Source organism: Phoenix dactylifera, chromosome 4, assembly GCF_051530095.1.
Source record: "Phoenix dactylifera cultivar Ajwa chromosome 4, Ajwa_hap1_PhDact_Kaust_v1.1, whole genome shotgun sequence".
In the NCBI taxonomy this organism is placed as follows: domain Eukaryota; kingdom Viridiplantae; phylum Streptophyta; class Magnoliopsida; order Arecales; family Arecaceae; genus Phoenix; species Phoenix dactylifera.
Window position 1 is genome coordinate 1451651 of NC_143193.1, and position 64363 is coordinate 1516013.

At 39.3% G+C, this 64363-nt stretch overlaps 4 protein-coding genes and 1 long non-coding RNA gene across 7 annotated transcripts; 2 read left to right on the forward strand and 3 right to left on the reverse strand.

The window, feature by feature from the left end:
* Positions 1 to 3324: 3324 nt before the first annotated feature.
* Positions 3325 to 12434, forward strand: LOC103708068 (uncharacterized). The gene is made up of 4 exons (XM_008792836.5): positions 3325 to 4296; positions 4453 to 4503; positions 4651 to 4723; positions 12046 to 12434. The coding sequence occupies exons 1-4, from the start codon at positions 3641 to 3643 to the stop codon at positions 12199 to 12201; spliced, it is 936 nt and encodes a 311-aa protein (XP_008791058.4). The 5' UTR covers positions 3325 to 3640; the 3' UTR covers positions 12202 to 12434.
* A 764-nt stretch (positions 12435 to 13198) lies between these two features.
* On the reverse strand, positions 13199 to 24041 carry LOC103708125 (uncharacterized). Of its 2 annotated transcripts, none has more exons than XM_088719509.2 (2): positions 22748 to 24041; positions 13199 to 13736 (listed from the first exon to the last, which is right to left on the reverse strand). In XM_088719509.2, the coding sequence occupies exon 1, from the start codon at positions 23782 to 23784 to the stop codon at positions 22831 to 22833; it is 954 nt and encodes a 317-aa protein (XP_088575635.1). In that variant the 5' UTR covers positions 23785 to 24041; the 3' UTR covers positions 13199 to 13736; positions 22748 to 22830. The 2 variants fall into 2 exon arrangements, with proteins under 2 accessions (XP_088575635.1, XP_089786121.1); XM_089929995.1 differs by having other exon boundaries at positions 13199 to 13796.
* Positions 24042 to 32982: 8941 nt separating this feature from the next.
* LOC103708127 (transcription factor BC1-like) lies at positions 32983 to 35779 on the reverse strand. Its single transcript, XM_088720774.1, has 8 exons — positions 35075 to 35779; positions 34769 to 34954; positions 34609 to 34674; positions 34442 to 34510; positions 34275 to 34358; positions 34010 to 34162; positions 33791 to 33906; positions 32983 to 33677 (listed from the first exon to the last, which is right to left on the reverse strand). Exons 1-7 carry the CDS (start codon positions 35441 to 35443, stop codon positions 33817 to 33819), a joined length of 1017 nt encoding a protein of 338 aa, XP_088576900.1. The 5' UTR covers positions 35444 to 35779; the 3' UTR covers positions 32983 to 33677; positions 33791 to 33816.
* A 1961-nt stretch (positions 35780 to 37740) lies between these two features.
* On the forward strand, positions 37741 to 42573 carry LOC120113015 (uncharacterized). The gene is made up of 2 exons (XR_005514748.2): positions 37741 to 38503; positions 38604 to 42573. It is a non-coding gene; the product is annotated as an uncharacterized LOC120113015 (long non-coding RNA).
* Positions 42574 to 57179: 14606 nt separating this feature from the next.
* On the reverse strand, positions 57180 to 59499 carry LOC103708070 (basic helix-loop-helix protein 80-like). 2 transcript variants are annotated; one of them, XM_008792837.6, is made up of 8 exons: positions 59041 to 59498; positions 58743 to 58919; positions 58571 to 58636; positions 58432 to 58500; positions 58257 to 58340; positions 57988 to 58137; positions 57771 to 57886; positions 57180 to 57688 (listed from the first exon to the last, which is right to left on the reverse strand). In XM_008792837.6, exons 1-7 carry the CDS (start codon positions 59404 to 59406, stop codon positions 57797 to 57799), a joined length of 1002 nt encoding a protein of 333 aa, XP_008791059.3. In that variant the 5' UTR covers positions 59407 to 59498; the 3' UTR covers positions 57180 to 57688; positions 57771 to 57796. The 2 variants fall into 2 exon arrangements, with proteins under 2 accessions (XP_008791059.3, XP_026660802.3); XM_026805001.4 differs by having other exon boundaries at positions 57549 to 57688; positions 57771 to 57862; positions 59041 to 59499.
* Positions 59500 to 64363: the final 4864 nt, after the last annotated feature.

A 64363-nucleotide genomic window follows, 5' to 3' on the forward strand; every position in this document is an offset into this window, starting at 1 on the left:
TTTAAATGAAAAACATATATGATTATAGACTTGTTATAGAGATGGGCATCGGGCTGTGCCGGGCCCGGCCCGGCCACCGGGCCACAGACCAAACGGGCCGTGCCTGGCACGGCCCGTTTAACCTAAAAGCCAAGCCCGACACGATCCTAGGCCCGTGGGATAGCAGGCCGTGCTAGGCATGAGGCACGACCCGTCTGTCCAAAAAAAAATAGCCATTATGGGTGGCCCATAATGGCTATTTTTTTGGCCCATAACGGCTATTTGTGGCTTTTTACCCATTTTGCCCCTTCCAACAGCCATAAAACGGCTAATTTGAGGGGTATTTTGGAAAAAAAATTGGAGTCCTATAAATTTGTGCTTGGCCCACGAATCGTGCCAACCCAGGCCCTTATGGGCCGTGCCGGGCTCGGCCCGCGAGCCAGAAATCCTTAACCTAGCCCGCTCCCCTTTTATGAGCCGTGCCTAGCATGGCCCGCTTCGTGCCGGGCTATGGGCGGTCTGGCCCAATACCCACCTCTACTTGTGTATTTCATTGATCTCATAGGGAGAGAAGAAATTCTTTCATCCTACTCAACTCAAATCATGTAAAGGAATATTAGAAAATAAGAAAACTAATAAAAATAGGGTCTAGGTCCCTCTTATTTTATAATGATTATAATATAGGACTACAAGGCCTCTATTTATCCTAATAAGTTTTTTTGTTTATACAATCCGAGTTAAATTGCTTTTCCAATTAAAAAAGATTACAACTTTCTCAAAATAGACTTGCCAGCTAAAAGCTTAGCACTAATTAGTTCAGTGCATTCTCCTCCAACTTTAGTACTACTTAGTCTGTACCCTTGAGACCATCAACAACCTTCTTAGCTAGCATAAAATAGACATTACCCCCGAAATAAATTTCAAAATAAAATATCTTGAGTTTCCACAAAGTTTTTGGATAGACCGCCATGGGTGGAAGTGGGTCCGAGGTAGCCTGAGGCCCGTTGGGCCTAGCCAACTTCAGGTCTAGCCATGGGCTAGGGCTGATACAGTTCGGGCTAAGTTTTGGATTTAAAAATAAAGTCTGAAGAAATTTTGGGCTAGTCTTGGATTGATGCTTGGCCTGACTGAAGCTCGAGTCTTGACCAGACCTAATAACTAAGCCAAGAATGAGGCCCGAATCTGGCTTTAAACCTTGCCAGATTGGCTTGAGTCCCGAACCCTATATCCAACTAGGGCAATAAGATTGAGGAAATCACCAAAGATCCAGCCAACCTCATCATGCTCCTTGGTGGGGATGTAGGTAAATAGGAGGGTGCTGAGAGATTGGATGGAAGGTAGTTAGAGGCCTTGAAGGTGTAGATAGCATCAACAAGCATGCTAGCTTGGCCAAAGATGATGATGGCATGGGAGCAAAGTCGGTCGGAAGAGAGGTCAAGAGAAGAGGAGAGAAAGTCATCAAGGTAGGAGTGGAAAGCGTTGAATGTGTCGAAGGTAGCAATGGAGAGGGCAGTTTGATTGAGTTGGGAAGTGGGGGACAAGATGGCAGTACGACATATCTTGATGACGTAGGCACCGTTGAGATCTGGCAATGGTTGTGGTGGCACCGCCAATGAGGAGCCATTAGCGATAGTTGGGGGCCCCTCTCTCCCTCTCTTTTCTTCTCTCTTCTCTTTCTAATCTCAGCCTCTTAGAGGTGGAGACAACAATGGTAGTTAGGGTTTCAACCTGAACTAATTTCTGGCTGGGCTTGAGCTATGGTTTTGAAAAAAAAATTACACCGAAGCCTAACCTAAAGCTCAAAAAAAAATTCGGATTAGGCTCAAGTAGGGTCGTGCCCTGGCCCAACCCTATTCCAGCCCTGCAAACCATCCATCACTAGTTTATAACCATTAATTCACCCTCAAATCTATTTGCACTAAAACCAATAGTGTTATTTCATAGTACTATTTTTTGACGGTACTTACTTTGCTAGATTCTACAAAATTCGACTTCATTGCACGAGCCTGATTGTTTCTCACATCTTTTTTCTTTTGTTTTCCTTTCAGAAAGCAAATCCCATTATTAACCTTCCTAACTTTTGGAGAGAAATGCAACAATATTCACTATAGACCTATATTAGATATAATTGATGAATATATAGGAACCAATTCAGGCTGCACATATTGCGATCATAGTTACTTCCTCAATATCAAACACATGGATGACATTTTACCAAAAAAACACATATGGATGAGAAGAAATACAATGTTCAAAAGAAATGAAACACTAGTAGGGCCTAAATTAAGAACAAATTACTATCAAACATGAATAGTTGTCATTGAGAGAGCTTTAGGATTTTAATCCACTTACATCTTCGTCTCACCGGTTGGCACCCTTTACAACAGAAAAAGGTGAAAGTTCGGCAAAAATCAGATAAGGACATGATTTTTGAACCAAAATCATTGTTATCAATTAAACCAGTTGGCACTTTCTAGCTATTTTACCATTACATTTTGTTCTACCTGACTCTATTATTGTTATAAAAACCATTATTTTTATTTCTCATAAATCATAATGCAAGGTTAAAATGGAAACAAATAATAACTATTGCTCATGGTTTTGGCCCTAGTGCACTGTATTGATAAGCAGGAAAATAAAACATAATTTTCAAATATCAATATCATGCACTTTGTTTTAGTTTTGAGCAACATCATGTATTTTGTTTTGAATTACAACTTTTGTGTAATTAAATTAGTTTTGAAGTAGAGATCATGTAGAAACTTGATCTTCTTTGCCTAACAGCATAAACTCAATTGATGATGGCGTTACGTGGTGGCAGCGGCCGTGGGGAGCACGCGCTCTCAGGCTTCTCTCGCACCGTCAAATCAAACCCCACGGATTCGATTTGATCCTCTAGTCCCGTCAAATTCATGTGATCTACCCTTCTCCGCCGTCCGATCCAACCCCACTCCTCCCTTCCCAAGACCCGCACCAAACCCCCGTCCGGACCGTCCGGACCGTCCGGTCCGGTTTTTATCCATCTTTAAAAATAATTAAAAAAACCCATCGCAATGATGAACCAACCGGCCTCGGCCCGCGTGCCTCCGTCGCAGGACACGTACGTAAATACGCCAAACTCCCATGGGCTTCCTCGGAATCCGCTCCCCTCCCCTCCCCCATGACCTCCCACGTAGACACCACCCTCCTCCTATTTTATTGTCATCATCATTTAAAATAAAAAAAAGATGTAATAAATCCAATAAAATAAATATGTTATATATGTTTTATGTTTGTAAAGAAAGTATATATTTAATATATAATATATAAAGATATAAATATATAACTCTCCTCACCATCCCTTCTCTCTTCATTTCAGTCTGTCATCTGCCTGAAAGAAAACTATTTGATCTCCACAAGCTTCCAGAGGAGAGGAATTGATGGAAAGTGAGATCCAAAAGCCTTTCTCCCCCTCCCTCTGTTTGTCCTCCCTTCCCTTCCCTTTCCTTGATAGCTTTCGGCTCACCCTCTCTTAGCCTCCTCCTCTCCATGAACTTGTTCTTGTTCTTGTTCTACTTCTACTACTGCTACTACTATTGCTGGGATTTGTATTTATATCAGCCTTAGATTTGTTGAGAAAGAGCTGGTGAAAGTTGGACGGCGGGGACCATGGTATGAGACGATGGTCCCGGCTCGGAACCTGCTCCGCCGGCACTACGACAGCTATGGAGGCTGTTGCTCCGATTTCGAGCACAAAACCCCTTCCTTGAGATCCAATCCGATGGCCGAAGAGCCCTCCCAAGCCCCGACCCGCGGACCCAACGATGACAACCACGACGATGACGAAGAGGTGGCGGAGACCAGCAGCAGCTCCAAAAACTGGCTCCAACTAGGACTCGGGCCGCCGACGACTCCCTCGCGCCGCCGGCAAGGAGCGACCGAGCTCGAGCTGTTCACCGAAAGACCGTCGTCTTCGTCGTCGCCTTCGCCATCCGATCCCCGTGCCATTGCTCGCCCGTTGACGGCGGGGACGCCTTCCGTCATGGTGCCGGTGCTGCCGTGGCTGGCGCCGCACCAAGGGCTGAGTTACTGCTGGCAGGAGGCAACGCCGCCGCCGCCACCGCCTTGGGGGTTCTGGAGTAGCGGACCCGCGATGGGGAGCAGCTCGAGAGTGCCGCCGATGATGCCGGAGTTTGTGGCCCGGCAATTCATGTGCCCGGCGGGGAGTTCGAGTCCGTTGGTGGCGGGTGGCGAGATTCGGGCCGACATCAGGGTCGTCAGCCCGCCGCAGAGGCCACAGACCGGCATCTGGTTCGTGCTCCAGGCGGCACAAAACCAGTGAGTTAGAGCGAATAATTCCTTTGATATTTCAAATTCTTTTCCCCTGTTCTTGCCTATATATTTGATTGGGCAATAGTTCTTTCTTTGAATTCCTTTACTTTATTTCATTTAGCTTTGTTCACATATGTGGTTTTTTTTGGGGTTTTAATGCAGGGGAAGAGAGCCTTTTTTGCCTCAGATACCAAAGAGCTACTTGAGGATTAAGTACCATCACTATCTCCCCATGATTCTTTCTCAGTAGAATAATTATCTACTATGATTACTCTCTTCTCTTTTATCTCTTCTTTGGCTTGAGATGAGTCCATAGCCTTGCTCAAATATATATTTTTTCTTGAAAAAATATATTTACAGGGACGGGAGGATGACAGTTGGGCTGTTGATGAAGTACTTGGTGAACAAGCTGGGACTGGAGGACGAATCAGAGGTGCACTTAATAATTACAGCTCCCTTTTAGCTTGAGTGAGATTATATTTATCTTGATTTAGTTTGTTGCTCCTTATTTTTTGGCATGGAATGCATGGTTTTAGATAATTGTAGCCTTGTTGGATTATTGTGAAGATTACCAACAAGGATCAACGTAAGAATATCACAAGAGCAAGACCACCATGAGGCCGACTTATACATGGGTCTATTGGCATCTTTTGTGCAATCCCAATGGTTGGGGTTGGGATGGTGAAAGGAACTTGGGAGCTAAAAAAGGGTACCTTAGATGTGGGATGCTAGCTTTTGTAGTAACTTGTTGCAGGTGGGATGTGAGTGTCTGAGTGGCACATCATTGCCCTCACCATGATTAGGGCTTCCTGAGCTCGTTTTGGATCTGCCTTGGGGTTGGGTAGATGGTTAGTTATCAGTGGTCGTTCTAGGTTTATTAGGTGGAGACGGGGTTTTAAGTGCACATTTTATGTTCTCAATGTTTGAAGTGGGCTGTAAAAACCCTAGGGCTCATGACCCATCATGGCAAAGTAACTTTCTATTTGTAGGCTCGACATACCATATAAAAAAGAGCCGTCTTGCAGGTTTTTCAGGAGTAAGAGAGCCATAAGAAGCTCAGCATGCTAGGCCTCTAATAAACCAAAGGGAAAGACGATATGAGGAGCAATGGCTATTTCGTATCCATTCGACGAAGTTTAAAAGAGTTTTATGGACACTACTGTCCTTGTTCCTAGTTGGGTGCTTGAGACAACCTTAAGAGCCATTATTTCACCTACCTTTGCTGAAAGCAATGCACCATCTAAACATGAAGCCACCTATAGGTTGGAGTCCTTGTGGAAAACCTCTCTCGCCATAAATAAAAGATATCTCATCCGTGTTCTTATAATGATTTAGACTTTGCTTGTTTGTGCACTTGTTAGGCTTTTTGAGTTGTGAGTGCGTAGGGCAATGCAGGTGTCTTTGCTAAATCTTAATGGAGCAAAGCCGTAAGGAGCTTCCGAGTTTCTCATATAGATTGTAAGCAGTTCTCCTGCTCAAGCGTTTATTGTACATTTAAGCTCTCCTCATAGGGAATAACTTCAGACAAAGAGGGTTGTTTCTTTTTATTTGAAGAAACAGACAAAGAGGTTATGTCCATTCATTCTGGGTGAGTCGGAACTGGACATTGTAGTTTGCCAAAATATTTCACATACACCATTCTACTCAAAAGAATCAAAAGAAAGAAAGAAAGAAAATCACATGTGCTCCCTCTTCATTGGTTTTGAGGTGAGCTGTGGAATTCTAGACATTGATCCAATTTAGTACTCGTTATCGGCGACAACATAAAAGAGGGATTATTTTTTGTATGATTAGTGCCGATCATCTACGTGTTAATTTCATCTTACAATGGGATATGAAAGAATGAAAGAGGAAAGAGGGCTGCTTTCAGTGGGTTTTATTTTATATATGGTTGCTTAATTATCTTCTTGATTTGCCAGCTGAGATTTCCAAGCCTTTTTTACTTTCTATCACCTTTCTCACTCTATAACCCCCCTTTTTTTGTGTCACCAACTTTATAATTATTCTACTTCACTTACTATGAACACATTTTTCCCGAACATTATTATCTTGCCATCTCTTTATCTATCATTCCTTGTTGCAGATTTATCTTGGTTAAGCATATCTAGAGAATACGTATGTTATGAAGTTTGATTCTCTTTTATATATATATATATATATATATATATATATATATATATATATATATATATATATATATATATATATATATTGCTTTCTTTTGTTTCTTTTTGGTTTTTTGAGAAATTCATCCAGGATGATGGATTCAGAAAAAAACCCTACCCATTAATTGATAGGGCAGATGTTTAGGTTGGGATGCAGTTGATCACTGCTGTGTTTTATCATGAAAGAAAAGTAAAGAGCCCAAAGGAAAATAACAGAAAAGCATAATAACGTAGAGACTTAGTAAATAAAGCCTAATGATTTTGCATATATTTTGTTGTAAAAAATCTTGGCAATTTTACTCACAACATATTTATTAGAAATTTTAGAATTATTAACAGAATAATGTGGCATTGGACAGTTCTCTCCTAAATCAGCATTCATTTACCAATAATTGAAGAAACTGGAATTAAACATTATATCGACTTATAGTTCTTACCGATAAGTTTTTACATGGTATTACGAATAAGAACTGGTTTTAATTGACGGCTAAATAAAATGGTAAATTGAAGGATAATAATGCAATCCAAAGATCTCTTATCGAGATATGAAATCCAAATCATAGCATAGCTAGCAAATTAATTATATAATGATTATACATAGGTGTTAACTAATTACTCCCTAGAAAGCATTAGTATCCATTCTAATTTATTTCTTTTATTATTATTATTATTATTATTTTGTTTTTTATTATCAAACTGAACTGCTTTCTCATATTTTTGGTTGTTCTTTTTCTATATTTTTCATGGGTGGAAGATTGGTTCTGAAAATTATAAGTCGTTCGCTCAAACATGCAAAATGCAATAGAATGTGTTTGTTATATGCATTCCAAATAAACTAAAACTTTGCCTATCTTTTTTGTGATATCTTGAAAGGTAATTAACCATTAACAAAATTGAAGTCACCCTCATTTCTTGTGTTTTCTACTTGCTATTATGCATCTAAAGTTCAGCTGAAAGTATTGGTTATGGAAATTCCTAGAAAGAGTAGCAGTAAATATGTGTGCTATATAAATTACTGCATTATTAGAATTTTTCTTATATATATAAATTCACGCATGGTAACTGCTACAAATGTTCCTTCACTAGTAAAATTTAGCCGCTTTGTATCATTTATTAATATATTCTGTTTGGAGTGTGAAAGATCGATGGTGAAGTTCTTACTATATAAGTAAAGACCTAGGATCATGATATTTTGTGATTTTGCTTGCTATTTGAGACTTTATTATACTAGTATTGTTGGTTCTGCAATGAAATTTTGTGAAAACCCCAAAATTATGAAACCAGAGACTTCTAATTTATTGATATTTTTCTTCCCCCCACCCCTTGCAAAACTTCTTTCTTTCTTCTGTATGTTCTCTTTGGCTTTGCAATCCTTTATTTATTTTAGTAAAATTTTGGTACATAGCACTGTTATCCCTCAAAAAGAAGAAAAAAAAAATCTACTTCTACAAGTAGCTAGAATTTTACCAACTTATAATATCTTTCTTCTTATTTTTTAAGTTTTTCCATTTTTGAACCTCCTGTTTTGCACAATCCAACACTTTTAAAATGTATCAACTCCTTGAATTGAAAATTTTTAGTTTAAGAAAAAAAATGTCAAAGTTATGAATTTCAAATATTGAAAACTTTTTTTTTGATATAAAATATTGAAAACCTTCATATACACATATTATACAGTATTAGCCTTCTTAGAAACATGCCGTAGAAACTATAAATTTGCTCAGGGATGATGATATCTATTTTGTCTTTATAGACATTGTTCAAAGTTGCATTATTTTTAAAGAATTATTCTTTCTGTAAATTATGGAAAATAATAACCCTTACTATTTTTTTTTCCCACTTTCATGTTCCTAATAATTTTAGCACTTAATCTACAAAACCAACTTTATTCTCCTTTCTTTTCCTTTGATTATTTGAACACATATTGTGGATTATATGCAAAAAGTGGTTTGGTTATTTATACAAGCTATGTATAAATAACTGAACTTCTTTTTTTGAAAGTCATAAGTAACTGCACTTCTATATACTAGAGTTTCATGAATAGGTACAGTTGCTTAACAAGGTCTTCAAATGTAGATCAAATCAGTACAGATTTAGGTTTTTATCTGTCTTAAAATTTCCCAATAAGCATCGAGTAGTGGTGATTTTTCCTGTCTCACTATAATTGCTTCAAGTCCTAATATTAGTTTTACCAATGGAAGAGGTGATGCCTCTCCTGCACTACAGAATGCGATCTTATACCACCCTTTATTTCTAGGAGCCACCTTCAACCTCAAAGCAGATAAGTGGACAACTACATTCTTTCTTTAGAATAGTTTATCACTAGTTGTTCTTCCCTTACATAAAGCATGCATGCAGTACTGACTATACGCTCTTAATGAACTGTTAACATGCCGTTTTATATAGACAACATGCTGCCCATCATTCCTCTTGCCTTACTATATTCCCACCTAAAACATTCATCACTAAATTTATGATCATAATGAACTGTAAACACGTAATATAATATAAAGCATATGCTATATATACTTATCATACCTTCTACCATACAATATTCCTGTAGTGCAACTTTTATTTCGAAAGTCAACTTCTTCATGCATGATTAAGGGTACAATATGGATTACTTTAACAACCAAATACACCTTCTTCATGCATGTCATCTCTCTAGTCTAGAGGACTTCATGATTAGAGTTAGACTTTCATAACATACAATTTCTTCTCTTTTAACTATTGATATCCAAGCATTCAAACATTCCATCCTGTGGTTGACAGCACAGAATGATGGTGTTTCAAATTGGTTGTATTTTCTTGTTATACTTGTTTTGATCTGCATATATACTACTCCTGTGAGCATGTCATTATTGTCGGTTGATGAGAACTAAATGTTATTGAATTAGGATGCTAACTATATATAGAGCTAGATATTCTTCATGGTTGGTCATTACATGCATGGAATGAAGTCCTTGAACTAATTTTGCAACCTTTATTTGATAATTAGGCATTATCTATAGACCAATTATCTATAACACACTCGACCTTGATTGTGGCCTAAGTGACAACACATATGTCCAAAGAAAACCCAATCTTAGGAAAGAAACTAAAACACGTGGACCTTTGCACGCGTATATATATGAGCTAGACCCGTCCATCGTCATGCTTTCGCGGGTTTCACCTCAGCCTCTTGATAGCAAACCGAGGCCATGTCTTCACCTTGAAAGCCTAAGATTGTGGATATTGGACCCATCCATGGCTTATAAGTGGTGCACTTTGTTGAAATATTTAAGACCCCGTCATCCCATCCAGAGACGGTAGATGTTTACATATTATAGGCTTTTGAGGGAAGACAATGCATGGGATGGAAGCTATATAACTACAAACAGAATCATTCCAAGTTGGCGAAGAGGAAAGCATCAAAACATGGACTAAAGCAAATCATGGATCACTTCCCTTCACCTATAAACTATGGTTTTATCTCTGTTCATGAAAGGAATAATCCATTGGGGCCCTTCGAGGCCTAAAGAAAAGGAGGGCTGGAGGATTCCCACAATTTATTTTTGCTTACCTCTGAAACCACTCTCTCTCTCTCTCCCCTGTAGTGAGGGATAATATTGAGTTGTTTTGGCGTCTACGATAAGCGGAGTTGGATTTTGCATAGAAAAGAGGCAACGTGAGGGAGACGTGCATGCAATTTTATTGTGAAGCGTGATGTTAGGCAAGGAGGCCAACAGGAAGATGGGAAATGGTGGGGAGAAGGATGGGATTCTGTAAATATCTTGCCGGTTCCTCGGCGTGCCTCTTGGATCTGCCACCTTTTATTCTCTCTCTCTCTCTCTCTCTCTCTCTCTCTCTCTCTCTCCCTCCTCCCCTGAAAAGTTTTAATAATTCAATACTAATAATATGTATAAATGTAGGTCGTACAAGCTGGACGTTGGTGCAACTCATATTATTAAATAAATGCATATGTATAAATGCATAATCTACATTAGTTTACCGGGTGAACTAACTACTCATTGTGTCACAAAACATATAAATGGCCATAAATTATTAACATATCTATATATTATGCATGCATAATTAGAACTTGTTTAATTCTTCTATATCTAACTCCTCCATGTAATATCTAAATTTATATGTATAGTGTCTCATGAGACATTTTGTACTCCTTAGGTTCAAGTTTACATGCAAACAAGGGTAAGACAAGTCAAGGATACATCTACTAGACCTAAACCTTGGGTTTGAATTGAATTGAATTTGAGTTGTATGTGATGTTCCAAAATTTGGAAATAAGAGAGGTCCAATCTACGTTTTCTCATGCATGAAACCTTTTTGTTATGTATGTTATTATATACATATATATATTTGTATGAGTGAAGCTAGTCATAAAGTTTTTGGATGGTTCTAGAGACATATGAATAAAGGCTTTTGTCAGTTGAGGAAAAGGCAAGGGGAGGTGGGGTTCTCGTAATAATGAAGGGCGGGCAGCAATGGTGGTGGGACGGGCAGGTTCCGTTTCCCTCTAACTTTCTACTTTGTGCCGGCTGACCGCTGCCCGGTGAAAGGAAGGCAAGGATGGCCGAGTTACGTGACGTCCATGGTGCGAGAATCTCTTCCCATGGAGTAAAGCAAAGTCATGGGGTAAAGTAGACGTTATGCTGTGGCCGCCCCCCTTCACCTCCCTCTCTAATAATAAAAATAACCTCATTTTTTCACTAGCAATATAATTTATAAATTAGCTTTTTTTTGCGGTAAGAATAGATTAGCAATTTAGTAATAGTACCTTTCGATCAATTGGTCTATTTGCATGGATTTCTTTTTTATGTATATTTTTTGAGACTACAAAGAGGTAATCCCTCTATTAGTCCCTGCCATATCCATCTTATCCTTGATGGCTAACTCCAACATAAATTAAACTCGCCTTTTTGTCTAAGCAGCAAGAAGTGATTGATTGTTAAAATATTTTATTACATGAATTTATTTATCAAATATAACATTCGTTATCTTCTCTCTTTTTTTAATTCAAAGTAAGACTGGGTATTTCTAAGCATGTTTTGATCGATCCCTAGTTAATCTATAGGCTAAAAAAAAAAAAAAAATTTGCATTTGTGCTCATTGTTTTGAAGGTATTATGTTTACATTATATACCTGCATTAGGATGCTACCTCTATGATGCCTAGCTGTCCCTGTTGGCCCTAGTGCTGACGTGGTCTGCATTTAAATTTTCTTTTGGGCAACTTAGATAGTACATAGATTTCATTAGTTTATAGACAGGCACCTGCCTGTGCTGTCCATTAGCGGAAAGATCCAACATCATTATCACACATCACTTGCATTTGACCCAACATGTACTGTACTTTAGACTATTAGCCTTGAGATGACTTCGAAGATACCTTATCTCAATCATTCTCTCATGGAGGGGCCTAGATATTGTTATGTTCATGTCATATATTAGCTAGAAACTCCAATGATTTTGCTCAATGGTACAAAGTTGCTTAGCTTCTAATCTAATTGTGGTTATAGCCAATCATGATAGAATAATAGAGAATTATGTGATGAAGGACATATAAACTTATGGTTTCATGTGCCAAAACAGGTAGAGATTACATGTAGAGGACAATTGCTTCTTCCCTACTTGAGTTTACAACATGTTCGAGATAGCATATGGTGCTTAGGGGAGGCAGTGAGATTACTACCGGACTCGCCGAGCACAAATCATGTGATGACCTTGGAGTATGGTAGAAGTGCGTAGATTTCTGCATCGATCTCGTGTATAAATTAAGCACTCCACTGAATTCTTTTTCTTGTTCTTAACTTTGGTTCATGCGTTCTGTTTTGTTCTTTGTCATCTAATTCATTGAGAAATAGCTTGGAAATACCACAATTTTTGGGAGAGACAACATCAGCAGTGTATTTCCAAGCCATCTTGGCTTGATAATTCTTCCGCTTTTAACTCACTAATTTCAGTTCCTGCTGTTACTTTTATCCCTCCTTGCATCTTTTCTTCTGCTCATTGGATCCATGATCAGATGTTATGTTATTCACCTCCCAAAAGAAACTATTTAAAAGCAAATTGAAAAATATTTGAAGGCGGGCATCATCTGTGAGGCCATCTGCATCCTCAAAGTATGCAGTTATCTGATTTAAGTCCTAATATGGTTAGTCTTGGACATTGATGCTGGACACAGTTCATTTAAGGGGCATTCCATTGATGAGTGCGATTCAATAAGATTTTTTTTGTCTGTATATCTTTAAAAATATCTAAAATTATATTTACACACTCATAAATATACTATTTGCATGCATTTATTGAATTAAGGATCTACATTTAGAAAAAATAATGCACAAATTAATAAAATTTTAGATATTTATAAGGATATGCAAAGAAAACAGAAATAAATATGCATGCATAAAGTAAATTTGCCAAAGGATACATGCAATTGCAAATATTTATAAGGGTATGCAAGCAAAAATTCATTCTATATATCATAATTATCTGGCATATATCTAATAAATTGTTCGCCATTTTCAGCCTCTCCCCCTCTTTCCAATGATTTATTAAAGGGTGAATCTTAAGAGAGTGTTTAGTTAATCCAAGAAATATAAGAGTACATAAAATCCAAGAAATATAAGAGTACATAAAAAGAGCGAATTTAGAGCGAGACGAGGTTCAGTTCCTCTCCTGCTAAACTTCTGTGTATATCAAAACCAGTTGCGAGGTAAAGGATAACCAACATTAATGCACAAAATTTTTACAATGAAAAACTATTGGAGTTATTGCCATCATAACCATAAGCTCAGTGTTCAAATCCAAATTTGTATCTCAATACAGGAGTTATCGCTATTATAACCAAAAGCTTAGAGTTTGAATCCAAATTTCTATCCCTATACAGGTGAGATGATTCGAATTCATGAGCTTCTAATTTTGAACCTTCAAGGGCATAAAAGAGCATGAAATCTAATCTCTGTACTGCATTTGAGCCCACAATGACATCACCAATCCATGTTGATCATTGGATATATACAAATAAAATAAAATATAGTTGGAGAAATTAAAAACAGTCTAGCCACATGAACAACATTCGTTGTGCTCATCATGGCACATCTTATGCATCATCTGAAAACAAAAACAGCAACTAGCTTTAAATTATATAGGACTTTGACAACTGCTGTACTAAGAACAGAACAGCAACTGGATTCTGGTCATATATACACCCAGAAAATATGATGAGGATCGAACCCGGAGAGATACAAAAACGCCGTAAAAGATCCATCTCATGTACAGCACTGAGATAATACCAGTTGGGTGTCAGCATCCTCCAATAGTCAAGGAGAAAATTTTAAGGCCTTAGTCATGGTTCCAAACAAAAGAACAAGTAAATAAGACAGGTTCATTAACTTCATAGACCAAACTAGAAGGGCGCAGACAGTTAGTGAGGAGGACCCAGCTACAACGACCATGAGATCCTAAAACACACAGCCACCAGCATCAGGGCAAGCATAGGCCCCTGCATGTAATTCTTTCTGAAAACCATTTTGAGGAGCATACTATCCACATTGATCATAGGCATCCTTTCATGGAAAAATAATGGAAACATGTGTAACATGTTCTGATCCCATAAAGAAAAGGATATCGCAAGTATCAGACACTACATTCTAGGAATCCTATTAGAAAAATCTTCTCATAAAGTAACACACAAGAATAATGTGCCAGTAAAGGTAAGAAACAGGAATAAAAAAATAATCCTTGAATTCTAGTTTCTTTCTATCCAACTAAATGCCACATGCCAAAGGAAATGCATCACCCGCCATGCACTAACCAGGATAGAAAATTTTATTTCTTTTCGCAAAATTAATGCATCTGATCAGAAGCAACAGCAAAATTAGATACTATGTATGAATACCAATATGACCTCACTGAGACATTTTCAAGGGTAGAACCAGAGGCGGAAGCAGGAACCAAGTCATAATTTTCATTTAACAAACACCAGAAGAAAAACAAAGCGAAATTAGAAAACACTTTATAATTGCAGAAATGAGTTCTAATTTACTATTGACTGTAGAACAATCATATTTACCAAAAGTTGCTATTATAACTTACTACAGAAGAAAGAACAGCCATATGCTTGTAAGCTAGAAATTTTAGGATAAATATCAAACCATATCAAATGCAAGCAAGATAAAGGATGGTGGATCTACAAGTTTCGTTACATGTCCTGTCACAAGGTAGAAGCAAGGAACACATGTTGACATGATTATCGATAATGATCATCTCACAAGAAAGAATACATATGAAGAGCAAAGAGCAATTTGAAAATGCTTCTCTAAATGGAAATAAGATTTTGTGCATCATTACAACATGAACAAAAGGACCATTACCTCGAGTCTCAACTTAAACCTGTAATCTTTAAATTTTGCCAGAAAAGTTTATTCAAAATCTATAGCAAATATGGCAGAAATTCTATAAGCACACATATAATGCTAACTTCAGGTGCTACAGTGCCATGGCAACTGTAAGAAGCTATGGCAACACACCAGTTCTTTCCAACTCAACATAAATTTAACAGGGAAAAAAAAAACAGTTATACTGAAGGACAGTCGGGTGTCAGTTTATAGAAAATTTGTCAGCATTTCAAAGTCAATGCACTAGGTGAGTGAATAAAGAGTCATGGTGTAGAAAACAGTTAAGTGAGTAAACACAATGACCTTCAGGTTCAGGTGAACTGATGATTTCATTGAAAAAATTTTCCAGTATGTGTTTAAAGACTAGGATATGGGAAAAATTTGGATATTCAAGTTCACCCCTCATTCTAATCCTGATAACGGAGAGATCAAATAATATTTCAAAACACCAACTGTTGATATTTCATATAATATATAGATAGTAGCTAACATGGATTCAACGAGAGACAAGAACACATTAACCCTCAATTACCATACAACTGAATCTGCCAGGGGAACCTCCTGAATCCACAAAAGAAAAGAAAATGCCTATGCAATTTAAACGACAGTCTACAAAAATAATAGTAAGGTTTTTACAGCATTCATACACATGGACTTTGTGACTCTCATCCAGACTTGGAATTGATTCCACTCTTCAAGTACACCCAAGAAGCTGATTCTGATCTCTAGTTTTGCCTCCCACCAAATAAGTAACTCAAACTAGCCTCAAACCAATCTATAACTGTTCAAATTAAAACTCAAAAATGTCCTATTGTGCATAGGACTCTCACCGATAACCAAACATGCCACAACCAAAAAGGAGACATATGCTGGTTATCTCATCTGAGAGGATTCGTTCTCGAGTCAAAATGTACTTCTGTCTCCTTCCTTTTGCTGAAAAACATATGTTGCAAAGTAAAAAGAACCTTGCATACATGAGTGACTTGAAACTACAGGGTTCAAAATCAGAGGTGGGATTTTCCCACATTTGCAAGATGGGCAGCCAAGTGTCTGCTGACATGCGGTACTCCGCATAGTTGCAAGATCAACAATAAAATATATTAACTTATCCTACAAAAGATCCGTAACATTTTGAACACCTGGTTTTTACACTCTTCAACTTGTTGTCAGCTTTAACCATGAGATGCTCTGTGACCAAGTGAAGCATCAACATAAATCACTTTGGTAATCCAAGCTTGTCAAAATCTCCCTTCTTATCTAACACTAGACCATTCCACCTCCATTTTGACATCCCTATCATCAGTTAAAATCTGCGGGAATCTTCAGCTCTGCTCATTCTCAGAGACCCTGTGAAGTCACGTATGCCTGGATGTTCATCCATACATGATCTCAAATGAAGACTTACACACAAATCTGTTGTTTGTTATTGTTTTTTAAACAAAAAGTTCTTTTCTGTGAAAACACAATGTTCATTCTTTTTCTTAAAAAGACACCTAATGATTTTTCTTTGAATCCTGTTCAATACCTGACATGCAAACCAGCTTAAGAACTGTCACCATATCAAATAGAGGCATCAAACATCACCAGAAATCCTATAGAAATGGCAACAAGAGAAAATCATGCAATTTTTAAAGAAATGATTTTCTGTGTATATTTGTAGTTCTTGAGGATCCATCAAGAAAAAAACATATGTTGAAACCATATCTTATTCTGTATGTAGAACTTGGCAGAAATTAACTATGTACATCTTCTTGAATCTTTGGTATGGAGTTCAAATTTTAAGCAAAATTGAGGCACAGAAAGTACTAGTCCCAGGTAATTCAAAATACACGCTGCAGTACATACCTTACCAACACTTTGTACCAGAGAGCACAGCTTGGGCCGGCTAGTACACCCTTGGCCTTGGTATGGCCATTTTTAGCCCTCAGCTTGAGCATAGTGCTTCAAATGCTTGGATCATCCTTATTTTATGTGTGCTGAAGCTTTTTATTGCTATTTAACATGTGTTTTGTAGTGTAATATGTAATTTCACATACCTAATTAAAAAAAATTGAAAAACTATATTTATGCATTTTACAGTTTATCAGATTCTGCAAATCTGGCACTTGGAGAGCTTCCCGATGCCTCTTACCACCTTGGGGGTGAGATTATATTTATCCTTCTCGACACCAAGCTGTTCAGGTTAGATCTGCCCCAATCCAGCAAAATATGAGTGGTTCAGGCCCAGTTTGAAGATACTGGGGCATACCAAGGCCCCATGTACCAGTTCAAGGCTAATGTGCCATGTACAGGCCAATACACCGAGAAATTTAAACCTTTAAAGACTATAAATGTGCATCAAGCCTGGTCTTTTGATTAGCTTGTAGTTTCATGTCTATAACTGAATAAATCTCCTTTTCTACCTGGCCCTTCCCAATGACAGTGGAGGAGCCAAACTTGCACATCCATGCAAGTACTTTATAACTCCACGCTCAAAGTTTGAACAAGAAGAGTCCATTTCTCCCTCTTACACGCATTCTCCCTCTCAAAAACCTCACTCCATACACCGATCATTGATGATCCCATGTACCACCTATCAAATCTATTAACCCTTGTCTCCTCAAGACACATGTTAACCCATGCTAACATTTTCTTCTGCTGATTAAAGATTTTAACAATATGTTCCAAGAGAGCTTAAGATGAAACATGCAGGCGCTAGACCTGTATAGGCAAGGCTATGTGGGCATGTGGATTTTTACAGTGGAAAATTCTGTAATGTGTAAAATGCTCAACATAAGAACCTGAGTTTTATCGGATTACTCCATGTGCTGCCATCATTAGGGTGAGAGAATAGATATTGTAACAAATTATCTGCACTGCAAGTTCATAGATAGTTAAGAAAAGATGAGAAATGTGCAGTGAAATTCTTGCGGTGCACCTGTACACACTCAGATATGATTTGTTAAATGTACAATGAAGTATAAATGTTTGTGATTATCTGATGAAATTAAAAAAAAAACATGATGAAGACTTCAAATGTAATTGGGAATTTGTTCTCTTGGGTCAAGTAACAAAACCAATGGAACACTTGGACAATACCATAAAAAACCACAACATATAGCAAGTGTTGTTTATTTTCTCAATAAACGATAGACAACTTGGCTGCTATTGGATGTAGTTACACCTTCATGAGTATTGTTTCCAACAAAACAAAAATGAGAATTAATTCACCCCATCACATCACATGCTTGCCAGTAGAGATCACATATTGCTTGCAATCTCTGCTGTGTCCTGTCATGAATTTGTCTAGGCAATTCGATAGATTATTTTACTCTCTTTTTTTGGACTTTGCCATCACAATATCTGCCATTGGTAGATGTTTAGCGTATTATTCCTCTCACTTAATATTCAATGATAATCATACACAATAAGTACAGGCCAGTAACTTTCGGCACATACATGGTCCTTCTGCAACTTAAAGTTGGTCTTCACACAAACACAATTAAGCTTGTCCTATGAGTAACGTCCTCTTCTTCACACTCAAATAACTGGTCATCATGTTGGCTGAGCAATCAAGATAAGAATATTTCACTTCACCCCACTAGTAACGCTTTCTCTATTTTCAGTCAGAAGGTATGTCTTCCTCCTCTGTAGCAATGTTTCACAAACTCTGAGTGAGTAATCCAGAATAGGTAGAAGTTTGCCTCAGATATAGCTTTCATCTATCATCTGGTATTAGGCACTGTTTGCAGTCAACACCCATATAGCTGCAAACACAGCTAGACTGATACCATACAAGCTTGCTTGAAAAATTGATTTAGCCCTGCCATGTCTCCCAAATGCTTCCTCATCCTAATTAGATTGAATGCTTTTGCTGTTAAAATCCTTAATGTAACAAGTTAATGTGATTGATCTGAAGGTTGGTTTCCTGAACTATTTATCAACTTTTTTCTGGTTCCAAATACTTCATCCATAGTCCAAAAGATAAGTTTTCTAATTTGCTTGTACAAGATAGCCAAGACATCACACATAAGTTGGCTCCATCAAATCTATGTAAATTGTCAAATTTGCCAAGTTAATTTAGTTCAAAGAAGATGGAACATGAGGATCTAAGATCAAAATCTACTCGCTATTACAAAATGATAATCTACAGCTGCATCTGCATGTATAACATTATAACGGTCGCATAAATTTACGAAGTTTTACAATATCTTTTGGCATGCATATATTTGGAAAATCCCAATGCCAATCAACCAAACTATGATTTTTTATAATGCATGACCATGAAAATCCAAAGAATCATTCTACAAATGGTTATTTTACTCCAGAGATCACTGATATATTTGATGGCAATCTCAAGGATAACAAAATTCTATTCTGTAAGCCATCTCTAAAATACCTGGGCTTTGTGGTTAATACCAGATCAACATTGGCACTACATCTGCCCAATTATTCAATATCTGCGATCAATTTCTGGAAAAACTATTTAAAATTTAATATTATCTCTCTCTAAAAGTCGGTTCCTCCAGGTTGTTATCAATGGAGAAATGTTGAAATGCTTTTGCTTCTCCCATTTCTTCATAATAGTTGACCAATAAATGCAAAGACAGTGCAAATAGTCAATTAAACATGCAGAAATTCAATGCTGTATCAGAACAGTTAATTTTGAAATCAGATAACCAATCAAAAGCAGTTCCACATGGTCTTTCTATCATCATTACTCATGTACCAATACTCAATAGTTCCTCTTTAGCAAATGTAATATACGACCACTACAGACTTGCATAGTCTGTTGCTGACTTGGACTCTCCTCCAAAATCATCTAGCTTGCTGAACCTCTACTTTATCAAAATCCTGACAACTTCCTTTAAAATCATCCTGCTATTTCATTAGTCATCCCATTAACCTAACCTCCAAATTCACAATTTTTGTCTCTCCAACTAGTAGTAGTATAAAAAATCACATTTCATTATCTCATTTGAGCTAAAGACATTGTTCAATCAGATGCCTATCTAACAAGAAAGTTCATGTGAACCTTCTTCCGAAAAAAAAAGGAACAATAGAAAGAATTTTTTTAAAAAAATTAACATTTACCATTCAACTTTCTCTCGATGCCCCCTTCTTGTTTTAAATCTAAATGCATATCCATGTCAAGATTCAAAACTCCTTCCATTCAATCTAAAAGTTGATACTCTGGCTTCTATTTCTCAAAGAAAGTTTTCAAGAATTTACTTCATTTCTAGATTTTCCATTGCCTTATGAATAGAAAAAGGATACCTGATGTTGTTGCATATTGTAACCATAACCATCAACCCCTATCTGAACTATTTGGAGTCAGCTTTGATTATCTAGGGATAAACTTTGATGTTATTTCAAGCTTTTGTTGCATGAACTCATCAAAATATGAAGTACTGAGTTGCATTCTGTTTAAACTCAAAGATAGTTTTCAAGAATTTACTTCATTTCTAGCTTTTCCATTGCCTTACGAATAGAAAAAGGATACCTTGTGTTGCTGCATATTGTAACCATAACCATCAACCCCTATTTGAACTATTTGGAGTCAGCTTTGATTATCTAGGGATAAACTTTGATGTTATTTCAAGCTTTTGTTGCATGAACTCATCAAAATATGAAGTACTAAGTTGCAATCTATTTAAGCTCAAAGATAGTTTTCAAGAATTTACTTCATTTCTAGCTTTTCCATTGCCTTATGAATAGAAAAAGGATACCTAGTGTTGTTGCATATTGAAACCATAACCATCAACCCCTATCTGAACTATTTGGAGTCAGCTTTGATTATCTAGAGATAAACTTTGTTGCAGGCTCGTACCAACCCATGCCACCATGCAACCAGGCCGGAGCCTAGTACCGGCACAGCAGACCATGCTTTAAGGTCTCATTACCCCCATGATAATATCATCAACATATGAAAACATTAAACCTCGTGCAAGTAAAAAAAAATAATCACCGACTGATATGTATTAGTTTATCTATATATTTATAAGAAAATGAGAAGTGCACACCAGCATATTACAAGTGCTTTTGTAGAATGAACTTTCAACTCTTGGACCCCTCAAGCATATGAATTGGCTTTTCCATTCACTTGCGAAAGATGAGAGAAACTTTGAAAGGGTTTGCTAAAGTCTAACTACTTATGAGCTGCACTTGACCAAGTATCATTTTTCCAAACTTGGCACCTAAAGCCAAATTTGTCAAAGACCCCTTTCTTGCCATATCTACTATCTCACTAGAAGATGACTACACAAATATAAGAGCATCTGTCATAGCCCTGTTGATCCCTCATAAGACCCTTAATCTTCTGACAAATGAATGGAAAGTCCCCTCAGACCTTCGGAGTAGAAAGTTCTCACCACAGCCCAAACTAGCTCAGTTAGAAACATATAAGGTCGCCATAATTGGCAGCCACAAAAAAAAATGAAACAAAACAAAAACGATGACAACCTACTAACCTGCCACACTTTGATTCTTTTCAAATTTCATGCAGATGAAAGTACTACATCATTTCCTAACCCCTTCCACATTCCCAAAATTCTCACTCCAACATCCAATACTTGATTGGTTGACAAAATTGATGCAATACCTCTGCTCAATTCCTTATGGTGACTATGCTGTTCCATACACCTCAAGTACAAACCCCATCCTATCTAGACATTGTCCAAGCAAAGCTGCATATACTTACTCATCAAGCATACCCATGACAACTTAATTTTACAGCACCCTTCTAAAGTTCCTAAATTATTCCTAATCGCTCCTTTTGAAAGATAATTTCATATATCCTTTCAAGAAAACCTCAATGAGGAATTACAAGAGAATGTTACCATCACCAAGCAAATCAACAACAAAAAATAGTAGCGAATGATACAAGGTCTACAGAAAAATCTGCAAAACTGAATATTAAAAGCTTAATAATTACTAACCTCCTCCACCAACTACGCATGTCCCTAGAACAAGAGCATTATGGACAATGTGGGATTTAAAGTCTAAGGCATGTGCTAGAGATAGCCTGAATAAGATAAATATCATTGAAATTAACACATCCTTGGTACAGGAAATTTTTCATTAAACACATAAAAATACAAACACAGAGAGATACCGTAGGAACTATTGAATAGAAGAAGATAATATATTCTTGTTCCTCATCTTTTTGTGATCCAGAATGTCATCATAGGCTTATTATCCTTTAATTCTAGATTTAGGTTTCTAGATCAATCGATAAGATGTATGAAGAGTTGAAAGATGAATGCAAATCCTAGAGCGAGATGCCTGTCAAACAAGCATGAGATAAAAAAAATTCAGCGGCAACGTAGTTCAATATTCCCCCTAACTTGCACCTCCCTTGAACCTATTTGTATGCATGTCTACGAGCTTCTTTTTTATTGCCCATATCAAGCCAGTATCATGTTCATGAAGCATGAAGGGTACAATGAGCAAGAACGGAAAAAAAACCCATTCCAAAAGTTCTGAAACACAAAGTTTGGAATCCAAAGCGGCATCCACTATTGATGTTAAGAGACAGGCTAAGGGTTTTGAGATCAGAATCAACTCCTGAAATCATGTATAGCTAAGTTAAAAAGAAAGCACTATTACATAAAATGATGTCTATCGAATTTCACACTACTCCAGTGATTAACTGGTTCTAACTTCAAGTACAAGTTAAACCAGTCTCTTCTTCCTCCTCCACTTCTCTACTAAATTTGCTTTTGTTCATAAAATATCTGCTGCAACTTCGCACATTATCTACCAAGGCCAGCTATTTCAACAATTTGACCAGACAACAAAAGCAGACACATTCAAAATATTCAACAAAATATCATATGTTAAAGCAAGTGACAGTATTAAATTAAGAAAAACTTATATTGAGTGGATTTGTACAAAACAGAGGAACACCAACCAACCATTTCAGGCTTGCAATTCCCATCTCGCCGCCAGTTTTGAAACTTCTCTTTTTCCTTTTCAACAACATTCTTGACAGAAACTCTCACAAGAAGCCCTTGAGCTTCTGGATGGCGCAGTACATCTTCCTTCTTGACCCCACCGCATTGATCCCCATGTCCTTCAAGTCTTCAAGAGTCAGGAACGGTAGCACCTCATCATCCACCTCATGGATCTCGAACACCGGTGCATACCGGCCGAGCCCCAACCGGTTCAGCCACGACCGGACTCCGCCGTCCTCGTGCCATCCGCACCGTCCATTCTGGTTGTCCCAATCCCCATCGTGGGTCTCCGACGGCAAATCCCCTTCCGCGGCATCAGTGGCCGGACCTATATCCCTGCTGTCGGAAACCCTAACCCTAACCCCCACCGCCGCTCTCGGGCTCTCGGAGTCCTCCCGCCGGAGGTCGTCGAACTCCCGGTATCCCTCTTCTCCTCCGTCATCCCCGCCGCTCGACTTCAGGTCGAGGGCGTCCGTTCCCTCGTCGACCTTGGAGGTCCAAACCGACCTCGCCCGCCTCGCGATGGCCCGCCGGGCCTTGGCGTCTCGCACCCCCCGGCGGATCGCGACGGCGAGGGGCTCCAGGTTCTCGTCGACGGGGAGGAGGACTCGGTCCTCGGCGGGGGAGTCGCGGGTCTCGCCAGGGCCGAGGGTGGTGAGGGGGCGGGTCTTGGAGAAGGGCTTAGAGGGGTCCCTGGGCGGCGGGGGGAGGCGGGGGTGGTGGTCGCCGGCGGCGGAGGCGGAGGAAGAGATCTTCCACTGCTTGCCGCGGCGGGGGTGGGGCTCGGAGGGGATGGCAGCGGGTTGCCCGCCGATGTCGCCGAGCCGGACGCTGGGGCGGCGCTGCCGCTTGGAGCCCGGGACGAGGGTTTCGCCACCAGCGGCGGAGGCAGCAGCGGCAGCGGCAGCGGCAAAGGCCGCGGCAGCGGCGGGGGGGTCGGCGGCGGCGGTGGAGGCGGTGCCGTTGTTGGGGGCCTCCGGCGGCTGGGGGTCCGCCATTCGAGCTTTGGATAGGGAGCGGGAGAAACGGGGAAGCGAAAAGGGGAAACAGATTGGGAAAAGAGGTGGGGGAGAGCTCACAGTGTCAGTGGCGAGGGAAGGTAGGAGAGATGGAGATGGAGATGGAGAATCGGAGATGGAGATGGAGATGGAGATGGGGTTTTTATTTTTTTAATTATCCTTATCCATATCTGTGGGTGCGACCGTGGGTTTTCTTGGTGTGGGTTTGTTTTATTCCCGGTTGTGTTCTAAAAAAGTGGGGGTGCGGAGGTAATCAGGATTTAGGTGCTGGATTCTCTGGTCTAAATACCTTTACATGTTTACTACAAAAAAAAAAAAAATAAAAAAATAAAAAAGACATTTTTAACCACTGTATTTACTACTCTTTTACTCAAATTACTCAAATATTCCATCTCCTCAGATTAAAAAAAAAAATACTTGAATAATCTAGTTGTTGAAGGCATAGGATATATATATATATATATATATATATATATATATATATATATATATATATATATAAAAGTAGGGTAAAGCAAATCGCAAGTGGAGATAGAAAATATCTATCAACGAGAAGAAGATGCGGTTGTTGAAAATTATACTAGCTTAGTTTTGATATGAAAAGTTAGAAATCCAATACCTTAGGTATGTAATTTTTTATTAAAATTTAATATGTTTTTGCAATATGGAAAATTTATCATCGAACATTTGACACGAGGCTGATACAAATAATTTTGGACCATGCTCCAGAAGAAACCATACTCAAAGCCAATAAAAAATCTACAAAGATTTTTCTTGGAAACTCAAATTCACTCTTTTTGAGGGGCTTAATATCCACAGTATCCTAATTCATTTTCATGGTCCTATGTAGAAACCACCAAAGAATTGCACAGTGGAAGTTGTTGCAGTTCAGGATGTGGCCCATCCTTAGCTTGTTCAAATTAAATTCTCAACTAACCTATGCCAATTATTAGATTTGCAAAGTTTTGTTTGGGCACTTGTCAAATTTCCAAGGACTAACTTAGGCTTGGCCAAGCTTATGCCAAGATGTCAAGTGGGGATAGCAGTAAAAGATTGGATTGGGTCAAGTTTGTGCTGGGTTGAGATGTTAATATGTTGAGAAAACTGCCAGAACCAAACCTAAGACATGTACTGAAAGAATCAATTACTCCAACCTGAAACTAACTTTTTATTAAATAGTAACATGACCCGATCCAACCTACTTGATTAATGGGTTGGGTTGGGTCACAGATGAGATGATCGACTTGGGTGCTCGTTGAATTAGCAAGGACTAACTTAGGTTGGGTCGAGCTTATGCCAAGATATCGAGTCCGGGTAGCGGCAATAGATTAGGTTGGGTCGAGTTTGTGCTAGGTTGAGACATTGTTGTTTTGAAAAAACTATAAACCCAAACACAGGATATGTAATAAAAAGATCAATAATTCCAATCCAAAACTAACTTGTTCTGACCCATCTAACCCACGATTAATGGGTCAGATCGGGTCACAAATGACCTGATTAACTTGCTTAAACTCCACATTATACAATTAACATAGCACAAGCCTAGTTAATATATCAAGCAATGTTGATCCATTAATTTCATGTCTAATTAATATGTTGCTATATATAATATTTTATAAACATTAACATAAAATTTTATCCATATAAATAACATATAATTTCATGTCTACACTTTTAACATATAATTAGATGGGTGGATACAGGTCAAACCTTTGAACCCAAAACCATCCGTATCAAAAACCCCTGTAATATGGATGTAAGCACAGCATATATGAAATTCCAGCAAAACTACTAGTCTGAGGCAAAGGCTTGATCCATGCAAAAACTAAGAGCTGTTCCTATAACTCCATTCTGTCCTTGTGCATGTCATGAGCTTCTTGGGACCTATGTCCTGCAACAATTGTTCTTTCTTATGTCTACTTTTTTTATGTATCTGCTTGTCTTCATCAAATATTCAAAAGCTTTTAGTTCTTAAGCATACTCCATAATCCATAATATGTCAATCATGAATCATAGACCTTGTCTCATAAATTTAGCATCAGCTATTTGGATCTTAGTTTGCTATTTAATTGTTAAGGTCGAGTCCACTAAAATGATTTTTTTTTTTTGATAAATTTGGATGGCTTATATACGTCAGAAAGTATAATAAAGTCAGAAAACATAACACCTCTAAACTAAACAAAAGTACTAGCATACGACGTTTATAAAATGTTACCAGAATAATCGGTAATAAAAGAGACCAACCAATCTGTTGCATTGTTGGCTTCCCTATAGGCATGATTTGCAACAAGTGAGGTGGAGGTATCCGCCAGCTTCCAAATATCGAACAACAGAAGATGTTCAATAGCAGATCTAGCATGCTTCTACAAACTCTATTATCGTCATTCAAATGTATACAATTCATAAATTAATCTTCCATGTTTAGAAGATCAACATTCATAATAAAATAAGATCTCTTCCTCATACCTGGAGGAATCAATTGAGTATCTTGATTATAAACAGAAAGCATATCCAGAGCCTTCTATTAAATTTAAAATACATAGAATTAGGCATGTAAACTGGCTGGGCTGGGCCTAGGCCTGAATCCATCTCCAGCGAGAAAATTTGGGCCCGTTCTCGGCCTAAAGCTTCTGGCCCGAGACCTAATATGGCTTGTTTGTCAAGCTGTGTCGAGCTCAAATCAAGTGTCCATTCAAACCCAGCTTGGAAATCTTTGGGCTGCAAAGTTTTCGAACACAACTAAGCTTTAGAATTTAATTTGAAATAAAAAATAATATTTTTTTAGAATTTTTCTTCTATCGCAATTTAATTACTTTTGGAATGAAAAAACAAAAAACTTTTCAAGTAAATCGGTAAACACCCTTACCCAACATCTTATTTTTTCGGTGGCAAATTTATCCAACATCTAAGAAAAGGAATAAAAAAGTTCTAATTGTATTAACCGCAAATCTATGTTCTATACAAAGATGATCTACATAAACCTTACATGATTTCAGATCAAAATCACCAATCGGAGAATAAACCTCTAATTAATGCTCATCGACCTAGCAAGATTACATTTATGTATTGAATCTGTGATATAAATGATGGTTCTTATATTATGTAGGGAAAGGATCCGAAGGCCGACATGTTGAAATCATGGCTCAGTCAGAATATTAAATCAATCTTCATGACAGTTATAGGACCGAGATTGCGCCTACAATTTGCATGGAATGACAAACTCTTCTTTCCTTCTTCCTATTCGCCTTCTTGTTTTCTTGTTTTCTTTTTTATTTTAACTGAAATGGGCATTTTATATAACACGGATACGAATACACCCAGTAGAATCTGCAGACAAAAGATTCCGAAGTATACCAGACAAGTCATCCTCCCCAACCCATAGGGTGCTTCCTGACTGGCTCGTGACATACGCCGCTACCCAGTCCGCCGCCTCATTAGCTTCACGATATACATGCATAGTCTGAAAAGTAATACCCTTCCTTATCATCAACCATATATCACGGAGCAAAGAATGAACTTTTCCATCGTTGTGTGTGCTCTTTCGGACCCAGCTGATTACTGTGGCCAAATCGCCCTCCAAGAGGATGGAGCTCGTCTGAAGTACACGCCGCGTATACCGCATTTCCATCCAAGCCGTCTGGAGTTTTGCCCCTGGAACCGATGTGCCGAAGATCTGACAACCCCCTGCTGCCACCATGCTGGAGCTTGGACCCCTGATTACAAATCCGGCCCCTCCTCTTCTGCCTTCATCCAGGACTGAGCTGTCAAAATTGACCTTAAGAAAACGGAGGTGGGGGCTTTGAGGAAACAAAGTCGACCTTCTTTGTTTTCCTTTTTTTTCCTTTGAACTTCTCTAGAGAGTGGGGTCTTCTGAAGTAATCAACATGGCATGCAGGGCCATCTTTCCTGACAAAATGTAGCTATCACCATAAAGACTTGAAAGCCCCCAACTCAACCAAACCACTACAGGCAAATGCTCAGCATGCACATGCATTGCTTGTCTTAGCAAGGAGGAAAAAGTATTTGTCAAATATATTGTAACCAAAACCATACTCTGTGATCAAATTCTGACCATATTACTTGGTCCTTTCATGGAGGCAGGAGCAACAATTGGTACGCCGGACCATCCCTAAATTGTTCGATGATCTAGGGCATCGATCGATCGGCGATAGCACTCCTGCCACCCCATCTGAGAACAATTTGGCCAAATGGCCACCACCCTTCTCTACTGAGCATTCAGAGGGGGAACAAAAGGGCATGGTGCATCCACAGGGTACTTTGTCTGCAATTCAACACATATCCACCTTGAGAACAGTGTTCAGAGGCATCCCTGAGCAGCCAGGCCCATGCAAACTTTAAAGATTTTGGCTTATGTCACTGGCCTACATGTGAACTTTTGCACCAAATGCAATGTAGGTTGAGGCTTTAGACAAAAAGAACTGTACCATTTGAGTTCTGACCTCCATGTTGTGATGTATGGGGACCCAATTGAACAGTTTTAGCTTGTATGATAATGGGCTTTGTTATACTCAAAAAGAATTCTGCAGCACTCCATAATTTGAGCACTTAAGGTCACTGTTATCATGGTTGCTGCCCATGTACATGGTCATAAGCCAATTTATAAAGCTATCCAATTCAATAGTGGAGCTTGAATAGGGATAATCAATGAAATTTCCAAAAGAAGAACTGTACTTCACCCTGAAAATTTTGACAGAATGGATTCAATTGCTCCAATATATCATGTTATGCTTGGCTCGGATACACCGTGGCATCATAGCTTGTAGCATGGATTTTATTAAAATGTATGGGGCAATAAAACTTGCATGAAGATCAAGCTATTGATACCTTTATGATCTCTGGAACCAGTCTGACTGCAATTGTAAGAAGAAGATCTGAATATGCTCCTCGTCGTCCACGAGCAGCACTTTGATTTTTCAAACCCAACTTCGAGTATTCCTGATGGGGAGGACCTCACAAACACTCTCAAATGAGTTGCAGATCAAATTAAAATAACTAAAATAAATCTTGATGTGTGTTGTTGTGGGCCACATCTGAATAGGCTCAATCGAATACATTAACTTTAACAAGTTCGACTTGATTGAGGGTTATTGCTTGACTTGATGAGCTAATGGTTGAGCCACTTAAATATGTGCCACAACTCCTTCAGCCAAAGAAGGAATGTGTGTCTTGAGCATTTGGCATCCAAATTCTGAATCCTTGATCTCTCATGACACATTTTATAAGAGGATCAAGAAACAATATATTTTAGGCCTACCCTGCTCCTACAATACTGTGTCATTATTGACCAGCCTAAGTCACAAATAGTTTTGTATTGGCTTTATGTCAATCATCAAGGAATCTTACCTCTTTATAAATCAAGGCAGGCAAGCTTTCCAACAAGCAGATGCAATTGCATACTTGCTATGAATTGAAACTTATCACCCATGTCACATGTTCAAAATGTAATCGAAATACAGGTTTCATGACAATTACTCTGAAAAAAATATCAAGAGTTTCTCGCAGATAACGAAATGCAAATATGTGCCGGTTGTAATCTTACCATGATTTTTGTCTTGGCTCATACTAATGCACTCATTCATGACTCATCAAGTATAGAAAAAGTCTAAGAGTTCAATGGATCTTATGTCATTGTCTAACTTTTTCCTGTAGAATTTTAGGTTCCTCTTGCACCCATCTTTGATGCTTGTCCAAAACCATCCATCTTGTCCTTGCTTGGTGTCTCTTTCTCCTTTCATTAAGGGGATAGTGGGTCACTCATAAGCAGATGGAGATGTGTTTATGGGACGAGATTTTTGTCCATTAAGAACCAATGATTGTTTAATATAGTAATGCCTAAACCATATATAATTAAGATCCTCGTTGTTTTTTTTCAAAAAAAAATTTGAAGATGCACTATCCAAGACTTAAAATCTCTAAGTATGAAATACAGATGTGACCAACAGGCAACAGGACAAGCCCTAGTTTACTTGACATAGATAGGATTCAACTAAGCTTATAATCTTGATAATAAATCCTATCCGGCTTTTTTTTTTAACTTTGTAATAGAAATGATAGATAATACCACCAGCTACCGATCCGAAAATAAAAACTTTTATTAATAGGTAAAATGAGAAATGACAAACACACCACGTAAGACATATTATGACATTATACGCAGGGTTGATTATTATTTTTGATCCGACAAAAAAAAAATGAATCTAAAACTATTATTTATCAATATTTCTACTGTCAGCACCCAACCCTACCGTAATGGTTGGGTCCATATGTGTCTCCACTTCTTATTTTTCAGCTCCACAAGCCTACTTCATCTCATATAAGGTGGACTTCTTTCACGTATCCTCCTTTCTTGGTCTTATATCTACACCTCTTCATAGTAAATATCTTATAGTAAATCCATGAGGACAAAAAAAAAAAGGGAATGCATCTACCAGATTTAGCAAACAACTTGAATTGGTAAGATCACTTCCATGCATCAAAGTTCATGATTGCTATCGAATCGATATGCAGGCAGGGTGCAAAATTTCAGGTTAATGATCCAATCCTTATGCATGCACCATGCCAAAAGTACAGCTAATTGGATCCTCTGAACCTTTGCAATGGCTGTTATACCATTAGCACCAGGGAGGTCCAGACCTATAAGGCCTGAGTTGGAGAGCTCCTCACACACACACACACACAGACACAGACACAGAGAGAGAGAGGGGGGGGGGGGGGGGGGGGGGGGGTGCAGCCCATGCTTAGATGTGGACATAGCTAACATTGGATCCATTGTCAGCTTCTATCTCACATGGCTTCAAGCTTTTGTCTTTCTAACTCTCTCTTTCAGAGAGAGAGAGAGAGAGAGAGAGACAAAGCCATGGCCGGCTCCATGCGGAGATGTTCCTCCTCGGCCAGTTTGGGGCCCAGTAACCGGAGCCTAGCCGGCACCGCCCCATGTCGGCAGGGCCCCGCCGAGGAGCGGAGCTAGCCAACCACCTAAGCCTTCCTTATCTCTTGGTTCCCCAGAATTAAATGGGATGGAAGCCGTAAAGATGGAGACCACCATGTCATGGTTCCAAGTGTCCGAACACCTGGAAACAGCCCCAGAGGCTCGATGAACTCTTGCCGTCGGAACTGGTTTTTGACCTCCCTTACATCAAGAAAAGAAAAAGAAGAAAAAAATAGGACTTTTTGTTACAGTGGAGTCTTTAGAGGGATGGGAAAGTCAATTACCCAAAAAAATATGATTCATGAATGTGAAACTTTGTGTTTTGATTCCTCAAGAGGTGGTTCGAGAGCCATACTTTCGGTCTCATATAGGCCTAGTGGGGCCAAGTTAACCAAACAAATAAAAAGGACGAGAGAGATGTTAGTCATGTTACGGATGAGACGACTCATTTGGTCCGCGGGAGGAGAACGGGAAAGTATAGTCAACAAAATACACACACACCTCTCTCTCTCTCTCTCTCTCTCTCTCTCTCTCTCTCTCTCTCTCTCTCTCTCTCTCTCTCTCTATATATATATATATATATATATATATATATATATATATATATATATATATATATATATATATATATATATATATATATATATATATATATATATATATATATTGACTTATTGTTTTCTGATATTATTAGATGTATCCATACTCGCAATGTATGAAATGCCCATTTTAGAAAAAAAAAAAAAGAGAGATGTTTTTCCAACAAACCAAATGAGTGCTAAATAATAGTCTGCCTAGGATCTAATTAAATTTATTGATAGAGAAAATCGTCTGCTCTCTCTTTTCAACTCCTTAGGTGCTTTGATTCAGCAACCTACTTAGAGACATGATCAGCCTCAGAGTCTATTGATATTTGTTCTAAAATTTAGCTCATGGTCGTTCCTTCGACAACCCTAAAAAGCATGCAAAAGCAAGCACATTGCAGTTTGGATAATCTACCGAAGGTAGTCTAACCATGTCATCTTTATCTGATAGGTTGGATTGCTTGGTCAGTGTCGGGAGTCAAAGATTCAGAAGTGAGAACAGTTTTTAATACAAGGTGTCTAACCATTTTCATTCTCTCAGATTCTTTTATGAAGTTGATATAGAGAAGCTTGCAATTCATCATAGATCTAGGTCATTTCATTAACGCATGTTAGGCTAAGATTAAGCTGATCTGGCCATTTGACATGCTACAATTACAGTCTTCAAGAGAATCAAGGTTATTGCAGAGCCAGTCGGCTAAACTGGTGACAAGATGCTACCTTTCTTCTTCTGAATCAAGAAAGACTACCATACTTAATAAGGGACAGAGTTTTATCTGTTCGTATGGATTAACTTAATCAATCATCTTGCTAAAGAATCTAATTGTTGTCAACATAAAATTTCATGCAAGTAACTAATTGGTGACCTTTGATATTTATAAAATATGCATACATCATAGCAAATCGTTTTTAATCATGTCGCTGAGAGAGAGACTTAATTCTGCTAACTATGGCCACATGTGATGATCGATGATGATTAAGAGATTTAATGACATCTGCATTGCAAGGAAATGTGGTGATACTATGAATATTTATAGCTTTTAAGCTAAGATTCTGGTGAAGCATCCGATGAGCTCTGCAACGACTAAAGTATGCACAGTTAAAATGGTCGTGTTAAGTCTCACATCGGTTATTCACCAAGAAGATTTTAGGTACTTACAGAACAAAGGAACCAAAAAAAATACCTTTCGGCTAGTCTTTTTGGATGAGGTCATGGGATGTGACAAATGATATCAAAGCGAACTTGGCCTATAGCCTATATGGACTAGAAAACACTACAGCACGGGTTCATAGAGGATGACCACAATCCAATTGTAATGTTTATGATTAGATTTGAATCGACTTAAATCTTTAGCCTGACGAGGACGTCAGAGCTTGAACGAGAGAGTTGTGAGAACCTGCGGTCGTGTGTTTAATCCCACATCAGTTATTTATTGAGAATATTTTGGGTACTTATACAGAACTAACGAACTTAAAAAAATAATTTTCGGCTAACTTTTCTTAAGTGAGGTCCTAGGTTATTACAAATGAATACTCCAAAATTGATGCACTTAATATAAAGGCTGTGAACAAAAAAAGAGAAATTCTGTTATTTTTTCAGACTATTTGTTTTTCACATGGTTGTATGCCTCCAATCTCCTGAATACCAAAAAAAAAAAAAAACTAATGACTGCAAATGCATTAGATAAAAATAGACATAAAATTCTTCAGTTCTCTATAGTTTTGGTGAGAATTGTCATGGTCAAGGACAAACATTGTGCCTAGTAAAAAGTGAAGCATATATTTTCCACTAAGATGCCTTGTCTACAATCATACACTCAGTATATTTTGCTCAGATCCACAACTTAAATAGCAACAATAACAGTATATTGAAGATTATACAAATACGCATGAATTTTCGGAAAAAAAAGTCCAAAAAAGCAGCAAAGAAATCTTATCTCAGTGCCCAGTCTTATCAGCTTCCTGTGATACAAGGATCCTTCAGCTCTCTCCCCCCCCTCTCTCTCTGTGTAAAACTGAGAATATTACAAAAATAAAAAAAAAACAACTTTTTAATTTTTCTTATTATTCTTTTTAAGTTTAACATCCAGGAATAGCCTCTTGGTATTGTGCATGAATCTATTGGAGATACAGTCTCAACATTGTCAGCTTTTCCATGCCCTGGCTTTGCCCTTGTATCACAAATTTAGTGCAAACTCTGGAAGGAAGCTCTTATTGACATGGAATGAGGAGCAAGGCATTGTGGGCAAAAACCATCTCAAGAGCAACGAGAGAGCTGTCCATCTGGGTCTCTTGTACTGCTATGTCTCCAACTGGCCACAGTACTGTTTCTCTTCATGCTGCAGTTACAAGAACATGGAAAACATGAGAAGAGAAGCACACTTGAGGTAAGATAAAGAGAATATAAGGAAGCACCATGGATTTGGCCTTAAGGCATATTTCTTATGCTTACCAAGAGTATCAAAGGCTATTGTTTATCTACTGAAAAGAGCTCATATTGTTGAACTCAAATTGATTGAGAATTTGTTGTCTTTGTTCTCCCACTTGGATCATAAGACTGCCACCATCCTGCAAAAGAAGTGCTTTATTTAGTAACAAAGGACATATATTTGGATAACTTGTTAAGAACTTTATGTTTCAAAATAAATGATCCTTTAAACAGAATAAAGACCTGAGGAAAGGCAGTGGGTCCCTGGCAATGTAGTGAAAGAGGCATAGAAGGATGCATCATTTGGTAGCTATTTGTAGCATTCTCAAAAGCTGTAGGCTGAATGTGAGTGGTTTGGTTCACAAGTGGCACTTGAAGAGGTATGCTCCCCATTTTCTGAATTTTTTGTTACAAATCCACCAATATCAGATACCATGCACGGAAATCAATGCATAACAAGGAACTACAAACAAAGACATATAAAATAAATTTTGGATTTTTATCCTGCCTCTGATTTATTCATGTAGTCATCAAGATCCACCCCAAAGTCATATAACAGGGGATTTGTGGAAGCAAGCCTCATGGAAAGAAACTGCACTTGCAATAAATATGCTGCATTAGAATCACTTCAGATCTGCCAAATAAGGAGGGAGACTATAAATTTATCACTTCTACCTCAACTTGGTGCTGCAAAGATTGCACATAGTTAATTATCTCATCCAGCATTAGGGCCTTTCCAGTAGCCTACAAATCAAAACCATTAGCAATGGTTCAGTAAAATGTCTATAAATCTAATCCTTGTAGTTGTATACAAAGTGGCACAATATAGAGAGAAGCTTCACCTTATCACAGCCAGGAACAAGACCTTGCAGCATCTTCATCCTCTCACTTATCTTCTCCCTTCTGACCTGAAAACCCCAATGACATGTTTTGAAGCTATGAGTTACAGATCATTTTGGTCACAATAGCAAAAGGGTGCATTCAAGTGTGCAGGAGTGGTACCCTTTCCGCAAGGCTGTGGCTGTCTGTTGCTTGACCTCTCCTTGCTCTTACATGAATGTACCCTGCAGGGAGCTCTTCACCAGCCTCTGTGGCTTTGGAATCATCACATTTGGGCTTCTTCTCCTCTTTTCCCTTCAACTCACCATTGCGTTTTCTCTGCTTCCCACTCTTGCTTTCCTTCGCACTCTAACAACATGAAACATCACTTAGCAAAGAAAAATGAAATATTTGAAAACAGGACCTGCCAACCACTCGAAAGACAGAAATCTTTTTTTTTGCATGGTCAACGATTTCTGCTGTCCTTACTTTGGAGTGACCTGAACTCAAGCAAGTCTTGCCTCCATTCTTTGTTTTCTTCCCCATGGAGCCATGGTGTTTGGGAACCTTCTCATCATGGGATTCCATTACCACTGGTGGAGGAGCAACCTGACTCTCAAGTGAAGGAGCTTTTGCGGCAGTGTCAAGAGAGCTGCTGCTCTCATAGGCTCTGGTATCAACTGATGAGACCCCTAGGATGGCTTCAGGTGAGAAGCAGTAGGGGAAGCAAGAAGGGGAGTTATTGTTCATCTCTCCAACTTGCTGTGTGGGAAGGGGCATCTCAAAGAGGGTGGATGGAAGGATAGGAGAGTCTAGAAAGAAAGGTCCTTGGTGCTGCTCGTATGAGAAGGCTTCCATTGTGGAGAGCTGAGGGTTGGTATTAAAAGCCAAGTAAGGAGGAGAGAACAGAAGAGCAAAGCAGCAAGGCAGGGTGGGTCTGATGGCAGGCCTAGCCTAGTTTATATAAAAGTTTGAGCAAGAGGGGAGGGTGGAGGGAGGGAGGAAGAGAGAGACAGAGAGAGGCCCCATCAGATATGTGTACATTTGACTGGTCTTATCAATTCTGTCCTCTTCCTTGATGCTAAGCCTGGGTAAGGTGTGCTATCAAGGAACCATAAAGAGTGGCAGGTTCTTGTGGTGTTATAAGACTCTAGGTTTTTTGCAATGTTTAAGAGACCAGATTAGTTCAAGGTGATGTCCTCTTTTTTTCTTTGATTACAAATCCATTATTGGTCATTCACTTCGTATAGTAACTTCTTTGGGCATTTAAAACTTAAATAACTTTCATATGCTTAGGTTGGCCCAGTATCTAAACGTCTATTGTTTAAGCCAATTCATTATGGTGCCATCAAAAAGAGAATCTATGGGGGAGTGTGGCTCCTACCTGGTTTTATCTGGGTGGATCACGAGTCTGCATCAAAGTCTTTTTGTAGCTTTTTATTTTCTGGTCTTATTGGCCGCATTGGGTGTGAGCCGTACCAAAGAAGAAGAATGAAGAAGAAGAAGAGGACCTATGCATAAACCTTCCACAATCACCTTTCAGAAAATCATAGTAAGAAAGAATCCTGAGAGACATGAAAGTCAATAGCTAAAGGAAAATAAGGAGATGAGGAACAGTAGAAAGTTAAAGTGGAGAAGGGCTTTCTCCCTTTCCTCTATGTTGTGAAGTTCTGGTGCCTATTTTAAAACTTTCCAAAGCATGTAGTCTTAGATTGCACCAAAGAATAGTCCACAGAAGAATTGAGATGCCTCTTAGGAGTACTTATATAACTATTCTAGGTGGTCCTCCACCTTCATTGCGTCACTTGCCATGGTATAAGATTTTCATGCTTTTTGAGAGAAGGATCTATTGAGCACGGATCCGCTATGGTGCATGGGCCCCACAGCAAAGTGCTTTGTAGTGCTTGATGTCTGCCATCAGAAGATGGAGGCCCACCAAACAAGATGGTCCATGAGCGTGTACTATGTCATATATGGTGCAAATTATTTGATAGTCATCCATTTTCTTATCTAGGCTATAGAGGGCTACATAGCATTTTGCAGTGCAGCTCGCGCACTGCAGAGGATCCTAGTTGCTTTTTAGAGTTCAATAGCGACCATAGAGTCGGGAGAGGCGTAGGTCCAAGCGACCCTATCTCATTCTTATTGACACTTGAAAAAAAAATTGGAGCAACTAATTTATAACATTGTTATACTCTCATATTTCATTCATTGCCATCATTTTGATGCCCATCTCCTTTGAACTTATAGGGCTCGTTTGGTTCACGGAAAAAGAAGGGGGGAAAGTGTGGTTAACGGAAAGTAATGAGATATCTCTTGTTTGATTGGAGTTTTTAAAAGAGAGAGATGGAAAAGTTATATTCCCATGGAAATATGATTCCCACATTTCATGGAAAAGTCTTTTCCATGAGAAACATGGAAAAGTTATTTTTATTTTTTATTTTTTTCCAAAAAGGCCCTTTAACATTAAAGAAACATTAAAGACCTAATTTTTATTAAGGGTATAATAGAAATTACACATAACTTTTTCAGGAAAGTGGATGGTCAACCAAACATAAGCACTCTGAAAATCTGTCACTTTCTCATGGTCAATCAAACATACCAAAAGTACTTTTTCAGGCATCCTCTTGCTAGGAATCTATTTTATAGGAATCATATTTCTAGAAGAAAAAATGCTTCCCGCAGACCAAACGAGCCCATAGAAGCTTCCCACAATCTTCCAAAGTGGCCTAATTTAAAGTTAACTATAATAAACTATATTTATGTTCACTACAGCAAAAATGACTTTTTTCGACTCTTAATTGTCGAGGCAAAAGAGAAGCGTTGACAATTTGATCACTGTGCCAAAATTTGCCGACGCTTCTTAGTAGCGTCAGGAGGAATCCAGATTAGACAACACTGGTAAGCGCCGTGGGAATCCTAAGCCTCCGACGACGCTTATGAGCATCGTCCGAAGCCCAAACTAGCCTAGCTAACTCGACGTTTTCTAGAAGCATTGTTGGAAGCCTAGGCTGAGATGACACGATGCTTTCTAAAAGCGTCGACGACGGCCTGCTAAGCTAAGATGACACTTTCTAAAGCGTCGTCGAAGGCCATTCCACCCTGCTAGGCTAAGATGACGCTCTCTAAAGCATCGTCGGAGGTACCACAACCATATCCCCTCTCGTGGAAGTGCGACGACGCTTTAGAAAGCATTATCGGAAGCCACTTCCAACCAAACCTTCCCCACTCCCCAACCTAATAAATTTCTAACCTCTCCCAATCCGTAACCCATCTCCCCCCTCCCTAGCGAAGCATCCTAGCGAGCAGTGCCCGGCAATGGCAGCCGCTGAGGTAATGCCGGTGCGCGAGAAGCACGTCCCAAGTCCAAATTCCCCAATGTATTTCGAGTGCGGTGTCGTGGGTGCGTGGAGAGAGGCGTTCTCCACCTGCAACACCCCTTCTCCAATCCCTCGACCGCACTGAGCTCCCCCTCCTCCTCCGCCGTCGGGAACCCCATCCCTTCTTCTCTAAGTCGGAGCTAACAGTATTGAAGGGGGTGCACCCAAAGATGGCTCCGACGTTCTGGCTGCTTATGCGCCGGATCTCGCGCCATTAATGTCCGATGGGGTATGGTTTGGGGTTGGTTCTTTTCCTATTTTAAGGGCTCAACCCTGCTTCCGAGAAATACAACCGGCAGATTTGCCTCTCTCCTTCCTTTTCTCCTTTCGCTGCTCTCCCTACTTCCTAGGTCCGCGCCATCTTCCGCTTTTCTTGACTTGGATCTTGAGCCCGATGAGCTCTCCAACCCCTCCATCGGTTCCGTCTTCCTCCCCCTCCAGCATTGCGGCAACACACGTCGAGGACCGGCGCCTGGTGGATCCGACCGCCGCGACAAGAAGGCAGCAAGGAAGGATGTGGTGCCCTCCCCGGTCTCAGGTTGGGTCGCGTGCCCCTTTTCCTTTTGTTTTTGTCTTTTTTGTGCCAGGATCCGTTGGAGATGAAGTTTTGCTTGATATTGGCTTAGCATTGCTTTTAGGTTTTCGTACATGTTTCCTGCTGTTTGGTTGCCAAGATAAGGGTTAGGAGAAAATGGCGATGCACAGCCTCATCAGCCTCACCTCCAAAGCCGAGATCCGCTACGAGGGCATCCTCGTCTCGATTAACCCCCAGGAGTCCACCATTGCCCTCCAGAACGGTACGCCACTTTTGATTCTCATTGATATAGTGGATGTAATTCAATAGAGTTGGATTGACTATTAAAATTTTTGTAGAATTCTGTTACATAACAAGAATCCAAATTCATGAGTCTGAGACAGAGGGTCATTAGCATATGCTCCATTAACACGCAGAGAAGTAAATAATTTTTTTATAGAACTGTGCAGCAGAAAATGTGCATACATTTTTGAAAAAAAATCTTTTTTATTTTTTTTAAAAATAATTATAACGATGCTTTAAAGCGTCCTTATAAAAATATATCAGCTATAAAAAATAAATGTTCAAGGCCGACGCATTTAAGCGTCGCTATTGGGCCGACGCTTATGAGTGTCGGCTTTTAGTGACGCTTAAAAGTGTTGCTAAAAACCGACTCTTTAGCGATGCTTTACAAAAACATTGGCAATTTTTTTTCACCCCTACCTATCTGACGCTTTTGCGATGCTTTGAAAAGCGTCGGCGGAAAAATTAACGATGTTTATAAGTGTCGGTATAGGCTCTAAAAAGCTCCAGAAAAGATAAGATTTTTTTGTAGTGGTTATAAGCTAGTTACAAAGGTAGAACTTGTTTGATAAATGACTATAAATCACAAACTGTTATAAAATCTTGACTTTTCATCTTCATCTGAATTCATCCATGACTATTCAACTTTTCATAACCCTCCAATTTCATCATTAATGATGAATTAATGTATTTATGGCCTTTAATCTTATGGCCTTTGATCTTTCTCCTTTGGCCTATAAATAGATGATATGTAGTCTTGTATCGGAAAGAGAAAAGCAAGAAAGAATAAATAGATCATTTGTATCTCATACTCTCTTGTGTTTCTTTTCTCTTTATTTTCTATTGCTTTATTACTTTTAGTTTTATACCACGTTATCAGCACGAGACTCTAACCAACTAAGGGTCTTCACTTAATTTGTGGTAATATATTTTTCTTCCTTTTTATTTCATAATGTCAAATCTCACCAAGCTTGAATTTGTAGCTCTTGACATATCCGGCAAAAATTATTTGTCATGGACTCTTGATGCCGAGATCCATTTGGACGTAATGAATCTTGGAGAAACTATAAAAGAAGGAAATGACGTATCCCTGTAGGATCGCGCCAAAGCAATGATCTTCCTTCGCCACCATCTCCATGAAAGCTTGAAAGCCGAATATCTTACAGTGAAAGATCCATATATCCTTTGGACAAATTTGAAAGAGAGATATGATCATCAGAAATATACGATCCTTCCAAAAGCCCACTACGAATGGATTCACCTACGACTACAGGATTTTAAAACTGTAAGCGAGTATAATTCCTCAATATTCAGAATTACCTCTCAGTTAAAATTATGCGGAGAAAAAATTACTGAATATAATATGTTAGAAAAAACATATTCTACTTTTCATGCCTCGAATATGCTCCTACAGCAGCAGTATCGAGAGTGGAGTTTTAAAAGATATTCTAAGCTGATATCATGCCTACTTGTTGCTGAGCAAAATAATGAACTTTTGATAAAAAATCATCAATCACGACCAACTGGTTCAGATCTATTCCCTGAAGTGAATGCTGCATCATCTGTTCATCATAGACACGATCGTGGTCATAGTCAGGGACGTGGCTGTGGACGTAGTCATGGCTGTGGTAATGGTTGTGGTCGTAATAACCATTGGTATCGCAGAGGCCATCACGACATAAATTTTAAGAAATCAGCAAACAAGGAGGAGAAACCACATATCTCCTCTAAAAATAAAGAAAGTGTTGCTATCGATGTGGCATGAAAGGACATTGGTCATGTACCTGCCGTACGGCCAAACACCTTGTTGATCTTTACCAAGCTCCACCGAAAGGAAAAGGGGATGGTGTAGAAACAAATTTTGTTGAAGATTAAGATCCACTGAACATCATCAATTTAGATGTCTCTGATTTTTTTGAGAATGCTGACGAAAAGTTTGAACATCTAAGTGGTGATAGAAATGTTCAATATGATTAAATCTTGTTTTTCCTTTTAGAAATCTACTTTACTTTGAAGCATGTTATCTTTAAGTTTAGTGTGATGAACTCTTTTGTAATAAAATATATATGGTGCTCCATTTTCTTAATTGTTAACTTCTATGTTTTATGCATCTTTAATGCTTATACATACTTTATTTTTTATTTTTTGAAGAATATGGATTCATTTGGAATCAATGATGGTGATTTGTGTCTGGCAGACAGTGCAACAACACACCATTCTCAAAAGTAAAGCATATTTTCCAACTAAAACTAGCTGAAGCAAATATTAATACAGTATATGGTATTGCAAATCTAATTGAAGGCTCCGGGAGAGCCTGTATGGTGTTTCCTGGAGCAACAATATTATCAATAAGTGATGTCTTGTTTTGTAGTAGATCCCAAGGGAACCTACTAAGTTTTAGAGATATACGTCGAAATGGTTATCATATTGAGACCATAAATAAGAATGATAAAGAATATCTCTATATTACATCGCTTATCTCTGAAAAGAAGCATATGGTGGAAAACTTGCCATCATTCTCCTCTGGATTATATTATACTTATGTCAATCCAATAGAATCCAATGTTGTGATTAATCAGAAGTTAATCAATCCAAAGGCTTTTGTTCTTTGGCATGACCGCTTAGGTCATCTAGGTGCAATAATGATGAGAAGAATTATTGAAAATTCATATGGACACCTATTAAAGAACCAGAAGATTCTTTTATCAAATGAATTATCATGTGTTGCTTGTGCTCAAGAAAAATTGATTGCTAGGCCATCCCCAACTAAAATTGAGATTGAATCTCCTACGTTTTTAGAATGAATTCAAGGGGATATATGTGGGCCTATTATTCCATCATGTGGACCATTTCGATATTTTATGGTATTGATAGATGCCTCAACACATTAGTCACACGTTAGTCTATTATCCACCCGTAATGTGGCATTTGCGAGACTCCTTGCACAAATAATTCGGTTAAGAGCTCAATTTCCGGATTATACAATCAAGAAAATTCATCTTGATAATGCAGGAGAGTTACATTCCAAGCTTTTAATGATTATTGCATGTCAATAGGGATTACTGTTGTGCATCCTGTGGCCCACACGCATACATAAAATGGTCTGGTAGAATCACTGATTAAACGCCTGCAGCTAATTGCTAGACCATTACTTATGCGAACAAAGTTGCCTAGTTCTGTTTGGAAAATGCTATATTACATGTTGCAGCACTAATTCGAACTAGGCCAACTACTCATCATAAATACTCCCCATTACAGCTTATTTCTAGCAAAGAACCAGATATATCCCATCTAAGAATCTTTGGTTGTGCAGTATACGTTCCAATTGCCCCACCACATCGCACAAAGATGGGTCCACAAAGGAGACTGGGAATTTATATTGGATTTGAATCTCTATCCATTATTAAATATCTTGAACCATTAACTGGAGATCTTTTTACAGCACGTTTTGTTGATTGTCAATTTGATGAAACAATATTCCCCGGATTAGGGGGAGAAAAACAAAAGCTGGAAAAACAGGAACTCTTATGGAATGCATCATCAATATCTCAATTTGATTCTCGTACAAATCAGTATGAACTGGAAGTTCAGAAAATTATTCATTTGCAAAAGGTTGCAAATCAATTACCAGATGCATTCACTGATGCTAAGAAAGTGACCAAGTCACATATACCAGTTGTAAATGCTTCTGCTCGAATTGAAGCTCCAAAGGAACAAACTACTAACACATTAGCAAATGAGTCTCTTGCATGCCAGAAGCGTGGTAGACCTCTTAGTTCAAAAGATAAAAATTTCAAGAAAGAGACGGGAGCAAAATAAACAAGTTGGCACTACTTCAGTTTTTGATTCTCCTGAAGAGGCTATGGCACAAAAGCCAGTAATAGACATAACTAAAGAACAACTCCAGAAGAGTGTTAGGCGCCTGAAAATAATGAAAGAATTGCAAATATTAAGAATGAAGAAATTCAATAAGTTATGTCACTACAGGAAAAAGATGGAACCGAAATAAAGTTGTGGTTGATGAAATATTTGCATATGCAGTAGCTACTGATTTAATAAAAGAAAGAGAGGATCTTGAACCAAAGTCCATTCAAGAATGTTGACATAGAAATGATTGGCCAAAATGGAAAGACGTAATCCAAGCCGAATTAAACTCGCTTGCAAAGCGAAATGTATTTGGACCTGTAGTTCAAATGCCTGAAAATGTACAACCTGTTGGCTACAAGTGGGTGTTTGTACAGAAAAGGAATGAGAATAATGAGGTTGTCAGATACAAAGCACGACTTGTAGCAGAAAGTTTCTCACAGAGATCTGGAATTGATTATGAGGAGACATATTCGCCTGTAATGGATGCAACTACATTTAGATTTTTAATTAGTCTGACAATTTCTAAAGGACTTCATATGCGTCTTATGGATGTGGTCACAGCTTATTTATATGGATCACTTGATAATGATATTTATATGAAAGTCTCTGAAGGACTGAAAATGCCTGAAGCATGTAGTTCAAAATCTTAGAAAATGTATTCAATCAAGTTACAAAAATCTTTGTATGGATTGAAGCAATTTGGACGAATGTGGTATAATCGTCTTAGTACGTACCTCCTGAAGGAAGGATATGTTAACAAAGCTATTAGCCTATATATTTTTATAAAGAAATCAAAATCTGGGTTTGTTATTATTACAGTGTATGTTGATGATCTCAACATCATCGGGACTCCTGAAGAGCTTGCAGAAGCAGTCATATACTTAAATAGAGAATTTGAGATGAAATATCTTGGAAAGACAAAATTTTGTTTCGGCCTGCAGATCGAGCATTTATCAAATGGAATATTTGTTCATCAATCTAATTACATAGAAAAGGTGTTAAAATATTTTTATATGGATAAAGCTTATCCATTGAGTGCCCCAATGGTTGTTTGATCTTGTGATATAAAGAAGGATCATTTTCGTCCTCGAGAAGATAACGAAGAGATTCTTGGCCCTGAAGTGCCGTATCTCTGTGCAATTGGTGCACTAATGTATTTTGCTAACTATACGCGACTGGACATAGCTTTTTCTGTTAATTTATTAGCAAGATATAGTTCGGCACCAACACGGAGACATTGGAATGGTGTTAAACACATATTTCGTTATCTTCGAGGAACAACTGATATGAGATTATTATATTCAAAGCAACCAAAACCGGAACTGGTTGGATATGCAGATGCTGGATATTTGTCTGACCCACATAAAGGGCGATCACAAACAGGATAATTATTCACATATGGTGGTACTGCTATATCTTGGCGATCTACAAAACAAACTATCGCTGCCACTTCTTCCAATCATGCTGAGATACTTGCATTTTATAAAGCAAGTCGAGAATGTGTGTGGTTGAAATCTTTGCTTCAACATATCTATGAAGAATGTAATCTTCCAACAATCAACAAGAAGTCAACAATAATATACGAGGATAATAGTGCATGTATTGCTCAAATAGAAAGAGGATATATTAAAGGTGATAGAACCAAGCACATCTCACCAAAATTCTTTTTCACGTATGAACTCCAGAAGAAAGGTGAAATAGATGTTCGGCAGATTCACTCAAGTGAGAACCTAGCAGACTTATTCACCAAAATATTGCCTGCAATAACATTTGAGAAACTAGTACAGAAGATTGGTATGTGTCAACTCAGAGCCATTTGTTGATATGCTCACATGAGGGGGAGGCTTATACGCACTGTACTCTTTTTTTCTTCGCCTAGGTTTTATCCCATTGGGTTTTCCTAGCAAGGTTTTTATTGAGACAGTTTGAGAAGCATATAATAAGAATATTGTACTCTTTTTTCTTCACTAGAATTTTTGTTCCACAGAATTTTTTCCTAGTAAGGTTTTAATGAGGCATATTCCTAAGAGATGAATATCCAAGGGGGAGTGTTAGAAAATCTTGACTTTTCATTTTCATCTCTAGATGGATATTCATCTAAATTCATCCATGACTATTCAACTTCTTATAACCCTCCAATTTCATCATTAATGATGAATTAATGTATTTATAGCCTTTAATCTTATGGCCTTTGATCTTTCTCCTTTGGCCTATAAATAGATGATATGTAGTCTTATATCGGAAGGAGAAAAGCAAGAAAGAATAAATAGATCATTTGTATCTCATACTCTCTTGTGTTTCCTTTCTCTTTATTTTCTATTGCTTAATTACTTTTACTTTTAGTTTTATACCACAAACAACAAATTTTACCTGGCTTTTAAGTAAGACTCTTCCTCTACATGGGAGTGTTTCACTTCCCTAGCATCCTCAAAAGGTAATGGCATCATTAAACAGAGGTACCTCTTTTAAATATTAAACTGAATGGTAACTGATCTAACAAAGTCTGCAATCACCACCCTCCACATCCAAATCCATCATGTTGAGGAATGTGTGCATCGCTAATCTAGTTAGAGTTCGGACATTTCTGCTATGCATATTTGCTTCCATGGAACAATGTGAGAGGAGGGATGTGCCAATGACTGAAGTATTTCCCACAGTATGGTTTGCTCTTCAATCTTTTTGGAGCAGATATTTCTCTTTCTCCAACCAGTCTAGAGGTCATGGAGGTTCGTTGGCGTACCTTTTGGTGGTCCATAAGCTTTTTGCAAAGGGATAATACTTAAGGAACAAGTGATTTGCCGACTCCATTGTAGAACCACACAATGAACAACCAGAGCTCACATTTCATCATATTTTTTTGCAAGAAGTTTCACTTTTTCCGACATTGCTGCCCTCCAAATGGTTTGATAATATGGGCACCTCAAAGCACCAACTCAGGGCGATGGTCACCCCCTACTCAGGGATATCCAGAGCTTGGTGGCTGGCTGCAGATCGTTCCAGGTGGCCCATGTGTATCGAGAGACGAACTTGGTAAAAGACTGGGTCGCCTCTTTTGCTGCTCACCACTCGGAAGAGGTTTTATGGATAGGGGCTGACTTCGCTCCTCCACCCTTATGTACTCTTATTTCTTTAGACTCTGGTGGTAGAACTCACGCCAGATTGATGTGAGTTACTGTAGTACCAAAAAAAAGCACCAAAATTAATAAACTTATTTGTAAGATTCAACAGTGAATATACTACCATTCTGTGAAAGTTTCCAAACTAGCACATCAGAACTCTAGAGGGGGTCTAAAAGGGGTGAGGATGTCATGGAGCATCCCCAATTGGATCATCTCTTGCCTACTCGACGGGCCCCTTATATGGATGTTCGAAGCTAGTCTCCTCCAACTCCATTATGATGACACTAGGGGTGCAAATGGGTCAGGTTAATCCGCGACCCGACCCAACTTGATCCGATTAAACTCAATCCAACCCATTTTAAAAGATCCATTGGGTCGGGTTGGGTTCTAAAATTGGACTCATTCTATTTTCGGGACCGAGTCTCGGTTTCTTAAATTCTGGCCCGACTTGATCCAATTTTTTATTGGGTTGAGTTTGGGTCCAAAATTAAGACCCGAACAAGGAACCATGTTTGGTCGGGGTCGCTCATGACCCGGTCCAATCTGACCCATTTGCACCCCTAGATGACACTAATGGATTCAGTTTCAGAGCTTTAGCATAACGTTCTACAAAAATAATGCAAAAAAGGAAGGTATCAAACCACACATCCTCCCAAAATCGGGTGCTCTCCCCATTTCCAACCTTAAAAGCAACATAATTCCAAATAAGTATGCAAGCTAATCTCTTTTCCTTGGTCTCATGCCCAACTTTCTTCGTTGATAAGCATAACTAGTCTGTTTCCACTATGGATTACTTGTGCTATGTAGGAACTTCCATGCCCACTTAGCAAGAAGGGCCTGATTCATCTTCTCAATGTTCTTGAGACCTAATCCATCCTGTTCCTTTGACCTGCATGCAGTGTCCTAGTTCATAAGGCAATGAAATCCACTGGCATTATCCTTCCCTTACCATAGAAAAACTCTCCTCGTTTTATTGCTTGCAAAATATTTGTCATCTTTATGTTGTAATTGTTTCATGAGTACATATTATTTGTTTTGGATTGCTAGATATTCATCATTTTACCCTAGTAATTGAGTGGTAATGATAAAGAACAATGCGGAACTCTACTAATATCTATGCTCCTGATAGCCATGGTCACATAATTATACAATGGGACTCGGCCTGCAGATAACTTTGCTATGCTCATCTATTCCAATAATCGATGTAATTGTATGCTTCCAATCTCCTTGATACAAAAACTGATGGAAGCAACACTTAAGAAAATATGGAAATTGTTTTATTTTAGTTTTGAGTGAGGGTTAATTTCATGGTCAAATCCTACTTATACAGAGCGAGAAAGACGAATCAAATAAAGTAATTTGCGCTGCATGGTAAAAAGTGAAGCATATATTTTCCTATAAAAATGCCTACCACACATAGATTGTAGTTGTGTCCTTCACGCAAAAGAAGGATTCACCTTTCTTTGTGCCGATCCATCGTTGGATCATCTACTGCTTGCTTTTAGATTTACACAAGCAGATGAATGATGGAATGATTCGATCGGAGAGAAAGAAGATTTTCTTCAATCTGCTCAACTCGGATCTCTCAAAAGATAGGTAGAAGAAGATAGAAGAATTACGAAAGTAGGATTTAAGTCTCCTTTTCTTTTATTGATGATTAAAAAATTTAGGTACATAACCTTGTTTATAATGGTGAGGTCCACCCTTATACAATTTTGGTTGAATTCCTCTATCTAATTTCAGTAGGACTCTCTTTCCTAAAATAGAGATTATAAGTAGAAATCTTCTAAAAAGGACCCCCGCCCCGTTCCCGGCGGGCCGCCGCGACGGTCCTAGGGTGCGGGTAGGCATAAGGCCACCAGCCACCGCGTAGAACCCTACTACCTATCAATCATCAATAGATCTTGAAAAATTTGGCATGATACATGCACAAAATGATCACTTTTCCTATAGTGACCTGTCAGGATTATCTCAATACATACAACACACTACCTGTCAGAGCAGCAATCACATAATCCGTCACATAATGAACCTGGACAATATATATTAATACATTATCTCAGGCATATAACTCATCTGTATAAAAATCTGGTTCCCATTCCATCCATGGTCAAACCCATATCCACAACAGGATCTATGACTGTAACTATGCACTATATACAATAGAAGGTTTATAATACACCAAAAGGTATAAACCTCTATTTACATTATACTATACTATACTATGGAGCGGCACAGCTAGCAGGCAATCTCTAACCCTGCTCCTCTCTATACAATACCTGCCCTGCAATCAAAAACACCAAACTGGGGAGTGAGTATATAAATACTCAGTGAGTGGAGTAGAGAGTACTATGCACATGAGACAAGATATAATCATGGCTCGTGGTAAAATCTCAAGATCAATAACAAGATGAACATGAACTCAACATAGAGAATATGGAGTAAGTCATCAATATCACCACAATCAATCTCAACTCATCTGAAGCATATATGGAATAATCAAGTAAATATATATGCTACTCATGAATATGCTCAACAGGTCATAGTACTGAATCATATAAATCAGGTGTCAATAGGCTGAATCATCAATAAGACAGCTATCGGGAGGTGGGTTTTACGCCCCAGGCGAACCAGCAACAACTCCCTACTGCCATATGCATACATCGAATATGACACCACACCAATATGTAAATCATCACTAGACAGCTGTCGGGAGGTGGGTTTTACGCCCCAGGCGAACCAGCAACAACTCCCTACTGTCACATGCATATGCAGGATAAGACACCATACCGATAACATAAATGCTAGACAGCTATCAGGAGGTGGGTTTTACGCCCCAGGCGAACCAGCAACAACTCCCTACTGTCACATGCATATGCAGGATAAGACACCATACCGATAACATAAATGCTAGACAGCTATCGGGAGGTGGGTTTTACGCCCCAGGCAAACCAGCAACAACTCCCTACTGTCACATGCATATGCAGGATAAGACACCACACTGATCATATAAATGCCGGCCAGTATCCAGAACAGAAATCCATCTCACATCTACATACTAAACGGCACCTCGCGGGAATTCTACATCCGCGGAAAGCCATACTGCACCTCGCGGGGTCTTACTATGCCCGGCGGCAAGCAGAATATAAGTCGTAGGACCGGCCGATCCTACGCCTAGGGCCGTGTCCCCCCCTAGGAAGGGACTGGGCTCCGCCCACCCAGAAGGCTACTATGTGCACAAAGGCCGATGTTCAACCCCATCGACTATAGGTGTCCTGCAGATACTGCCAAGCCATGCATAAATGCCATAATGCACCCTCCCAATACTCTACTAAAAAGGAGTATAATCAAGATTACCACTCACTCGGCCACGACCCAATTATAACTAACATCAGGGTTGGGAGTGAGGAATCACGGGAGTACAATGCAACTCAATATACCATGAGAAGGGCTCTACAAGTCTTTGAAATAGAGAAAATGAAATCAATTTACAAAAGAAGTTATTTCACAATTCGGAATCAATTTGATTACTCATCAACCCCTCGTAATTCCTCTCAATGTTCCCTCAAATGCATGTACAGAATAATCAAGCATGGAGAATCAAAATTATAGAGGAATCTACTACAATATCAATCAATATGCTCAAGTGGAATCAATTCACACTTGGCGACATTCATGAAAATGAATTAAGGATGCTCATGGTGCAAAGTACATGACTCCCACTCACCTGTCAATCTGGCACAGCCCTGATACGCCTCCAAAAATCTACAGCAGGCAGTGGGGAACTTCTTCCTCTTGTTCCCTAGCTTCTTGCCCAACTGTGACATGCATTTACAATACATTTAGTCTTGTATCAAGGGCTATAAACTACGTGCCAATTATAATATAGGGAACTTTAATTGATTCAACTCCCCCGTTTCCTAAATCTTTTCTTTTCTTTCTCTTTTTCTTTTTCTATTAATTAACTCATCATTTATGTGTATTAGGGACTCCCTTGCATGAGTACAAGCTCCCTTTTAGCTTGATCTAGGCTTAATACTCTATTATAGTATGAAATCCCTTATTTTCCACCCGGATGAACAGTAACCCGGACCGACAGCCGGTTACTTCATCCTGGGTTTGATCCACTTTCCAAACTCCAAATTTGATGAAATTTTTACCTAACATTCTACACTCATAGGAGATTCCAAAGAGGTAACATGCATTGCTATCGGAGGTCGTTTGACCCCCTAAATAATTCGCCGAAGTTGGAACTTCGACACAGTTTTTCCGTAGTGCCAGAAAAATTTGTCAAAATCCGATTCTTCCTCTTTTAACCGCCTCTACAACCCTTATCCGACCCCTCTAGACTATATCCACCCTTTGTATAGCCTAATGTCATCAAAAGACTAGATAGGGATGGATATTTACCTTTTTCTTTTTGGAAATCGAGGTCCTTGCGTAGAGGGGAAGGAGATCTACGTTTTTCCCTTCAGCTGGAAGTGCAACCGGAATCTCTTTCCTCCTCGAATCCCCTTCCTCTTTTTCTTTCTTCTTCTTCTTCTTCTCTTTTTCTTTCTTTCTTTCCTCTGTTTCACGCCTGAGAACCCCCTCCCTCTTTCTCTCGGTTTCATTCCAGCTCAAACCCTCCAATTAAATCACATCAAGATACTATTCACCCTTTTTTTAATATTATTAAATTCCCATTTTGCCCCTAACACTTCAACATATCTACGGCTATGCCATTAACTTTTGATTCCTTTCCAATTTTACCCTTACCACTTCAACGTATCTACAACTATGCCATTATCTTTTGATTCCTTCCAATTTTACCCCTTATATCAATTTTAAAGGACTATTCTATCCCTTTTTATATAAAAAAAAAAAAATTGGGTTATTACATCCTCCCCTCCTTATATAAAATTCGTCCTCGAATTTAAAAGAGTCAATTACCTGATTACTCAAAGGGGTGAGTGTATTTGCTTTTCGCTTGGTGTGGTATTGGAAATCAAATAAATTGGGAGTGTTTTACCTTCTATCTCTACCACACAGGTAGGATACATATACTTCGCTTCTATACTATCCCCTACAGATGTACTAATAGCTAAGGGAATATGCATTAATATCTTATCCTTAGCTAACTTTTTAGCAAAATAAGGGGACACAAATGAATGGGTAGCTCCAGAATTAAATAACACTCTAGCTTTAATCTTATCAATGAGGAGCATACCTGTCACAGCTACATTTAATGCCTGTGCCTCTTGTGGATTTACCGTGAACACCCTTCCTTGCCCTCTGCCTACTGGAGCTGACAGTTGAGATGGTCCAGCACTCTGCTGTGATGTTTGTGCTTGACCTCTACCTCTGCCTACAGGCTCCCTACTACTAGGCCTGTCCATCTGCACAGAAGGGTAGGATGTTAAAGGCACAAACTGCTGGGTGGCACCCTGCGGGCATTCTCTGACAAAATGACCCGGCTGTCCACATCTGTAGCACACTCCCTGACCCATTCTGCATCTGCCAGGGTGCTGCTTCCCACATATGCCACATACTGGCCATGATTGGAACCTAGATTCAGTTCTGGCCATAGTGACTGGAGGACGAGGTACTGATGGTAGAAAAGTATCTTGTGATTGACCTCTTTCCCTCCATTTCCTCTTACGTGGGGCAGGTGGAGCTGAGCGTACAGACTGCTCCATCGGGCCCTCCGAGAGATCTACTCCCTCAGATCTATCTCTACTGCTTTGCCCTTTCCCCATGCTCATTTTCCTCTTTGTTTCTGGTCTCCCACTGTTTTGCTTTATCAATTAGCCTAGACAAGGTGGGGACCTCTACTGCCAGTACTGCATTATAAAGCGAGGAAATCAGACCTCGTCTGAACCTTTCTATCCTGGCAGCTTAAGTGGGGATGATGTAAGGAGCATACTTCCCCAATCTAGTGAACTCACGAGCGTACTCAGATACGCTCATTCCGGGCATCTGCTTCAGCCTCTCAAACTGAAGAGCCCGATTCTGCCTCTCAGCTGGAGACAAGAATCATCCATCACTGCTTGCCTGAACTCTTCCCAGGTTGGAGGATTCCTACTGTACAATCTGTCCTCCACGTGCCTCTAGTACCAGCCCCAGGCATCTTCTTTCATTGTGAGCCCTACAAGTTCTATTGCCCTTGCATCAGAACAGGGCAGTCTCCGTATCATCTTTTCAGTCTCCTCCAGGAATCTCTGAGGATCTTCACCTTCTTCCCCCTTAAACTCTGGGGTTCTGAGCCTCAGAAATTCCTGTACAGTAATCCCCTCATCATCTAGAGCTCGCCTGGCCAAACTTCTTGGCACAGGTACAGGAGGTGGGATGGATACTACTGACGGGGCAGGAGATTTTCCCCGAGCAATCTGCTCCCTCAGAGCCTGATTCTCCGCCAGTAACTGTTCCATCAATGCATCTCTACTTCTTACATCTCCTTGATCATCAACCCTCCGTCTATCAGCAGGAGGAGGTTTTTCTCTTTGGGGCTCGACATGTGCAGAACCCGCATCCAATGCTATATCTGGCTCCATCCTCCTTCCAGGACGAGCAGGTCCTCTCCTTGGAGGTATTCTTTATATCTCTCTAAAAAAGTCAAAAAGAGAGGATGGTCGTTACACACTGAGTCATGATATATTTTACTGAGTTGTAAATGACTCATAAAATAACATACAGAAAAATCCTATGCTCCATAGTATAATCCTATACTTAATCCTGACTCATCCTATTGCTCTGACAGGACTCTTCTTAACCTTTGCTCTGATACCAAGCTTTGTCACGACCCCCGCCCCGTTCCCGGCGGGCCGCCGCGACGGTCCTAGGGTGCGGGTAGGCATAAGGCCACCAGCCACCGCGTAGAACCCTACTACCTATCAATCATCAATAGATCTTGAAAAATTTGGCATGATACATGCACAAAATGATCACTTTTCCTATAGTGACCTGTCAGGATTATCTCAATACATACAACACACTACCTGTCAGAGCAGCAATCACATAATCCGTCACATAATGAACCTGGACAATATATATTAATACATTATCTCAGGCATATAACTCATCTGTATAAAAATCTGGTTCCCATTCCATCCATGGTCAAACCCATATCCACAACAGGATCTATGACTGTAACTATGCACTATATACAATAGAAGGTTTATAATACACCAAAAGGTATAAACCTCTATTTACATTATACTATACTATACTATGGAGCGGCACAGCTAGCAGGCAATCTCTAACCCTGCTCCTCTCTATACAATACCTGCCCTGCAATCAAAAACACCAAACTGGGGAGTGAGTATATAAATACTCAGTGAGTGGAGTAGAGAGTACTATGCACATGAGACAAGATATAATCATGGCTCGTGGTAAAATCTCAAGATCAATAACAAGATGAACATGAACTCAACATAGAGAATATGGAGTAAGTCATCAATATCACCACAATCAATCTCAACTCATCTGAAGCATATATGGAATAATCAAGTAAATATATATGCTACTCATGAATATGCTCAACAGGTCATAGTACTGAATCATATAAATCAGGTGTCAATAGGCTGAATCATCAATAAGACAGCTATCGGGAGGTGGGTTTTACGCCCCAGGCGAACCAGCAACAACTCCCTACTGCCATATGCATACATCGAATATGACACCACACCAATATGTAAATCATCACTAGACAGCTGTCGGGAGGTGGGTTTTACGCCCCAGGCGAACCAGCAACAACTCCCTACTGTCACATGCATATGCAGGATAAGACACCATACCGATAACATAAATGCTAGACAGCTATCAGGAGGTGGGTTTTACGCCCCAGGCGAACCAGCAACAACTCCCTACTGTCACATGCATATGCAGGATAAGACACCATACCGATAACATAAATGCTAGACAGCTATCGGGAGGTGGGTTTTACGCCCCAGGCAAACCAGCAACAACTCCCTACTGTCACATGCATATGCAGGATAAGACACCACACTGATCATATAAATGCCGGCCAGTATCCAGAACAGAAATCCATCTCACATCTACATACTAAACGGCACCTCGCGGGAATTCTACATCCGCGGAAAGCCATACTGCACCTCGCGGGGTCTTACTATGCCCGGCGGCAAGCAGAATATAAGTCGTAGGACCGGCCGATCCTACGCCTAGGGCCGTGTCCCCCCCTAGGAAGGGACTGGGCTCCGCCCACCCAGAAGGCTACTATGTGCACAAAGGCCGATGTTCAACCCCATCGACTATAGGTGTCCTGCAGATACTGCCAAGCCATGCATAAATGCCATAATGCACCCTCCCAATACTCTACTAAAAAGGAGTATAATCAAGATTACCACTCACTCGGCCACGACCCAATTATAACTAACATCAGGGTTGGGAGTGAGGAATCACGGGAGTACAATGCAACTCAATATACCATGAGAAGGGCTCTACAAGTCTTTGAAATAGAGAAAATGAAATCAATTTACAAAAGAAGTTATTTCACAATTCGGAATCAATTTGATTACTCATCAACCCCTCGTAATTCCTCTCAATGTTCCCTCAAATGCATGTACAGAATAATCAAGCATGGAGAATCAAAATTATAGAGGAATCTACTACAATATCAATCAATATGCTCAAGTGGAATCAATTCACACTTGGCGACATTCATGAAAATGAATTAAGGATGCTCATGGTGCAAAGTACATGACTCCCACTCACCTGTCAATCTGGCACAGCCCTGATACGCCTCCAAAAATCTACAGCAGGCAGTGGGGAACTTCTTCCTCTTGTTCCCTAGCTTCTTGCCCAACTGTGACATGCATTTACAATACATTTAGTCTTGTATCAAGGGCTATAAACTACGTGCCAATTATAATATAGGGAACTTTAATTGATTCAACTCCCCCGTTTCCTAAATCTTTTCTTTTCTTTCTCTTTTTCTTTTTCTATTAATTAACTCATCATTTATGTGTATTAGGGACTCCCTTGCATGAGTACAAGCTCCCTTTTAGCTTGATCTAGGCTTAATACTCTATTATAGTATGAAATCCCTTATTTTCCACCCGGATGAACAGTAACCCGGACCGACAGCCGGTTACTTCATCCTGGGTTTGATCCACTTTCCAAACTCCAAATTTGATGAAATTTTTACCTAACATTCTACACTCATAGGAGATTCCAAAGAGGTAACATGCATTGCTATCGGAGGTCGTTTGACCCCCTAAATAATTCGCCGAAGTTGGAACTTCGACACAGTTTTTCCGTAGTGCCAGAAAAATTTGTCAAAATCCGATTCTTCCTCTTTTAACCGCCTCTACAACCCTTATCCGACCCCTCTAGACTATATCCACCCTTTGTATAGCCTAATGTCATCAAAAGACTAGATAGGGATGGATATTTACCTTTTTCTTTTTGGAAATCGAGGTCCTTGCGTAGAGGGGAAGGAGATCTACGTTTTTCCCTTCAGCTGGAAGTGCAACCGGAATCTCTTTCCTCCTCGAATCCCCTTCCTCTTTTTCTTTCTTCTTCTTCTTCTTCTCTTTTTCTTTCTTTCTTTCCTCTGTTTCACGCCTGAGAACCCCCTCCCTCTTTCTCTCGGTTTCATTCCAGCTCAAACCCTCCAATTAAATCACATCAAGATACTATTCACCCTTTTTTTAATATTATTAAATTCCCATTTTGCCCCTAACACTTCAACATATCTACGGCTATGCCATTAACTTTTGATTCCTTTCCAATTTTACCCTTACCACTTCAACGTATCTACAACTATGCCATTATCTTTTGATTCCTTCCAATTTTACCCCTTATATCAATTTTAAAGGACTATTCTATCCCTTTTTATATAAAAAAAAAAAAAATTGGGTTATTACATTTACATCAACTCTGCCTTTTATCGCTTCCCTTGATTGTCTCGGATAGAGAGCTATACTCAGTCAGTCTTACCCGAAAAGAAAATTTTCAGTTTGACCGGCCCATTTCAGGCCCTAAATGGTAAAATTTGGGCTTGATTACTAGAGGCATCCCCTCCTCAAGGGCGAGGCGTCACATCACAGATTTCAAAAAACTGGCCGATTTAAAAAAAAAAAATCAACTCAATCGAACGTTATATGGCCAAATTATGACCTCCGAAAATTTAGCCTATAACTCGGCCTCCCAATGTGGCAGATCTTGCTCCTGACCCTGTCCAATCCTGCTCGTAGCGGTCAAAGTGGTTCACATCGATCTCAGAATTGTCCTGGATTATGGAATTTGGAGTATTTTGAGATCTATGTAGTGGGTGATATGGGTGCGAATGAAGGTGAATCCTTCTGCGTGAAGGATACAACCGCGATCCACCATAGACTTGAAAGGTTCGGCTCAGATCATATAGTGTGAGGATCCGTGCGGGCATGTGTTTAGTCCCATATCAGGTTGGGTAGATCTTGAGTACTTATACAGGATCAAGGAACCCAAATAATACCTTCCCGCTAGCCATTTTGGGTGAGGTCTTAGGTTGTTACAAATGGTATCAGAGTGGACCCAACTCATAACCTATGTGGACTAGGGAACACTGCAGTACGGATCTATTGGGGCTGACCACGGGCCAATCGTGATGTTTATGGTTAGATTTGAACCCTTAGCCTGACAAGGACGTCAGGACTTGAACAGGGGGAGTATGTGAGGATCCGTGCGGGCGTGTGTTTAGTCCTACATCGGTTATTCGCTGGGTAGATCTTGGGTACTTATATAGGATCAAGGAACCCAAATAATACCTTTCGGCTAGCCATTTTGGATGAGGTCTTGGGTTGTTACATATAGGAAGATGTTTCATTTTTCATTTATTTATTCTTTTTTTGTATCCGCTTCTTTCATTCTCTTAGTGAAAGTCAGGTGTGGCCTAACTTTTTGCAGAAATAAAAAAAAATAGTGATATGATAGTTCAGTCCAGGAGCTGGAGCCTTAATATTATCTTGAAGGGAGACTTAATGACCATCATCGGTTGGTTGACCAAATTGTTGCCTAACCTAGTTTTCTCTCTTTCCGTCCTGGCGACATGATGGAGGTCATATCTACGTAAATATGTTTTGAGGCTATTCACACCTATAGGGAGGCAAACAGGATGGTTGATTGGGTGGCCTTCGATCCGGCTAACTCTCAGACTCTATGGTGTGGAGTCCAGTTGAGCAGGTCCAGCCTAATTACGAGATGTTCTTCGTACTGATGCTATAGGTTGTATCTACTCTAGGGCCATCTAACCATCTAATCTAAAAAAAAAATAGTAATAATTGTAATAGTAATAATAGTTGTGGTAGTAATGATGATAGTTGTAATATTAGTAGTAATAAAGATCCCATCCCAGTTAATAGATGTTCTTCTTCTATCTACTTTAAGGCTACCTAACCATGCCATTTAAATAAAAGAAATAGTAATAATGGTGACAGTAACAGTAGTGATAGTAGTAATAATATTGCTAGCGTCCAGAGAATCTATAAAGAAACATAAACGTTCTCAGAAAAAAACAAAAGAAAAAGTAGCAAACAAACTTCATCTTGATGTCTGGGCTTATCAGCTTCATATGATTCAAGAAAAGACCCTTATCTTCTCTTCCTGTGTAAAACTGTAAAGATTACAAAAAAAGAGAGACTCTAATAACGTAAACAGCTCTTTAAATTTTTCTTATTATTACTTTTTGAGGATTAAGATCAGGACCAGTCCTTCAGAATTTGTGCAGAAACCTACTGGTCCAATAAGCCAGCAGCAAGGATCCCCAGGAGATATGGCCTTATTGTTGTCGGCTTTTCTTCCGAGGAGACTCTCCTTCACGTGGAATCAGACCAAGGCATCGTAGTGAAAAACCATTACAAGAACAATGAAAGCTACCATTCCACCTAGGTATCTTGTGCAGTTGTCTCCCCTATGGCCGCAGGAGCATCTCTTTCACGTACTGCAAAGAACCATGGAAAACATGAGAAGGGTAGTCCACTTGATGTAAGAAAAGTCAAAAAAAAAAAAGAAGAAGAACATACCAAGGGCATCAAAGGCTCTTCTTTATCTACTGAAAAGAGCACATATTGGTGAAATCTACTTTATTGAGAAATTGATGTCTCTGTCCTCCCACCTGCATCATAAAACTGCCACCATCCTGAAAAAGTTCTTTATTCAGTGACAAGGACATGGCTTTGCTTGGGTTCTCAGTCTAAAGCTTTGTTCTAAATAAATGAGCCTTCTGAGAAGGAGAAAGACCTGTGAGAAGGCTGTGGGTTGCTGGCAATTTAGTAAAAGAGGATCTGAAGGATCTTCTATTTGGTAGTTCTTGGCAGCATTCTCAATAGATGGAGGCTGGATGTGAGTGGTTTGGTTCACAAGTGGCACTTGCTGTGGTATGATCTCCATCTTCAGAAATTTATTATTGCAGATCCATCAGCATTTAATACATATCCAGAAATTTATACACCTGCAGCATGAAAATGAAAGGAAACAATATATAGGCCAAGTTTGGGATTTTTATCTACCTCTGGTTTGTTCATGGAGTCATCAATATCCACTCCAAAGTTGTATAACATGGGATTCACAGAAGCGAGCTTCATGGAAAGAAACTGCACATGATGCAACAAATGCTCCATTAGAATCACTCCAGATGTGCTAATTAATAAGAACGGAGCCTGCAAATACATCACTTATGATTACCTGAACCTGGTTCTGCAAAGATCTCACATAGTTAATTATCTCATCTAGCATAAGGGCATTTCCATTAACCTGCAGATCAAAAACATTAGCAAATATTTTGCCATGTATACAAAATAGTGCACTAATAGAGAAGCTTTACCTTATCACAGCCAGGAACAAGGCCTTGCAGCATCCTCATTCTCACTCTTATCTTCTCCCTTCTGGCCTGAAAACCATTTGACATGGTCCGAGCCATGAGTTTTATATAAGAAACCAATTTGGACAAAATTGTAAAAAAAAAAAAAAAAATGTGTTGAAATCTTGAGGAATACCCTTTCTGCAAGGCTGTGACTATCTGTTGCTTGACCTCTCCTGGCTCTTACATGAATGTACCCTGCAGGGGGTTCTTCGCCAGCCTTTGTGGCTTTGGAATCATCATCCTTGGGCTTCTTGTCCTCTTTTCCCTTCAACTTACTATTGGGTTTTCTCTGCTTGCTCCTCTTACTTTCCTTTACATCAGCATGAAATAGTACTTAGCAAAGAAAATAAGATATATTTGAAAGCAAGAGCTACAAGAGAATTAAAAAAACCAAGGTCTTTTTCATAGTTTCGGATATCTGCTCTCCTTACCTTGGATTGACCAGAAGACAAGCTTGTCCCATCTCCAGCCTTCCTTTTCTTCTCCATAGGACCTCGTTGTTTGCAGACCTTCTCATCATGGGGTTCAACTACCACCGAGGAAGGAGTCCTCTTGCTCTCAACTGAAGGAGCTTTCAAGGAAGTATCAAGAGAGCTGCTGCTCTGGTAGGCACTGGCATCAGTAGCTGAGACCTCTGCGATGACTTCAGGAGAGTAGTAGCAAGGGAAGGGAGAAGAGGAGTCATTGCTCATCTCTCCAACTTGCTCTAGGGGGAGAAGCATCTCCAAGGGGGTGGTTTGAATTGCAGCAAAGTCGAGAAGGAAAGGGTGGTACTGCTGGTATGAGAAGCCTTCCATTGTGGTGAGCTGAGGATTGAGATTAAAAGCCGAAGAGAAGGCAATGGATGTGGAGGCCAGATGAGCAGTAGGGCAGGATAGGCCTGGCCTGGTTTAGTTTATATACAAGCTTTTTGTTTTTTTTTGGTTCCTGTGATCCTCATTCATCATATGCTCATCTTGGATCGCCGCCCTGCTAACCTCATCTCGGTTTGTTCCTACAGTGCACCGCTGACGTAGTGTACATGGTGTAAGGTATAATTTCTTACAGTAATTTTCTTTCTATCCACCCTTTTACTCTGCTGTGTTTTAGCATTAGAGGTTTTTATAATCTCCAGAGAGACCAAATTGAGCCCAAGGTGATGTCCTCCTTTTGTCTTTGATTGCAAATCCATTTTTGGTTCATTACATAATTAACATCATGACTTCTTAAGGCAACCAAAACTTAAATAACTCCGATATGATATGATAGGGTTGGACTGGTATCTATGGTTTTAGGCAATCCATGATAGCACCATTAGATGGAGAATCTATCCTTAAACCTTCAACAACCACCGACTGAAAACTTGGGAAAAATCCAAAGAAGACTTGACAGTCAATAATTAAAGGAAAGTAGGGAATGAGGAATAATAGGATGTAAAAGGAGGAAAGAGTTTGTCCCTTCTTTCTTTCCTTTAAGTTGGTGACTTTGGGAGTCTTTTGTAGAACTTCTAATATGTATAGAAACTTACATTACATAATGATCTGAAGTGAGAAACAAGATGCCTGTTGAGAATGTAACTCTTCTAGGAGGGCCTCCAAATGCATTGTTTCACTTGCCATTTTGTAGGATTTCCATATCTTGAAGGAACTTAGGATCTCATCCAAAATGACCAGCTAAGAAGGTGTTATTTAGATTTCTTAACCTCCATAAATATCCAAAATTTATATATTGCTGATGTGGGACTAAATACATAGCAATATGGATTCTCACACACCCAATGACTCTATAGGAGGTGGTAGTGAAGCCACGAGAAATACAAAAACAAATGAGAATCCCCCATTTATTTCTATCATAAACAAAAAACTTTGAGCAGCCAAAGTCCATTTGCTTTATTGTTTGTAAACTATTGTTATTTTATTTTGAAAAATATAAACATCATTCAACTATTATCATTATCCAACTTCTCTTGAACCCAAAAAAAGAAAAAAGCCTTTCTGTTTTTAATCCTAAGCAAGAACCCTTCTCTGATTTAATAACACCATGAGATCCTTTGAATGTCATGTGAGCATGAAATCTTTTCTACAATGAGAAGACTACTAGGGGTTCATCATGATGTTGCATCTTTTATAAAGATGACTTTTATGACATTGATGTCTCCTTTGTGCAAGATACAAAGTAGCATTGAAATTGTCGGTGACGATAAACTTTCTCATGTAGAACCTTTTGCATTCGACGTGTAGTGCCAAACTTTGAAGTTTTTTATCACAATTTTGCTTGTCATAACTACCAAGTATTCTACGAATCGAAATAGCATATACTATTAATTTTCTTCATATACTGATTGATTCACAATGGATCCGCGCTGCAGTGTCCCCTAGTCCACATAGGTTATGGGGTTGAGTTTGCTTTGATACAATTTGTAACAATCCAAGACCTTATTCAAAATGGCTAGCCGGAAGATATTATTTGGATTCCTTGATCCTATATAAGTACTCAAAATTTATCCAGCGAATAACTGATATGGAACTAAATGCACGTCCATACGGATCCTCACTATATTCCCCTCGTCACGGGTCCTCACAATGCTGGGGCTTCCCTTTGAGGAAAACATTTTAGATGAGTGTAGATCTAGAGAATTGGAAATCTTTTAAATTGTTTCTTGTAGCACTAATTTTTCTAAACTAATCAAAAAGCCTTCTCCACTACAACTAATATATTTTTACATTACTCTGCAAATAATGTTGATAATATGTAATAACCCCAAAATATTTTTTTTTTTATATAAAAAAGGATAGAATAGTCATTTAAAATTGATATGAGGGGTAAAATTGGAAGGAATCAAAAGATAATGGCATAGTTGTAGATATGTTGAAGTGTTAGGGGCAAAATGGGAATTTAATAATATTAAACAAAGGTGAATAGTGCTTTGATTTGACTTAAATGGGGGTTGTCTGGCGGTGGGTTGGCTGAGAAGAGGGAATTGAGACAGAGAGGGAGAGGAGGTCTCAGGCGTGGAAACACAGAGAGGGAAAAAGAGAAGAAGAAGAAAAAAGAAGAAGAAGAAGAAGAAAGAGGGAGGGGATTCGAGGTGCAAGGAAGCTCCGGTTGCGCTGCCAGCTGAAGGAAAAAGTGTAGATCTCCTTCCCTTCTACGCAAGGACTCAAGTTTCACAAGAAGAAAAAGGTAAATATCCGTCCCTATCTAGTCTTTTGATGACATTAGGCTATACAAAGGGTGGATATAGTCTAGAGGGGTCGGATAAGGGTTGTAGAGGTGGTTAAAAGAGGAAGAATCGGATTTTAACAAATTTTTCCGGCACTACGGAAAAACTGTGTCGAAGTCCCAACTTCGGCGAATTATTTAGGGGGTCAAACGGACTCCGATGATGATGCATGTTATCTCTTTGGAATCCTCTATGAGTGTAGAATGTTAGGTAAAAAATTTCATCAAATTTGGAGTCCTGGAAGTGGATCAAAACCGGGATGAAGTAACCCACTGTCAGTTCGGGTTACTGTTCATCCGGGTGGAAAAATAAGGGATTTCATGCCATAATAGGGTATTAAGCCTAGATTAGGCTAAGGGAGACCTTGTACTCATGCAAGGGAGTCCCTAATACACATAAATGATGAGTTAATTAATAGAAAAAGAAAAAGAGAAAGAAAAGAAAAGATTTAGGGAACGGGGGAGTTGAATCAATTAAAGTTCCCTATATTATAATTGGCACGTAGATTATGACCTTGATACAAGACTAAATGTATGGTAAATGCATGTCACAGTTGGGCAAGAAGCTAGGGAACGAGAGGAAGAAGTTCCCCACTGCCTGCTGTAGAATTCTAGAGGCGTATCGAGGCCGTGCCGGATTGGCAGGTGAGTGGGAGTCATGTACTTTGCACCATGAGCATCCTTAATTCATTTTCATGAATGTCGCCAAGTGTGAATTGATTCCACTTGAGCATATTGATTGATATTGTAGTAGATTCCTCTATAATCTTGATTCTCCATGCTTGATTATTCTATACATGCATTTGAGGGAACATTGAGAGGAATTACGAGGGGTTGATGAGTAATCAAATTGATTTCATTTCCTCTATTTTAAAGACTTGTGAGTCGTAGCTTGATTATACTCTTTTATGAGTAATTAAATTGGTTCCAAATTGTGAAATAACTTCTTTTGTAAATTGATTTCATTTCCTCCATTTCAAAGATTTGTAGAGCCTTTTCAGTGGTATATTGAGTTGCATTGCACACCCTTGACCCCTCACTCCCAACCCTAATGTTAGTTTATGATTGGGTCGGAGTCGAGTGAGTGGTAGTCTTAATTATGCTCCTTTTTAGTAGAGTATTGGGAGGGTGCATTATGGCATTTATGCATGGCTTGGCAGTATCTGCAGGACACCTATAGTCGATGGGGTTGAACATCGGCCTTTGTGCACATAGTAGCCTTCTGGGTGGGCGGAGCCCAGTCCCTTCCTAGGGGGGGACACGGCCCTAGGCGTAGGATCGGCCGGTCCTACGACTTATATTCTGCTTGCCGCCGGGCATAGTAAGACCCCGCGAGGTGCAGTATGGCTTTCCGCGGATGTAGAATTCCCGCGAGGTGCCGTTTAGTATGTAGATGTGAGATGGATTTCTGTTCTGGATACTGGCCGGTATTTACATGATTAGTGTGGTGTCTTATCCTGCATATGCATGTGACAGTAGGGAGTTGTTGCTGGTTCGCCTGGGGCGTAAAACCCACCTTCCGACAGCTGTTTAGCATTTACATTATCGATATGGTGTCTTATCCTGCATATGCATGTGACAGTAGGGAGTTGTTGCTGGTTCGCCTGGGGCGTAAAACCCACCTCCCGACAGCTGTCTAGTGATGATTTTAGCATATTGACACCTGATTTGTATGTTCCAGCATTATGATCTGTTGAGCATATTCATGAGTAGCATATATGTTTACTTGATTATTCCATATATGCTTCAGATGAGTTGATATTGATTGTGGTGATATTGATGATTTACTCCATATTCTCTATGTTGGGTTCATGTTCATGTTGTTATTGATCTTGAGATTTCATCTCGAGCCATGATTATATTCTGTCTCATGTGCATAGTACTCTCTACTCCACTCACTGAGTATTCATATACTCACTCCCCAGTTTGGTGTTTTTGATTGCAGGGCAGGTATTGTATAGAGAAGAGCAGGGTTAGAGATTGCCTGCTAGCTGTGCCGCTCCATAGTATAGTATAGTATAATGTAGATAGAGGTTTATCCCCTTTTGGTGTATTATAAACCTTCTGTTGTATTTAGTGTATAGTTACAGTCATAGATCCTGTTGTGGATATGGGTTTGACCATGGATGGATGGGAACCAGATTTTTATACAGTTGAGTTATATGCCTGTGATGATGTATTGATGTATATTGTCCAGGTTCGTTATGTGACAGGTTATGTGATTGCTGCTCTGACAGGTAGCGTTGTTGTATGTAATGAGATAATCCTGACAGGTCACCATAGGAAAGGTGATCATTTTGTGCATGCATCATGCCAAAATTTTCAGAATTTATTGATGATTGATAGGTAGTAGGGTTCTACGTGGTGGCTGGTGGCCTTATGCCTACCCGCACCCTAGGACCGTCGCGGCGGCCCGCCGGGAACGGGGCGGGGGTCGTGACAAAGCTTGGTATCAGAGAAAAGGTTAAACAAGAGTCCTGTCAGAGCAATAGGGTGAGTCAGGATTAAGTATAGGATTATACTATGGAGCATAGGATTTTTCTGTATATTCAT

Excerpts from the sequence above, each read along its gene's own strand:
- LOC103708125 (XM_088719509.2), bottom strand. The coding sequence starts at position 23,784 with ATGGCGGACCCCCAGCCGCCGGAGGCCCCCAACAACGGCACCGCCTCC.
- LOC103708068 (XM_008792836.5), top strand. The coding sequence starts at position 3,641 with ATGGTCCCGGCTCGGAACCTGCTCCGCCGGCACTACGACAGCTATGGA. Across the intron at positions 4,297-4,452 it reads CTCCAGGCGGCACAAAACCA|GGGAAGAGAGCCTTTTTTGC; the intron begins GTGAGTTAGAGC and ends GTTTTAATGCAG. Across the intron at positions 4,724-12,045 it reads GACTGGAGGACGAATCAGAG|GTAGAGATTACATGTAGAGG; the intron begins GTGCACTTAATA and ends GTGCCAAAACAG.
- LOC103708127 (XM_088720774.1), bottom strand. The coding sequence starts at position 35,443 with ATGGAAGCCTTCTCATACGAGCAGCACCAAGGACCTTTCTTTCTAGAC. Across the intron at positions 34,675-34,768 it reads GCCACAGCCTTGCGGAAAGG|GTCAGAAGGGAGAAGATAAG; the intron begins GTACCACTCCTG and ends TGGGGTTTTCAG. Across the intron at positions 34,511-34,608 it reads TTGTTCCTGGCTGTGATAAG|GCTACTGGAAAGGCCCTAAT; the intron begins GTGAAGCTTCTC and ends TTTGATTTGTAG.
- LOC103708070 (XM_008792837.6), bottom strand. The coding sequence starts at position 59,406 with ATGGAAGGCTTCTCATACCAGCAGTACCACCCTTTCCTTCTCGACTTT. Across the intron at positions 58,920-59,040 it reads TGTCTTCTGGTCAATCCAAG|GAAAGTAAGAGGAGCAAGCA; the intron begins GTAAGGAGAGCA and ends GCTGATGTAAAG. Across the intron at positions 58,637-58,742 it reads GTCACAGCCTTGCAGAAAGG|GCCAGAAGGGAGAAGATAAG; the intron begins GTATTCCTCAAG and ends AATGGTTTTCAG.